Below are 67,421 nucleotides of genomic sequence, written 5' to 3' on the forward strand. Positions count from 1 at the left end.
GTGCACACACAGGAACGCGCGTGCGCACGCAGCCACACGTGTGCGCACGCACACGGCGCAAACGTGCACGGGCTCACGTGCACGCAGGCAGGCGTGCACACGCGCAGGCACGCGCACATGCATGCACGCACACGCATATGCACGCACACACACGCATATACATGCACACACAGGTATGCACACACGTATGCACACACAGAGGCATGCACGCACACGTGCACACGTGCATACACACAGGCATGCACACACACGTGCACACACAGGCATGCACGCACACGTGCACACGTGCACACACACAGGCGTGCACACACACGTGCACACACAGAGGCATGCACACACACGTGCACACGTGCACACACACAGGCATGCACAGAGGCATGCACGCACACATGCACACGTGCATACACACAGGCATGCACACACACAGAGGCATACACGAAGACACATGTGCACACGTGCACACACGCGTGCACAGACACACACATGCACCCACCCATCACCGCCGGCTGAGCGTTGCACGCACACACACAGCCCCCGCCAGCCGGGTGTGCCACAGGAACACGCACATGCACACACACGGCGTTGCACATCCCGGTGCCTGCGCACCGCGTGTACCCGCTACCCGCGTGTTGCGCACACGCGCTGCTCCCCGTGCAGTTGCACGCCACGCGTGCCTGCTGCTCGCCGCCTGCTTTGCACGCGTGCTGGTGCTGCTGTGTGCGGGCCAGGGGCGGAGAGGGGGGCTCTGCAGCCTCAGGGGGTGCGTGTGCACGCACACGCGTGTGCACGCAGGCACGCGTGCCCAGGCAGAAAGCGCAGCGGAACCCACGGCACAGCGCTCGGCCGGGGGCTGCTTGCTTCTCTCCAGGGCCGCGCAGCGGGCGGGGGGGCCAGATCCTGAGCCCGCTGCCCCCCGTTTGCGGAGCCCTGGGGCAACGCGTCCCCCTGCGTCCTGCGTCCTCCTCCCTCCCAGCTCCGGCCCTGCGCTGGCTGCCACTCAAAGCTGTCACCAAGGCCAGCCTATTGCCAGGCCAGCCTCGCTGCAAGACTGCCAGACGCAGGCAGCTGCCTGCACCCTGGGCGTGGGTGCGCCTGCAGAGCTGGGGACACCCCGCTCTGGCACCCCTTGCCCCGCGGTTCAGGGGGTCCGGCGCAGGCGACGGCGCAGGGACGGAGACACGCACGCGTCTCGCGGCCCCCGGCGCTCCGTTTCCTCCAGCAAAGCCGCGCTTCCTAAAGCGGGAGGAGGACGGGGTCCAGGGGGGAGGCAGCGGGCGCGGGGATTGCGCCGCGCAAACGCCTCGGCCTCCCCGCGCGCAGCGTGCTCCGGCTGAGCGGGAGCAGCCCAGAGCCGCCGCGAACTCCTGCGCGTCACCGCTTCGCCGACGCCAGCCGGGAGAGTCGGCGGAGAGGATGGGCAAGCGGCTCCCAGGTGAGCAGGGGCGCGAGGTGCGCGCCGGGGTGCGCGGCATGCGAGGCGTGCAACGGGGCACCCGCGGCGTACGTGCTGCGCGATGGGGTGCGCCCGCATACGGCGCAGGCACCAACTCTGGGCTTTGCGTTGCTGCAACCGTCGCAAGCAGTAGCATTTCGCCGGCGTGGCCGAGGGGCATCCCCTCCCCTGCTCCGACCCTGCCAGCGTCGCTCCTGCATCTCCCGGCACTTTGCTTTCCCACCCAGCCCCAGCATCCCGGCGCTTGCTGCCTTCCCCTCCCGCTCCCGTTGATAAGAGCGCTGGGGGCTTATCTCCAGGGTCGTGCCGAGCCGGGAGACCGCAGCAGCCCAGAGTCCACAGGACAGCAGCCTTGACTGCTCCATATTTCACTGCTATCTGCTCTGTCTGCTAGGATTAAAAAAAAACTGCAATAACCTTCATAAAGGAGCCGTCTCACGGCCGCACCCCTGATGTGTCTCACGGGGCAGGGAAACCGAGGCAGCGAGGATGGGGATATTCCCCCCAGGAAAACGGGAGCAGGGCAGGACCGAGCATCCCGGCACTGCAGGATCTGCGGGAAGCGGACGCCTTCCCCGAGCGGCGTGGGGAGCGTGGGAGGCTTCTCCTCCATCCCTGGCAGAGACGGGCCCGGAGCAGTCCCCTGACAGCCTGGGGCTCAAAGCCATCGCAGGCACCAGGGTGGGAACGCTGGGAACACTGGGCACAACCCCTGTCCTTTGTGTCACCGCTGCCAGCGGCGGTCAAGGGCTGCGAAGCCCCTCTGGCACCCCAGACCCTCTCCCAGCGCACATTAGAAACCTGCTGGGTTTCGTGGGTGACACAGCCCCCTTGAGCACCCATGGGTGCATCCGCCAGACCCAAGCTCACCCTACACGGGGCCACGTGGAGGCACGCGCAGAGCCAGAGGGAAGGGCAGGTGCCCAAACGCTGTCCCTCTCCCTTTTTCTCTCCCCAGGGCAGCTCCGGCGAGGCTCTCTGGATGCCCCTTCACCGCCCGCACGTCCTTCAGCCCCGGGGCAGGCTGGAAGACTTGTGATTTTGTTGTTTCCAATGTCAAGGGGAGCAAACAACAAATCCCAGTCTCCACCCTGCCCCGGGCACAGGCTCCACGCCGGTTGGGCACCGCCAGCTCCAGCATAGCCGACCCCGCAAAGCTGGGAACGCTGCACCCACGGGCAAACCCTGGTGAAACGCGGCCAGGACGGGGCGGGCAGCTGCAGGGAACAAGGTATCAACTTGCTGGAGAAATTAAAAATAAACCAAGTCAAAGCAACGTGAATATGGACCTGAATATGTGATGTGGTCACGTCCTGCTAGCAGGCAGCCGGGCGAGCTGGCAGTGTCCCCAGCCGCTCTCTAAATCATGGGTTTCTGCCCTGAAATGCTGCAGAATTGAGCGGAGAGGCCAAGGAGCATCACTGATCCTGCTCTACCCCTAGGCCTTCCTTACGGCTCCTGTGGCTGAGCAAAGAAGATGCTGCAACAGTTCAATATACATATATATACACACACATACACACACGTATGTATTTTTTCCAAGCTATCCCACTGCACGACCTCCTAACCCTGGGATATTTCCCTGCTGACCCCCCTCTTGCAGCACGTTCAGAAATTACTAAGTTTTAACAGCAGCAGTCTGCACGCGCACCCCCATAATCAGGGCTGTGGCCACAGGAAACAGCCCATGTCGTGGCCAGGGACCTTAGTAACCAAAAACGGTTTCTTGAAAGAAATGGAGATGTTCCGTTTCCTGCAGTATCTCCCTCCTCCACCCTGAAGAGGTTTGATTTCAAAGTTGAAAGCGTTACACTCTGTTATTGGGGGAAAAGGCTGCGGTTCTCCTCCAGGGAGGGGGGAGGAATGAAGTGAAAATAAGTCCTTGACAGGAGAAATCTCTCCAAATCAATCAGCCAGATATGCCACTACCTGCTGAGGAAATTGGTCCTTCTGTTACATTTTAAAGGAATTAATTCTATTTATCAGAGAAAAACGAGAGGAAACAGTCAGCAAGGAACACCTTCGAGCGATTCCTCAGGGAAGGAGAGATACAACAGCGAGAAAGTGCGATTGTTCCTTTGAAAAAGGGCTTTTGAACAGCACATTACCGAGGATTAGGGAAAGCTCTCTGGAGGGGATTAACGTTTCGCTAAAAAGCTCCCTTCTCACCAGTCTTCAAAGCCGCCTTTTCCTCCCAAGCCTGGCCTGACCAAAGGCGAGACCCCAAAGCCAGGGCTGGGGCGGCTGCATCCATCGCAGCCCCGCTGCGTCCCACCCTGCGGCCCCTGCCAGCGGTGCTGGGGAAGCCACCAGCCCTTCCCTCCCAGCTTTTCTCCCCCATTTTGAGACGAGGGGAACACTGCTGCTCCCACTTACCCTGCCCAGAGCTGAGAGTCCCCAGGCAGGTGCAGGGCAGAGCTCCCAGCTCAGCACTTCGTCCCAGCGCGTGGGCGGATCACGACACTTTTCTGCTCCCTGAGGAATAAAGAGGACCAGAGCATCAGCTACAGGGAAGAGCCTGCAAAGCCCGCCAAAGAGACAGTGCTTCACACAGCCTTGGGGGAAATAACTCCTGTAAGGGCCAAGGGGTTGGTAAAAGCCGCAAAGCATCACCCCGAGCTCATCCCCTTCCCCTCGGGGGGAAGCGGCTGCTCCCCCCTGCATCGCTTCAGTGCCAAAGCCAAAGCCACGAATCCATCCAGCTGCTCCACACAAGCACGGCAAAGCCCCTCCGGAGCAGCGAGGAGGAGAGCGCGGAGGGCGGCAGCTTTGCCAAATTGCCCCGGGGGAAGCTGGAGAGCTGGTAGATGAACATCAGATGCAAACAGAGGCTGCAAGCCGAGATAGCAGGCTGCCCTGTTATCTTTATTTTAGCACCTTGGCTGGTGGGCTGGCAGCAGGTGAGGAATGATCTCAAACTGACACAAGAGTGGATGCTGCGACGTAGAGAGACAGGAGAAATATGTTCTCCTGCTTCAACAAGCAGAGAGACGCTGAAGACTGAAAGGCCTGTGAAGACTCAGTGTTTCCCCCCTCCTCGCTTCTCCCCCAGAGAGATGACGATCGTCACCCTCCTTCTACGGGAAGCATTGGAGAACGGCTTCCACGCACTCGCCATGGTCCAGAGCCCTCTCCGGAAAAGCAGGACCTCAGCTTAAGAAAAAATAAAAAAATCCTAACAAGAACTCCTACAAGAAGCACATTAATTCTCCTCAATAATTCACAGCAGTCTGCCTACGCTGCCAGCAGGATCCCTCCACCACGCAGGTATTTCCAGCCAGCTTTGCTCGCAGGCACTGAGCAGCCAGCTTCTGCGTGGCTCAGCTCATCTCAGCGATGCTGAAGCATCACCAACTCTGCTCCACCGCGCCGGTCCAAGCCGAGACAGCGACGGCAGCCGCAGCCTTGCGGGAGCCTTCCCTCTCAGCAGGCTCATTGCTTTGGACTCACTGGACCACCTCTCGCCGCCCCTCCAAGTCCCTCCTACGGCAGAAGCGGAGGGACAGGTCAGAAAGTTCCGTCCTGCCAGCACGCAGCACGCCAGCTCCCCTCACACGCACGCAGATCCCTCGCGTCGGTGCGATTTACGCCACATGCGCACATCTTGCCAACGCCGAGGAAGAAGCTGGAAGGACCGTTTCTGGCTGGCCAGAAACAACAGGCTTTGGGACTAGTTTTGCTTTTCGAAGAGGTTCAAATGCAGAGCACAACCTTATCGCAAAGATGGGGGTACGTCTCCACTCCCGACAACCCAGCGGCACCACCTCTCCTTCCAGCTGCCTGCTCTGCTCTCCCTTACCTAGTTACCCCATCCTCCCACAAGCGCATTCTTTGCAAGAGCTGGCTTGCATGGGGACAGAGCCTTTGCAGAGATAAACAGACCTTAGCGCAGGCAAAGGACATCTGCCAAATCCAAGAGAGCACAAAGGACCACACAGGCCTTTTTCTAAGCCCGTTTTTAGCTGCAGAGGGGCCGATTAGTGATGACAGGAAAGAACTCTGACCCTGCCAGCGCAATCAGGAACTTCAGTACCCATCCTTACACAACTCTTTGCAAATGCTTTTTACATTTGAGGAGAGGTCGCAAAAAGAAATCCACATGTATGTGCGGAGCCTCCAAGAGAAGAGATTAAAGCTAGGCTTTCTGAATTCTCATCTAAAAAACCCCAGTCTCGTCATGATGCACATACACAAAGGCCGGAGCATTTCCAGCCCGCATGCACTCCTGTGTTTTCTCAAGCAACCACTGCTCCACCTACGCTCTCCAACAACACAGGGTATTGATAGATCCCATCTCAGACTCAGAAGCAAGCTGGGTGCAGCAGGTTTTACAGGTATACAAGAAAGCAGCGCTGGGATTCCTCCCATTCCCTCTCACTATCCAATCCTCCCCTACCAAAAGACACCGTAAAAAACCCAAAGAACACCCCCCAAAAACCAAAAACCCCAAACCAGAATACTAACACCCAGCTAACAGCAAGCACGGCACTTGCTACAGAAAAGCAGGGGTAAAATCCACCGCGCACAGAGCTGCCCACGGATCCCCCAGGCATCGGCACCGTCCAGCTGCAAGCGAACACCCCTGGGCGCGGCAGAAGAACCAGCCGGCTTCTTACAGACTTTATAGATCTTTTTACAGACTTCTTATAGATCTTCTTATAGATCGTATAGATCAGGTCATCCAAATACAGCAGAACTACCAAGCTGTTAGCTTGTCCTACACATACTTGCGAGTCCCTAATTCAAAGGAAGCTTCCCAACGGGCATGTTTAGGGCCACGTTTTGGGCAAGGCTTCAGCAGCATTTAAGTACTTAAGTGTCAAAAAGGTTTCCTGCCACAGGAGGGAAGGAAGCCCGGCCCAGTGGGGAGATCGCACAGCACCCCAAACTATCTGCGAGAGGTAAGCACGGGGGACAAGACAGATTAATCACCAGTAACTAGGGGAACTCAATCAGCTTAAATGTGGCAATCAAGGAAGATACATGGAGTGCAGGGAGACAGATGGTTGTGCGCATTTATTTTTCTTTGATAAAAATGGTATGCAAATTACATAGCCATGGAGGCTCTTGGGAAATATCACCCTGCTGGTCCTCGGGGAGTTTCTTGGAGAGTCATAACATTCAAACACACCAAAATGGAGGGGGGGCGGGGTGGAGGATGGATCTAAACTGGGAAGAACATGAACTTCAACATTTTCCAGTGAAGCGAAAAGATCGTTAACTTATTTTTCAATTTCCTTTTTTGTTTTTAAACTTTCAGGAATGAGCCTACTGAGCCCAAGAGTCAACAAACCCCTGACACCACCGCGCAAGAACTAAATTGCTTAGGCAGAAACACACCTTTCGAACACGTTCTTCTGCACAGCACTTTCAGCTCAAGCTCAAGAACAGCAAGCCTGATCCCTGAAGGCATCTAGGCTCCTTTACACCATCCCAAGAGTGTAAAGAGGCCATACTTCAAACGTAGTTTGAAGAAGTTAACCCTCTACCAGGAGATCAGAGGCACCTGTGTGCAAGGGACACAGGCTCAGTTCATCCAATGGAACATTAAGACAAATGACATCAGAAATTTCCAGGTCAGTTCAATTTTTCTTTTGATCCATTCCCAATAAGATGCTGGGAAAAATAACCAAAACCCAAACTTGGCTCAAGTTTTAAATATTTGCCTGAAAGGAGGGCTAGGGGAGGGAATCATGTACAGTTAAAATCAAGCTACTCAAAACACAATCATTCAGGTAAGTAACTAGCAGTATCGCCTCTACCATCTAGAGAGAGAGAGAAGAGTGTCTGAGACAGAGGGCATATTTAGGAAAAAATACACATCTGAAGTCTCTGTGGCCACGATGAGAACTGGAATCCACATACAAGCCAGTTAAAGAGCATTTCAACATGAAATCTTAACTTAGTAGGAAGGTCAGGGGTTAAGCTGTATCTTTTTGTTTTAAATACATGGACAGCTGTCAGATATGAAAATGATGGTGGGCTTTCCTGAAAGATCCCCCTGTGCATGTGTATGGATGCATGTGCTGATGCCTGTGGGGCAGCATGACAAGAGTTTAGGAAGGCTGGGAGCCCAGCAGTCTCTCAATAGCTGCATTGATGTCTCCACCAGTGGCAATAAGCGCCTGGAGGTTAGCCTCACGATTGATGAAGCCCATGGCGTTCAGCTGCTCCAGCTGCTGTTGGAATCGCACTTCAGGACTCTGCGCCTACAGAGGGAAAGGACAAAGACCTTAGAGTCAGGCAGGCAGCGGGCAGGGCCAGCAACAACGGCTGGGCAGGGACCCCAAGCTCAACTTTAGGCGTACCGAAATACTCCAGGCTTGTTTAGTGACGTTACCCACCTCCCCACATGGCCACGGGCTTTGGCACAGCAGCCACGCTGCACACAGTTAGTCCGAGTTTGGTACCTACGGTGACGGCAGCGCTGGGAGAAGGATCCCTGGCACTCTTAGCTTCAAACCTGTGCAAAGGGTTACTACACCCCGAAGAACTAGCCAGCCTGAGAGAGCAAATTTTAAAGCACCGTGGCCAAGAGAAACCTGTTGGGGACCACATTCCTCGAGTGGGGTGGGATCGGGATCTAGTTCACCCTGGAGATGTCCCTCCCCAGAAGCGTATCAGCATGCAGCTGGGCATTACGTACTTGAGAGCTTCCTCCGGCCAGCAGCTGGATCATCTGCTGCATGAGCTGCTGTTGGGGGTTACCACCCCCAGCTGGAGAGGCACTGGCCGGCGTCGAAGCGGAGGGAACAGGGTTCTCCGGGATTGTGCTTCCTCCTGTGGAGGACGGGGGCATTCGAGGCATGCCGAAGGAGCCGAGGCTGCAGAGGAAGGCAGGGTGTGCTCAGAAGCAAGCTGGCACTTCTGGGTGTCCCCCGAGAGCTGGGCAGCACGGTAACCAGCGGGCTCTGCCAGGCTGGCCCCCGCTGAGGCCCGTACTACAGGACAGCTTTGTAAATTAAACCAGCTGCGTTTGTATCCTGGTCACACACGGTGCTGGGAATAAGCAATCCTAACAGAGGCGCGGGCCTGAAAGGGACTGCAGAGACTGAACGTGACCCACACTGCCAGAGAGCAGAAGGCCTGAGGGCTGCCTGCAGAGCAGCAGACTCAACGTACCCCTCAACGTACGTTGGTACCCCAACGCACCCATCCAACCTTAGAATCATGGAATCGTTGAGGTTGGAAAAGACCTTTAAGATCACCCAGTCCAACCATTAACCTAACACTGCCAAGTCCACCACTAAGCCAATTAAGGGCAGAGGAATAATTTCATCTTTCCTGGCTTGGTGGCTGGATTATTTTTGAATCAGAGTAAAACTAGGAATCATTAAGGTTAGAAAGGAGCTCTAAGATCATCAGTCCAACCGTCAGCCCAACATCCCCATGCCCACTAAACCATGGCCCCCAGTGCCACCTCTGCCCGTGTTTTGAACCCCTCCAGGGATGGGGACTCCCCCACCTCTCTGGGCAGCCTGGTCCAATGCTTGGCCACTCTTTCAGTAAAGAAATTTCTCCTAATATCCTTGCGGCTGTGCATTGCATACTGTTCTCCAGAGATAAAATTCTTGACTTCAGCCAATACTGAATACGGCATGGTATTCATGGGGGAGGGACCAAGTGGTTTCCAAACCTTTTCTCCAAAAAGAAAGGGTCAAGGACTTCCCGCATGAAGTACAAACCACCAGAAAGTGCTAATTAGCTGGAGCTCACAGAAGCCTGCAGGCATGCGCATATGCAGAAGCCCCCATGACAGAGGGCCCTAAGCAGATCTCCTCGATGAATCAACAGCTAGTCTGCCTGCTGGTATCAAGCATGTCAGCTCTGCCTGCAGAAACCCACTCTCAAGCGCTTATTACCTTGGCACTAGTCCTGGGGCCTCCGTTTGCAGCGTCTGGAGTCCCTGCTGGATCTGGAGGAGCGCCTGCATGGCGCGGGGGTTGGTGAGAATGGAGAGGGAGTCTGGGTTCTGCATCTGGGAACAAAGGCAAAAAGACATAGCGGTACCAAACAGCGAGAGCTTCAGCAGCCAGAGATCCACCAGCTTTACATCTGAACGCCAGTCGGCACAGAGCTGGGCCTCTCGCCCTGCAGCCAGAGTGAACCTGTGAGTCTGGTTCCTCCTTCAAGTCTCCAGACTGCAGGGCTCACCTACAGACACTCAGAGAGTTCAGATCGAATTTCCTAAATGAACTAGGTGAATCAGATTAGAACTGGGGGCACATGCCTTTGGAATTAAAGTGATTTTATTTGATTTACCTGGGTGAACCAGCTGCTCTAGCACAATTAGCTATTTTAATTTTTGTAAACTCATTACAGTGAGAGACCGTCCATGCAGGGGTTTCCACGTAGCTTAACTAGTCTAATTCGAAGTCCACCTTTAGGATTACTTGCCTTGTCTAAACAAGCTCTTCCTTTCTCTCTGCCCTGTGCAAACCCCTTTCTTTCACAGCCCAAGCCACCCAAGCCCACATACTTCCTAGTCCACTTGACTAAGCAGCGGAGATACTCCCTTTCCTACAGAGGATGGAAAAGCTCTGGAGCCCGGGGGCTGAGAGCAGCACAGGGCCAGACAGGGGCCTTTACCTGCTGCAGGAAGACAGGGAGCTGAAGGCGGAGCTGTTCTTGAAGCTGTGGATTCCCAGCAAAGAGGGGGACATTTACCATGATCTAGCAAGAGACAGCACACGTAGGTAGGGTCAGAGGGTTGCTGCCACTGGCCGTTATACCCTACGTAACTAAGCCACGAAGAACAAGTCAGTCATGCCCCTGACTCCCTCCCTGGGCTTTCAACCTGTTCCCCTGCTAACGGGGACTGAAACAGGACAGCTCAATTCCTGGCAGCAGTGTTGAACAGGGGCCACTCGGCCATGGGCAAAGAGAAGGGCCAGTCCCATGTCCCTCTGAAAGCCACCTTTTTCGTTAGGGGCTCTGCTAAGACACAGGGTTCAGTACCGTGACTGCCTTCGAGCTACCGAGAAATACAACAAAACTCTCTATATCCACTCAGCTCTCCGGTTTCTGCGAGAGGAACCACTCCAACTCTAGAAGCAGACTGGTCTCACAAGCGTTGTGCTCACGGCCTGTCTGACAACAGAAGACAACTGCAACGCTTTTACCTGTGCTGCAAAGTCTGGGTTCTGGGCAAGAGTCTGCATCATGCTCCGCATATAAGGGGCAGAGATCATGTTCTGCATCAGCTGAGGGTTTTCAGAAATCTGCTGCAGGAGTCCTTGCATCTCTGGGCTGTTAAACATGCCTGCAAGGGGAAAGAGAAGAGAAGACAAAGGAAAATACCTTACCAGCCCGAGCACTGCTGCAATGCCTGAAATACAGCAATGCCTTTACTTCATCCCCTAGCCAACAGCAAATATCGCTGTGGACAGCCACGGCAGTGCTCTGCTTGCCACTCTCCCATGCTCTCGAGGACTGCAGCAGGGACACCAGCGTTCCCAGAGTAACCCTCCGACAGGCACACAAGGAAGAACCCATTTGTGCTTGCAACTGGGCTAGAATCATTCACCTGGAGAGCAGCCACGGATGGGCACTCAAATGCCAGAGGGAACCACCCTCCAAGGAAGCCGGGGTGACCTGTTCAGTCAGTAGCACCCTCCGGTTCCTCTCTTGCTTACGTACCAGCCCCAATGCTAGCAGCATTCAGCCCAAAGGGGTTGGATACGGTCGGTGTGCTTTGGGTGGTTGCGGAGCCCGTGCTCCCTTCACTGCTGGGCGCCTGGCTCTGGGAAGCAGGGGGCGTGGGGCTCCAGGGGTTCGGTAACGGCTCTCTGTTCTCTGTCCGCAAAGGCTGAGAGCTTGAGCTATCAGAATTCCCCGTCAAGGAAGAGAAAGGATTGTTGCCAAACTAGGGAAAAAGAAAAAAAGAAATAGCCGTAATCTGTTAGCCCCAGCAGAGAACGTTGGACTAACCCCACCAGTGTACGAGCTAGGAACAGCCGATCGTATTCATCCAGAACCAGAATTTGCTAAACGTAATTTGCCTCCCGAGAAATCTGTAATCCACAACACACCTCGCTCAGAAAAAGACCAGGCTCAAGAAGTGGCCACAGCCCTAGATTTGGCTCCCAAATGCAGGGCTTCAAAACATCCATGTAAAATCAACACCCGGACATACCAGTAGGTAATGCTAGACTGGAGTATGTCTGCACAGCCTTTTGCAGACAGACCTGCGCTCACTCCTCTTGTGCTTCAAGCCAGCTGGATCTCGGCCAGCTCCAATCCAAAGGCGTCAGGCTTGAGCTAATACAGTAAGCTGGGCTGAGAGCAGAGGGCTGTGCTAACGAAGCGATGGGGCCTTCGCATCGGCGATGGCTGGCATCCAGCCTGCTTGGAGACCAAAGGAGCGAGGGCAGGTCTCTGCTGGGATACACCAAACCATGTAATAAAAGCAGATGACAGGCACTGCACAACGTTCTCCTGCTAGCGGCTGCATTCATCAGCTAGAGCGGGAGGGGGATGAAGACCCATGCTTTGGGAAGGCTGCCCCGTTAGCAGGGGGGGTCGGGGAAAGACCCCTTTCCCATGTTCAGCACGCTACACCCCACTTACAGGAACGCAGCCAATACCTGCTCCCTGGCCGCACTAAACATGGGCTCCTGGATGTCCGTGTACATCCGGCGCAGGGCGTTGTATCCTCCTGGAATGCTCTCGAGGTTACTCAAAGCACGGTCCTGGTTCCGCATCATCTCCTGCATCATGGCAGGGTTACGAGCTAATTCCATTGTCTGGGAGAAGAAGGAAAATGTGGAAAGCTCAGGCCCATGTGCACCATGGAAGACCGGAGTGGATGAAGAGACTGGTTAGCAGCCCAGTGGTATTCTACTGATCTAGCAGCCAAGCACGGAAAGAGTTAAATCTCAGCTCCCAGAAGAAAGAGTATAATTAAACCCGTTTCACAGCCAGAGAGCAGAGAGATCATTTATCCAAGCAAAGAGAGCCCAGGGATCCTGGCTCCTCCCATCCTTGCTCAGCTCTCTTCCTTCTCAACCTCAATTCAGCTGGATGAGATTGTTTTGTTTCTAAGCAGTATCAGGACATCCAAACATTTAACACCCATATGTTCCCACTCAAAGTAGATGGACTGCATTCAAAAACTGAGAAGGTGGAAGAGATTGGATCCTTCCCATTTTAAGAAAACCAAGAAATTCACCCTCTCCAGACTTCTGATGGGTCTCCCCTGCACAAGGAACATCGAGATCTCATTTGAGGAGCTGCTTAAGTACGGATCATTCACAATGTAGTCCTGCAGCTCTGGTATTTCATGTATGGCCAAAACAGTTGAAAGAAAGATAACTGAGAAGCAGATGGAAACTAGGCTCATTCTGCAACAACCCAGAAAAACCTCCTGACAAGTCTTCCTGGGGGAACAGCAGAGTCCTGTCACAGGCTACTTAACACTCAGTCTCTCACTCATCCCTCATGCTTCCCTTCCGATGAACCTTTGGTCTTCCAGACAGCCAGTCCTCTAGGGCATGGGTCCTCTCCAAAAATCGAGACCTCTAGGATCCCAGGCTGTGACCAGTGCTCTCCACTGATACAGGTAGTAAAATATTAACTGTACAGCTCTGTAGTCTATACTTAATCTATCAAGAGAGATAGAGAGAAACAAAAAGCTTTTGCAGTAGCTTCACTTCTCCATGACTGCTTTTACTCCCATTCCTGAATCAGAACACAGTAGCCTTGTACGCAGCACACTAGGATGATCCCAGCATCCTTTTTTGCCCAACACATGATGGAGTCAATAGCCCTGAAAGGGAGATAAGAGTTGCAAGTATGTGGGTTGAGTAATCAGTATTCACATAACTCAAGACCACCATCTGTTTGTGGGGAGCTTACAGCAGGAAGGAAGAGCTCTCTAAAAGCACCGATCTGGCATTCACACACTCCCTTTGGAGAGCAGACACTGAGGCTGGTCCACAAAGATGCTCTTGAACACGCTTTAAACAGGCCCTGGTGTGCTGACTCACCTGCCTCATGAGCTCCGGGTTATTCAGCATGTGGCTTATCTCCGGATTTCGCTCCATGAGCTGCTGCATCTGGGGATTGGCCATGATCATCTGTCTCATGAGGTCGGGGTTAGACATCATGTTCTGCACCAACGGATTCTCCATGATCTGAGAAAGCATCTCTGGGTTGGACATCAGCTGCCGCTGCATCTGCTGCTGGAGCTCCATGAAGTTGGCAGAGCCCATCCCAAGATTGCCCAGCCCAGTGATGCCGCCAAAGCCAGCTGGAGAGGGAACAACACACGGGGAGAGAGGCGTGAGTCAGTAACTGTCAGCAGCTGCAAAAAGAGGACAAGCACATCAGCTGAACTGCACCCACGCTAATCTAGGGGTATCCTCTATTCCTATGGCAGCCAGCTCTGAGGGAGGACACCCCCTGTGTGCTTCCCTCAAGGCTTTGACATTATCCTGAGCAAGGAAAGCGAGGTATGCCGGTGGAAGCGACTCATGCAAAGCCTACAGCAAGCAGAGACAACTACAGGGGTCAAGAACCCCTGGTCTCCTTGGACTCCTTGGTCTAATCCTAGGAAATTCTTCTTCCGTGTCACACCTTCTCACAGCCATCACTTACACAGGATGGATGTAGCACTGTTAGGGCCTCCATCTCCAGGACCTCCCATGGTCCCTGACCCACTGCTCCGTCTGCTGCCGCTCCCTGCATCGGAAACGGCGCTGCTGGATGTGGAAGGCTGAGATGGGGCAGCAGGAGAAGAAGGGGTTGCAGTGGGGGCAGAAGCAGCATTGGGGGCAGAAGCAGATGTTGAATCTTGGACCCTGCAAAGAAACAAAAGAAGGCATTAAATTCCTGAGATTCAGGAACGGTGAGCAGAGTCCTCTGCGGGGGACACAGGACGGCACACCCCATGCTGACCGAGCCTCCCTTTGCGCCTGTTGTCCCCACAGCAGCCAGCCCCAGCTGCTTCCCTTCCCGCCTGCATGGATGCGCAGCTGTGCTCCCAGATGCCTTCCATCTGCTGGAATCTGCCTCCTGTCCTGATGCATAACAGCCCCTGACATTTTATCCTGGCCCACACGAAGTGGCTTGACTAGTCTTGCCCCGAGTTGTATCTAGCTCTTCCTTGAATCGCACTGAACTATTTACTTCAGCTATATCCTTGAGCAATGAGTTTGCTCCAAACAGGAAAATCCTCCTGCTGCTCCCACAGAAACCACAGGAGGTTACAGCAGGGCTAGTGCATGGGGTAAACAAGAATTTGCTTTTCTGCAAATCCTCCCATACACTGAATATTCCCATCAGTGCTCCTGGAGGCAAAAACAAGTATCAGCATTACTCTGCAGATAGGGAAACTGAGGCACGAGGCAGCTAGCATCTGTCCCATGAAGCTACAGAACGTTTCTGGACAGCTTGGCTACGAATTCACGTCTCTGCCACTGGCTGTACCTCACATGCATGGCTTCTCCATCCAACACAAGTTCACTAGAGCTTCTTTTAATACACACATGTGGACACTGTGCCACAAGCCACAGCGTAGCAGATGCTGGACATCAGCTTTATTGAGTAAACCAAGCCCAGCCAGTACCTTGTAATCAGAGCTCTTCCTTGGGATTTTTATAGGAATTTGAAAGAGAACATTTAAAAATTCTCTGAAGCATCTGCAGTCATGCCAGCGAGTCCTGGACTAGTGCTGAAGAGCTTTCACATGAAATTAGACCACAGAATTCACTTCACTCGCCTCAAATAGTGCTATTATGCCACTGAGAAGTAAACAAGAACAATGATTTCTTGATTTCCACCCCCTCCAACCCAAGAATTATTCCTTTCTCTAACTCCCTTTCCTTTTTCACTCTTATTTTAGGACTTGAAAAATCAAACCTGAAGGTCCCTGTCCACTTTCCAGACTCACCTGACTGCTGCTGCAAACCAGCAGCCGCTGAGAGGGAGGCAGAGAGTGAGGAAACTAAGCAAATAGGAAGCTGAACAAAAAAGGAAGAAGGAAGCTGGAGAAAGGTCACTTGGTTTCTCTCTGCACAGGAAGAGGCTGCAATGTCTTCAGTAAGCACTCAGCTATGACTATTAATGGGAAAAAAAAATGAGCAACCCAGGACAGCTCTCTTGTTTACCCTTCGAAATGGTTCACCAGTACCGCAGCTTGCTGTGGAGACAGTGGTAAACAGCATCAGACTATCAGGCTACCTGGAGATGCAGAATCCAGAGAGAGGCCTCCTGCAGAAGCTGACAATACACATGCTTGTCTTTGTAAAAAAGAGGAGGGGGTGGGGGGAAAAAAGCACTAATCTTGACTAAGCCAGCAAGGCAGCTCTCCCAGGGGACGGCAGAACTGCACAAAGAGACGCAGCCCCGTTAGTTTACCGGGAGCCCGATCAGACTGCAGCAGGGAGCCCAAGAAATGGTTGCGAAGGGGCTTTTGAGATCACCGAGATGTGGCTGCGCCTGAAGCACAGCAACCATTCCCAAGAACCTTCTGTGCCCACCACTCCATCTGACAGCATCGGGAAAAGCCTAACCCTGCCAGGACCTTGTTTGTGGTCAATCCTGCGTCCCTTTCTGAGGCCGAGCTACGTGGCGCAGACAGAGACAAGTGAGCCGTGTCCAAACTGGCAGCTACCATAGGGTGTGCCCGCAGCACTGTACTTCAGCTAACAACCGCACCGCCACATGCACGTGGTCACCCGGCCCCAGCCTCCGCGCGTTGCCACCAAGGTGGAGCACCCACCTGTCTGCACCTGCCCATGCAGCCATGCCTACAGATACCGCGCAGAAACGCTGTTCTGCCCTACAGATAGTGCTCTGCATGGGCGACATGCCTCCCATGACACCCGAGAGAGCGTGAGCACAGGCTTAGAGCGGAGTATGTGATAGGAAGCGAAAGAAAAACTGGGTATTAGTTTCAACTTCAACGCAAATTCATCGGGAAAGTAATTTCTGTTAACAGCAACTTATCTTTGTTAGAACTAGTATCAAGTTCCAATAGGTTCTTTCAAGATTACTAAATTATAAAGGCTCAAAATACGCAAAGCCATGTACACGAGTCGTGTTAAAGAAGAGTCAACCCCCCTCGGGTATTTGCCACAAACTTATGTAGCTGTGTAACCTAGGGAAAAGACAGGCCGAGTGATAAACGCCACAGCTGCATGGCAAAGCCGCGGCCAGGAGAGAGCCTGGGAGAGCTCTCCTGCCGGATCACCGCTGCCAGACCCACACACGCCCCAAAGCCGGCACTCGGGCCTCGCACAAGTACTCCGCTTTGGTCATCGATAGGGCAGAAATGCTCCACCATCGTTTACTGGCATCATCCATTTACCCTCACCCCCTGAAGACAAAACAGTTTCTTACTTCTGCAGAGTCTTAATGACCAAGTGTACAGTCAGCCCATCTTTGATCCCATGTTGATTCAACGTGTCTCCATCCTTCAGGATCTTCCCAGCAAAGATCAGAACCAGCTGATCCTGTTTGGCTTTAAACCGCCTGGAAATCTCTTCTTTGAACTGAAAAACAAACAAGGCATTTTTCAGGCAAAGGACCAAGACCAGAAATTTAAAGCTAATACTCCAGATATTATATCTATGAGGCAAACAGCCTAAGGAACTGACAGCCCTTCAGTACCTCACCCAAAAGGAGCCCATGCAGGTACCAATTCAGTCACCAGTTGCTGAGGATGTCTGAGGCATTAAGGGGGAGGCGGGGGGTGGGAGGGGGAAGACAAGCCCTACACTTACAAAATGTGGAGTAAATTTCAGCAAGAATAGAGCAATTACCTCAAAAAGAGCTGAAGGCTTCCAAAGCAAGATCAAGTGTGTCTCTTAGGCCTAATCCAAATACACAATTTATCCTCTGAATGACTGAACTGTTTTTGTCTCTGCTCATTTGATTTTTTTTTTCCTAAGGAAAGCCCAACTCTGATTTAATACAGGACAGAGCTCTATGGAAAAGGGAACAATCCTTTATCAGCCAATGGAAACAAACTAGGTCTTCTCCAATTCCTATTTCTGCAACTGAATTCCCTACGAGCATGCCACGCCACATAACACGGACACCTCTTCTTTACTGTGTGATGGGGTGGGATTAACACCTGCCAATAAGATTGTCATTACTAGCCCAGCTGGGGCATTCCCAAGTTGATCTGTGAGGAAAAAAAGCCTTCCATTTGGAAGCCACAAACTGCAGGAGATTCAGAGGGAAAGGCCAGGATGGAAAGAGAGGCAGACACCTGTCCCAGAGGAGCTCACAGCCTTCGCAGCGGAACCCTCAAAAACAACACTCAGGAGAGCGCAGGCCTGAGCCCCAGCTCATCCTGGTCGCAAAGCTTCGTGCCCTCCTCTGCACAAAGCTGTCGCTTAACATCCCGCTCGCACCGACGGGCTCTCAGGAGCCGACTGAGCAGGAGGGCCACACGTCCTCCAGCTCCTGCCTACCCCACGACTCTGCTCCCCAGAGACCTCCACCAGGTCCCTCACGCTGCAACCTCGTGCCCTGCACCCCAGATCAAAGCGCGCAGCAAGGCCAAGAAGCCGAAAGCCGTACGGTGACGCCGTGCCCCGGTGGGCACAGCCACTTCGAAAGTGCTTGAGCCATTCCTTGCGAATTCCAGCCCCCTCCCGCTCGCCCTGTGAAGCCCCCTTGCAGAAGCAGACCCCCCTGAGCCCCCACGCGGGCTGATGTTCCCTCTCCTCCGCTCCATCCAGCCTTCACCCCAAAGACTTGCCCAGCCCCTCTCCTCTCGCCCGAGGGATCTGCCTCCCAGTGCCCAAACCCCCCCCACAACGCCCAGCTGCCTCCCCACAGGCAGCTCCGCACGCACTCACCTGCCCCAAAGCTGCTTCTCCCCATCGCAGCACCCTTCCCATACCAACCCCCCAAGGAACGCCTTCCCTCCCGCTCCCGGCACAGCCCAGCCCATGGGCTGAGCCCCCAGACACCCACCCCGACCCTTCCCACCCCTCTCCCCCCTGCCACCATCCACCCCAAAGCTCCCTTGTCCACGACTGCTCCCCACAAAGCCACTCTCCAAGCCCCTCACACACCCCGCTCCCGCATCCCCAACAATGCCCCATTTTCGGCACCCACAATTAATCCCACCGATTAGCCCCAGAACCATCTGCCCTCCCCGGGACTGTCTCCATCCCTAGTGTCAGCTCCCCACTCAAAACCACCCCACAAGCCCCCCCGAGCACCTGCCCTCACCCGGGTCCCCCAGCTCCCTCAAAGCTTGGCTCCCGCAAGGCCCCAAAGGCCAGGGGTGCCCCCCAAGCCTCCCCAGCTCCCCCCAACCCAGAGCCGGGTCTCCAAAAGTGCTCCAAGTCCCTCACCTCCAACCCAAAGCCACGTTCCCCCACTTCTCAGGGCCCTCGGCTCCCTCACTCCCCCTCGAAAGTCCTCCCCCCTCCCCAAAGCCAGGTGCCTCCCCCAAAAGCCCCCGCACTCAGCTTCCCAGCCTGTCACCCCCAAAACCAGCCGCCCCCACGCCCCCTCACCCCGAAGCCAGGCCCCCCCACGCCCCCTCACCCTGAAGCCAGGCCCCTTCAGGTCCTCTCACCCCCAAGCCAGGATCCCCAGGTCCCTTCACCCCCAAGCCAGGACCCCCAGGTCCCCCTCACCCCCAAGCCAGGACCCCCCCAGGTCCCCCTCACCCCCAAGCCAGGACCCCCCAGGCCCCCTCACCCCCAAGCCAGGCCCCCCCAGGTCCCTTCACCCCGAAGCCAGGCCCCCTCAAGTCTTCTCACTCCGAAGCCAGGCCCCCCTAGGCCCCCTCACCCCCAAGCCAGGCCCCCCCGTGCCCCCCAGCCCCTCAGCCCCGACCCAGGCCCCCCTCGCCCCTCCACACCCCCTAGGCCCGCCCCCGCCCCCACCTCGCGCACGGAGGCGCCGTCCGCGATGACGATCTCCTCCTTGTCCTTGGGGGTCTTCACCGTGACGCGGATGAGAGCCCCGCCGGGGCCGCCCAGCCCCGCCTCGCCCTCCCCGCCGGGGCCGGGCCCGCCGCCGCTCGGCTCCGCCATCTTCGCCGCCCGCCCCGCCAGCCCGGGCCGTCGCCAGAGAAAGGCGGCGCGCGCCGCCGCGCCAGAGAGAGAGCGGCGCCCCGGCCCCCCGCGCCGCCGCTACCGCCCCCTGGCGGCCCGGCGGGCAGCCGCAGCGCGGCGGGGGGGGGACTTGAAGGGGCGGGGTGGGTGGCAAAGAGGGGGCAGCTGCCTGCAGTACTGCATGCCATGCTGTGTGCCATGGTGTGTGCCATGCTGCCTGCAGTACTGCATGCCATGCTGTGTGCCATGGTGTGTGCCATGCTGCCTGCAGTACTGCATGCCATGCTGTGTGCCATGGTGTGTGCCATGCTGCCTGCAGTACTGCATGCCATGCTGTGCGCCATGCTGCCTGCAGTACTGCATGCCATGCTGTGCGCCATGGTGTGTGCCATGCTGCCTGCAGTACTGCATGCCATGCTGTGCGCCATGGTGTGTGCCATGCTGCCTGCAGTACTGCATGCCATGCTGTGCGCCATGGTGTGTGCCATGCTGCCTGCAGTACTGCATGCCATGCTGTGCGCCATGGTGTGTGCCATGCTGCCTGCAGTACTGCATGCCATGCTGTGCGCCATGGTGTGTGCCATGCTGCCTGCAGTACTGCATGCCATGCTGTGCGCCATGGTGTGTGCCATGCTGCCTGCAGTACTGCATGCCATGCTGCCTGCACTGCTGCCTGCACTGCTGTGTGCACTGCTGCCTGCACTGCTGTGTGCCATGCTGCCTGCACTGCTGCCTGCTGTGCTGCCTGCACTGCTGTGTGCCATGCTGCCTGCCGTGCTGCCTGCAGTGCTGCCTGCACTGCTGCCTGCCATGCTGCCTGCACTGCTGTGTGCCATGCTGCCTGCAGTGCTGCCTGCAGTGCTGCCTGCACTGCTGCCTGCCGTGCTGCCTGCACTGCTGTGTGCCATGCTGCGTGCCATGCTGCCTGCACAGCTGCCTGCAGTGCTGCCTGCACAGCTGCCTGCACAGCTGCCTGCACTGCCGCCTGCCTTGCCAGCACCCTGGTGCCTTACAAGAGCCCCTCGTTAGCCGGATCCGTCCTGCATCCCCTTCATTAGTGGGACCCATCCCACACCCCCTCATTAGCCGGATCCATCCCGCACCCTATTGATTAGCTAGGCCCGTCCTGCACCCCCTCATTAGTCGGGCCCATCCTGCACCCCCTCATCAGCCGGATCCATCCTGCACCCCCTCATCAGCTGGATCCATCCTGCACCCCCTCATTAGCTGGGTCCATCCCGCACCCACTCATCAGCCAGATCCATCCTGCACCTCCTCATCAGCTGGATCCATCCTGCACCCCCTCATTAGCTGGGTCCATCCTGCACCCCCTCATCAGCCAGATCCATCCTGCACCTCCTCATCAGCTGGATCCATCCTGCACCCCCTCATTAGCTGGGTCCATCCTGCACCCCCTCATCAGCCAGATCCATCCTGCACCCCCGCATTAACTGGATCCATCCCGCACCCCCTCATTAGCCAGACCCATCCCGCACCCCCTCATTAGTGGGACCCATCCTGCACCCCCTTCATTAACCGGACCCATCCCACACCCCCTCATTAACCGGACCCATCCTGCACCCCCTCATCAGCTGGGTCCATCCCGCACCCCCCATTTTGCCGGGACTGATCCAGACCCGGGCGCCCAGAGCCGGGTGCCAACGGCCACGCTTGGCCGGCCGGGGCGGGGTGGGGGGGGTTAGAGTTTGGGGGTGTCTGGACCACCCCAGCGCTCCCCCCTGGCCAGGCTCACCTCGCCCCCCTTGGGTGGCCACAGCCCGCCGCGGCCTGGGCTGGGGGCTGGGGGCTGGGGGCCGGGGGCCGGGGGCTGGGTGCTGGGTGCTGGGGGCTGGGTGCTGGGCGCTGGGTGTTGGGTGCTGGGTGCTGGGTGCTGGGGGCTGGGGGCTGGGTGTTGGGTGCTGGGTGTTGGGTGCTGGGTGCTGGGTGCTGGGGGCCGGGGGCCAGGTGCCGGGCGCTGGGTGCTGGGGGCCGGGGGCCGGGTGCCAGGCGCTGGGTGCTGGGTGCTGGGGGCTGGGTGCTGGGTGCCGGGTGCTGGGGGCTGGGTGCCGGGGGCTGGGGGCTGGGTGTTGGGTGCTGGGTGCTGGGTGCTGGGGGCTGGGGGCTGGGGCCTGGGTGCTGGGAGCTGGGTGCTGGGGGCCGGGGGCCGGGTGCCGGGCGCTGGGTGCTGGGGGCTGGGTGCTGGGTGCTGGGAGCTGGGGGCCGGGGGCCAGGTGCCGGGCGCTGGGGGCTGGGTGTTGGGTGCTGGGTGTTGGGTGCTGGGTGCTGGGGGCTGGGGGCTGGGTGCTGGGGGCTGGGTGCTGGGCGCTGGGTGTTGGGTGCCAGGCGCTGGGTGCTGGGTGCTGGGGGCTGGGTGCTGGGTGCCGGGTGCTGGGGGCTGGGTGCCGGGGGCTGGGGGCTGGGTGTTGGGTGCTGGGTGCTGGGTGCTGGGGGCTGGGGGCTGGGGCCTGGGTGCTGGGAGCTGGGTGCTGGGGGCCGGGGGCCGGGTGCCGGGCGCTGGGTGCTGGGGGCTGGGTGCTGGGTGCTGGGAGCTGGGGGCCGGGGGCCAGGTGCCGGGCGCTGGGGGCTGGGTGTTGGGTGCTGGGTGTTGGGTGCTGGGTGCTGGGGGCTGGGGGCTGGGTGCTGGGGGCTGGGTGCTGGGCGCTGGGTGTTGGGTGCTGGGTGCTGGGTGCTGGGTGCTGGGGGCTGGGTGCCGGGCGCTGGGTGCTGGGGGCTGGGGGCTGGGAGCTGGGGGCCGGGGGCCAGGTGCCGGGCGCTGGGCGCTGGGTGCTTGGAGCTGGGTGCTCGGACCTGGGCACTGGGTGCTGGGTGCTAGGGGCTGGGTGCCGGGGGCTGGGGGCTGGGCGCTGGGTGCCGGGTGCTGGGGGCTGGGTGCCGGGGGCTGGGTGCTGGGTGCTGGGTGTTGGGTGCTGGGTGTTGGGTGCTGGGTGCTGGGTGCCGGGCGCTGGGTGCCGGGGGCTGGGTGCCGGGCGCTGGGTGCCGGGGCAGCACCCCGGGGCCGGGCCCCCGCCGCAGGCCTCATGGCGTCCCTGGGCCAGGGACTACAAGTCCCAGCGTGCTCCGGGCAGAGCACGGCCCCGCTGACGGGGGAGCCCGCTCGGTCCGGCCCCGCCATCGCAGGGCCGGGACGGGGCGGCCGCGGCCATGCTGCGCCCCAAAGCCCTCACGCAGGTGCTGAGCCAGGCCAACACCGGCGGGGTCCAGAGCACCCTGTGAGTAGGGGCTGGGGGCGAGGGGCTGCTTCCCCCCCGCCCGGGCGCGGGGGTCCCGCTCAGCGCGGGGCGATCGTGCTGCGAGGAATCGCCCACAGCCCCGCAATGCCCTGGGAATGGCCCCCCCGGGGCAGCGAGGGGGCTGCAAGGGGCACGCGTGGTGCTGGGGCCGTGCCCGGTGCGTGGTGCTGGGCCGTGCACGGTGCTGGGCCGTGCACGGTGCTGGGCCATGCACAGTGCGTGGTGCTGGGCCATGCCCGGTGCTGGGGCCGTGCCCGGTGCTGGGCCGTGCACGGTGCTGGGCCATGCACAGTGCGTGGTGCTGGGCCATGCCCGGTGCTGGGGCCGTGCCCGGTGCTGGGCCGTGCACGGTGCTGGGGCTGTGCATGGTGCTGGGGCCGTGCCCGGTGCGTGGTGCTGGGCCATGCCCTGTGCTGGGCCATGCCCGGTGCTGGGCCGTGCACGGTGCTGGGCCATGCACAGTGCCCGGTGCTGGGGCCGTGCCCGGTGCTGGGGCCATGCACGGTGCTGGGGCTGTGCCCGGTGCTGGGGCCATGCACAGTGCTGGGGCCGTGCACGGTGCGTGGTGCTGGGCCATGCACGGTGCTGGGCCATGCCCGGTGCACGGTGCTGGGCCATGCATGGTGCCAGGGCCAAGCATGGTGCTGGGGCTGTGCATGGTGCATGGTGCCAGGGCTGTGCATGGTGCCGGGGCTGTGCATGGTGCCAGGGCCTGTGCACGGTGCTGGGGTTGTGCACGGTGCTGGGGCTGTGCATGGTGCTGGGGTTGTGCACAGTGCCAGGGCCATGCACGGTGCTGGGGCTGTGCATGGTGCTGGGGTTGTGCACAGTGCCAGGGCCATGCACGGTGCTGGGGTTGTGCACCTTGCCGGGGCTGTGCATGGTGCACGGTGCCAGGACCATGCACAGTGCTGGGGCTGTGCATGGTGCTGGGGTTGTGCACGATGCCGGGGTTGTGCACGATGCCGGGGCTATGCGTGGTGCTGGGGTTGTGCACAGTGTCAGGGCCATGCACGGTGCCGGGGCTGTGCATGGTGCACAGTGCCAGGGCCACGCACGGTGCACAGTGCTTGCCTGCCAGGCTTGCACCCGGTCTGCAGCCGGTCCTGCTGCTGCAACAGGTGCAGCCACTGCAGACCCGCGCTGCCCTGCTTGGGGCTGGGGCCACCCCAGAGCTTCTTGGCTTTCAAGCTGCCCCCTCCCCTTGCCAAAATCCCCTGCAAATGGGGGGTGTCCTGGGAGCAATGCAGGGCAGGGGACGGGGCTGGGGGGGGCTCGCTCAGCCCCCTGGCACTGCAATGGGGTCCGGTACCCTGCTGGGTTTATTGCCACCGGTTCGCCCCCCCCTCCTCATTTCCAGGCTCCTGAACAACGAGGGGTCCTTGCTCGCCTACTCGGGCTACGGGGACACTGATGCCAGGGTCACCGCGGCCATCGCCAGCAACATCTGGGTGGCCTACGACAAGAACGGGCACCAGGCGTTCAACGAGGACAACCTCAAATTCATCCTCATGGACTGCATGGTACGTGGGGCTGGGGGCTGCCCTCCCCTCCCTGGGGACCCCGGCGCTGCCGCGGCCCTGGGGGTCCCCTGGCACCCCGCCGGCGGTCCCTGCCAAGCCGGGGGTGCGATGGGTGCTGTTTCTCCCTGGGCAGGAGGGGCGAGTGGCCATCACACGGGTGGCAAACCTGCTGCTCTGCATGTACGCGAAGGAGACAGTTGGATTTGGGATGCTGAAGGCCAAGGTAATGCTGGTGGGGAGGAGGCCAGGGGGCCGCAGGGCGGCATTCCCGCTGTGGGGTGGGAAAGAGCTATTGAGGAGGATGAGGATGAGGATGGGAGTGGTGGAGGAAGCTGCCGTGCCTGGGACGCCTCTTTCCTCCTTGCAGAGGCTCCTCTGTCCCGCCGTGCCAGCCCAGGCGCCGCACCGCACCTTTTTAAGGCTCTAAAAAGAAATATAAATTAAAATAAGCACGCGGGCGATGTGCGCGCAGGTTGCAAAATGTGCCTCGGCACCGCTCACGCCGCTCTCTGCTCGCAGGCGCAGGCGCTGGTCCAGTACCTGGAGGAGCCGCTCACGCAGGTGGCCGCATCCTGAGCACGGGAGCCGAGGGGCTCGGAGTTGCCGCCGTGCAAAGGCCGTTTGCTTTGATGCCATCGCTGGCGCGGGTTGCGGGGGTGAATGGCCCCACGGGCATCCCGGAGCTCGGTCTTGGTTTGGTGCGGCCTTTAAAAATAAGGTGGGGGGAGCAAAAAAATGCGGGAGGGGAATAAAAGTGTGTCTGCTGCTTGCGTCCTTCTGTGTCTCTTGTGAATAAAAGGAGGAGCTGGGGGGTAACGCACGCCTGGCCGGGCTTGGGGGTACTCGGGCTGCCCGCAGCTCCGCAATGAGCCGTCGCCCTGGGGAAAAACTGGGCAGGGGGTTCGAGGGGCTGCTCCTGTCAAGGGGGAGCGGGTGCAACAGAGCTGAGCCCCCCTGCACCCCTGCCCGGCTGCATTGGGGTGGTGGGGGGTGGCGGGGGCTCCTTCCCTTCCCCAGTTTCCCCGGCTTTCACACGATGGCAGCAGAGGCGAGGAAACGCGTCCGCAGCCGGTTGGAGCCAGGCTGAGCGGGGGGCTCTGCTTCTGGCCCGGCCGCCCACGCTGCCCCAGCTCGCCCCGCGCTCCGGCCTGCGCCGGCCTCAGCGGCCAGGATCAGGCCCCGGCTCCTCCTCCGGCCGCCCCGTGACGGTCCCAGGGGTGACACTACCTGCCCAACCTGCGCTGCGACACCCGGTCCCACCCCTTGAGTCAACCCGCCGCCCTGCACCGCCAACCCGGCCGGCCTTGCCATCGCTCCCCTGGACCCTCCTTGCTCCCCCAGACCCTGCTCGCTTCCCACTCGCTTCCCGATAGAGAAGAAACTTTGCCCCCTCCATCTCCTCCCTCGGCGCCCAGCCCGCCCTGCACCGTCCGCTCGAGGCTTTGCAGCGGGAAGGAGGAAACCAAGCGGCGGCAGCCCCGGCAAGGGCGGGCGGCAGCTGGGGCGACATGGGCAGCGCCGAGGAGGATTATAACTTTGTCTTCAAGGGTGAGTCCTGGGCTCGACGCGAACCCCCCCCATCCCCAAAAGAGACGGAGCGGGAGGCCAGGGGCTGCGGGGAGGGAATTGAGGTGCCTTCCCCCCCCGGGCTGCCATGTCCTGAATGTGTTGTTGACTTCTCCCCGCAGCTCCGGTGTGCGCCGGGAGTTGCGAAGGGTCAGGGTATCGGGGAGCCGGCACCGGCCTCGGCCGCGTCCCCGGCTGACGGCAGCGGGGTCAGGGCTGGCGAACGGCACTGGGGTCCGCGGGGGCACGGGGAGACCCGTGCCCACCCCGAGGCCGCACACGCGGGACGCCGGGCGAATTGCTGGCATGCGGGGGGGGCTGAGCATGCGAGACATAAACTCCGTGCAAGCTCATTAACCCCTGAAAGCGGGCGTTTAAAAGTCCTGCTGCGGTGACCTGGGTGGTGGCACACGCAGAGGACGCGGGGGTCAAACCTGAGCTGGAGAAACAGGGGCGCAGCCTCATGCCCCCCAGCTTGAGCTCTGCGGGCAAGGGGCCCCGGCGTCCTGCGTGGGCTGGGCGCTGCTGGCCAGACCCCGCTGGACCTCGGTGTTCCCCTTGGGCAAGTGGAGATGGACGGGCTCCGGTGTGCCGCCAGTCCTGGGCGCCCACCGCAGTGGCGTGAGCCGGGGCTTGCCAGCGTCCTCGCCTTGCTACTGCTGCCCGGAGCCTGGTAGCCAAGAACCCCCCGAACGGCGCTGGGGCCACGGCAGCAGACGGGGAGCATGGGTGGGCTCAGCAGACGTGGCTCAGCCACACTGTAAGGGCTGAGAGCTCGTGAGGCAGGGACGGGACCCCCGTTTGCTGATGGAGCGACCACGCCGGGTGTTGTACCCGCGTTCCTGCTCAGCCTCCATGCCCAGGTCTGGGGTCATCAGGCGACGGGGGATGCCTGTGCACCCCGTGCCGGCAGCTGCGGTGCTCCGGCTGCCACGTGCCAGGGCAACAAGCTGCTGGCTGGTCTGGCTCGGGTCAGAAAGGGTTTTTTGAATTAGCGAAGCATCTTGGAGCAGCCCTCTCCCCTCCTCGACAGCTCCAGTGGGCTTTCTCCCTTCCTTCCGCAGTCGTCCTGATCGGGGAGTCTGGGGTGGGCAAAACCAACCTGCTCTCCCGCTTCACCCGCAATGAGTTCAACCACGACAGCCGCACCACCATTGGCGTGGAGTTCTCCACCCGCACTGTCCTGGTGGGAGACGCCATGGTGAAGGCTCAGATCTGGGACACGGCCGGGCTGGAGCGGTACCGCGCCATCACCTCCGCGTAAGGATGGGATGCCTGAAATCGGGGCTGCCCCCGGTACCTGGGTGGTGATGCCCTCGTAGTTGAGCCCCACAGGTGAGGATGCTGTGGGGGGTGTCCGGAGCATGGGGTGATGGTGGGGTTCTCCCATAGGTATTACCGGGGGGCCGTGGGTGCGCTGGTCGTCTTTGACATCACCAAGCACCAGACGTACGACGTGGTGGACCGCTGGCTGAAGGAGCTGTACGACCACGCCGAGCCCAGCATCGTTGTCATGCTGGTGGGGAACAAGACCGACCTTGCGCAGACTCGGGAGGTGCCCATGGAGGAGGCGAAAATGTTTGCAGGTACGGGCTGGCACCCCGCCGCGGGGCTGGGTCTTGGGATCCTCCCTGGTAGCAGGGACCCGCACCAACGCGGGCACCCGAACATCTCTAAAGGGGCTCCGAAATGGAGCCGTGCCCTCGCCAGGGTCTGCAGTCGTCTCGAGGGACTCCTCTCCTTGCAGACAACAACGGGCTGCTGTTTGTCGAGACCTCGGCGCTGGACTCCACCAACGTCGAGCAGGCGTTCGAGACCATCCTGAAGGGTACATGCACGGGCACCGTGGTGCAGCGGGGTTCCGGGGACCGGGGCGTTGCGGGGTCCCTTACCGGGGACGCAGGGCCGGGCAGAGGATGTGCGGCGCGTCTCTCCTCTGCCCTCCTCCACGTGAGCTCTTTGGGGCTGGTTTCAGTGTTGTCTTTCTGGCTGGTTTGGTTTCTGGCCTTTCGTGTTGGGCGTTTCGCTCTCTGCACCCATGGCTTTGTTCTCATGGCCCCCGGGCATCCCCGAAGCCCCGGGGGCTCCTTCTCCCCCTGTAATCTCCGGTCCCCCTTCCTGTTATCCTGCGCTCCTGACTCAACGTCTCCAGCACCCTGCTGAACCGGCCGCGGGGACCTGGGGGGACAGGGATGGAGAGGGGTCATGCTTGGCCAGGAGCACCTCTCCAGGAATGGCAGCCAGCAGCATCGGGGCAGGAGCACGGCGAGGTGCACCATGCCGTGCCGTGCCGTACAGTGCCGAGCCAGCCTGGCCCGGCGAGCTGCCAGCACTGGCACAGGGTGAAGCACTAATCCCAGGTTGGGCAAGAGGAAATTGCCTAAGCGCAGGGTGTTCCCCAGGCACCACAGGGATGCAACTTGGGGGAGCTGCTCCCTTGTCACCCCTCAACACGTCCCCTCTGCTGCATAAAGGGGAAGGAGAGGTGCCGACATGCCAAGCAGCGGGCCAGCAGGCGAGCAACGGGGGCTGCAGGCTCGAAGCTGTCCCTGCTCCCCCGGGGGACCCTTGGCTGACGCACAGACGTCCCCCCGGCACCTCGTGTTTTGCAGAGATCTTCCACAAAGTGCAGAAGCAGAAGCAGAGGAGCAGCCAAAGCAACACGGTGTCGCTTGCCAGCGAGAGCCCGGAGAGCACGGCCCCAGCGCAGACGGAGAAGCGCCCGTGCTGCGTGGCCCTCTGAGCTGGCCGGGCACCCCGGGAAGCCCCCGGGGACCCCCACAGCCCCGGGACGTGCCAGTGGCGTAGAGCTGGGTCTGCCTCTGCGCAGACTCGTCTGGCCACCGGCACAGGCTGGTGTCACCCAGCCTGCGGTGCCACCCCCGTCCTGGGGCAGCGGGGACCAGACGGTGGCTAAATTCTGCCATAAACGGTGAGAAGCGCCAGTGCCAGCAGCTCTGCTCTGTCTGCTTCGTTTTTGCTGGGTCCTGATTAGCATCACCACCATCACGCACGGACCTCCCAGCCCCTCCGGACCCGCGGTGCAAAGGACTCGGATACCCCCGAGGCACTGCTGGGGAAGGAAGGAGCCAGGCGGTTCTGGCCAGCGTCGTGCCAGCGACGGGAGCCGCTCCGATTGCGTCTGGCCCTGGGGTTGCTCCCGCGGGGCCACGCTGTGCCACGCGCTGGGGATGTGGCTGTCCCCGCAGGTCTCCATCCCCACCGGGGACTGCTCTGGGGTCATCCCAAGCCCTAAGGAGCGAAGTGGCAGTCCTCGGCACACCTCTGTCCCCATCCCAGCCATGGGACAAGGGTGACGGCAGGACCTGGCGAAGGTCCCTCCCATCTGCACGGTGGGACAGGGCTCAGTGCAGAGCCTGGTGCCAAGGGACCCGGGAGCAGCTCCGTGTCCAGCACAACGGTGACGCAACCATTAAAGGACTTGCGAAATGCAGGTTGGCTGAGCTGGAATTCCTGCGTGTTTGTGGTCCCATCCCCTGATCCCCATCTCCATGACATGCTGGAGGTTGCGGTCACCCAGGCAGCCCAGCGCGATGCTGTGGTCCCCCTGCACCCCCTCCTCACACAACCTTTCCCAGTCCACCTCCCCACGCCCTCGATGGCTTATAGGGGACGGCTGGCAGTTTATCCGTCCAAACCGTGACTTGGCCTCAGCCAGTTATCCAAAAGCCCTCAGAAATGGGAGAATTGCTGCTGGATTCTCCATATTTTCCTCTCGTTCGGGGCACTCGCTTTCCCTTTGTACCGCGCAAGACGTGTGGCCCAGCTCCCATTTCGCGTCCGTGGTTCTGCATGGAGACCGTGGCCATGACCGTCCCCATCGGTGGCACAGGTGCGCGCGGTGGTGGCCTTTCCCTGCTGCCGTGCAGCACTTTGCGTGAGGCCACCCCGATGCGACGCGCCCCAGAGCCCTGGGGGAAAGCACGGCGGTGCCGAGCAGGGAGCAGAGCCCTCGCCCATGGGAGCAGCCGCATACCTGCCCCCTCTCCCCTTACCTGGCCTAGGTGAGCACACCTGGGCGGTGACGGGCAGCCCTGGCCGCCAATGGGTGCGGAGGAGGAAGGGCTGTGGCCACCAATGGGGGCTCAGGGGACAGCCCCTGCCAGGGCTGGGATAAGGCCCGGAAATCCCAGTTGTCCCAGTGGGAGTAAGGCTGTGGTGCTGGGCGAGATGCGGGGCAAGGACGATGAGTACGACTACCTCTTCAAAGGTGGGTCTCCCGCCCTGCTTGTGCTGCTCTGGCCATGCCTGCAATGAGTTGTGCTCGGTCTCAGCCTGCTGCGGGCGGTGCTGCGTCCATGCAGCGCCCTCGGGATGGAGCCGGGGCTTTGGCTTGTGCTGGGATACAACACACTGCTCCCAGTACTGGGGACCTGGGGGAGCTTGCTGGGGTGCTCCCCTGTGCTGGGCGGAGGGGTGGTGGGTACTGGTGGTGCTGGGGCCTCAGGCTGGAGGCTGAAACGCTGCCGTGGTCCGAGGGTTTGCATAGAGCTGGTCTGTGGCTGCTGGGTGTGGGTGGCTGGCCGTGGCCCTAGCGCTAATTAAAGCCGCTCGTTACTGCTGCGGGAGGGCTCTGGAGCCCTCCCCTGGGTGCAGCATCCAGGGGAGGGGTGGCCGTGCCCGTGGCAGCGTGCTGGTCCCCGGCGCAGCCCGAGGAGGCAGGGGTGGTGGGGATCACTGGTCCCTGTGGCACCGCGGGTGCTGTGCCGGCTCCCGAGCCCCTCTGAGCGGGTTTGGGTGCCCTCCCCTGCGTGGCTGGGCTGGGAGGAGCAGTTCTGGGGGCTGAGGGAGCAATCCCAAGAGGAAAAGCTGTGCTGCTCGCCCAGCTGCGGTTAAGGAAAGGGATCCAGGGCTCCGAGGTCGTCCTTCCCGGTGCTGGTCACGGTGTCACCTCTCCGGTGTGCAAGGGGGGATGGGGCTGGGCCCTTGGAGGCACAACGTTGGTTTTCCCGGCTGTAGGAGCCCAGCGTCCCTGTGGAGCATCCCCATCCGAGCTGCCATCCCCTGTGCATGCCGGCTTTCTCTGCTGTTAGCAGCTCTCCCCTTGCACTGGCCGCCGTGCCGTGGCGTTGGGGGAAGCCAGGGGACAGCTTGGCAATGTCACAACTTCCCGAGCAATAAAAGCTGGGGAGTGAGATCACCCGGCGGCCGGCCGTGAGTCAGCCTCCCTTGTGCAGCCCTGCCAGAAAGGCCGCGAGTAATTCCAGCCACCGACACGACAGTAGCCCCTGGCTCCTCGCACACCTCCCCTGGCCCCTGCCCAGGAAAATCCTCCTCTCCGGAGTTATTCTGGGACCTGGCGAGGGGGAAACTCTGATGCAGCCGGAGCTGGGTCATGCCTTGGAGCAAGGCTCCGGGCAGGAGCTGCTCCGGCTGGCGCGTCCTTTGCTTCTCACCCAGCGTTGCGTTAGCAGAGCGGCTCTGGGATGGCCCCGGCGCGTTGTCCTCCTGGGGGGCCCGTCCCTTCCCTGTGATCCTATGGGAGCCAGGGCTGAGGGCAGCTCGGCGCTGGGCTCTGCATTCCCCTCCTCAGTCTCGTGGTGATCTCTGGAGTCCTTAAAAAAAGAAGAGAACTCAGTTTTGAATGTGAGGTCTGCTCGTCCCTCCTGAAGTAGGAGGAAAGTCCAAGGGAGACGCAATGTTTAGGGGCACGGAGCTGGGCCAGTGGTCTCTGGGGTTAGCCGGCTCTGCTGAGACCAGCTTCTCCCCCTGAGAAATGGGAGGTGGGCACCGCTCGAAGCAGCGTTATCCTGATTTCCACTGCGATGGGAGCATCAGCTGCCGCCTTCTGTTGCAAAGCACGATGCAAGTTCCAGCTGTGCTCAGGGGAAGGCCCTGGATGCTCCGGGAGGGGCTCGGGATAGATGAGAAACGGCCCTGGGCATGGCTGCTCCTTGGACCCTTCCTCGGGGCCCCTGTGCGGAGCTCCAGGCTCTTTCCATCCCTGCCTCCGGGATGTGGTGCGTCGAGGGTGTTTCACCGGCGCTCACGGGGTGCGTGCTCGCCACCTTCGACAGCTCAACGCTGCGTGTTCAGAGGCAGCCAGGGCTGAGTGCGCCCAACGCTTTCGTGCGTGGGGTGGAGGGTGCTGCTCGAGTCCCTCTTGCCCTTCAAGCTCAGGGGCTGGGCACGTACCCCCTCTGCAGCGAGGTGCCCGGGAGGCTGCTGGATCCCCGCCCCATCCAACCCCTCCCTGCATCCCTGGCGCGGTGCAAAGCCCGCAGGAACGTGCCGTGGCCGTGGCAGGCTGCGCAAGGTCAGCGTCTGCCCCGGCATGGGCTGGCTCTGCTCCTTCCTCCCTCCCCCAGCCCAGTTCCCTCAGGCTTTCCTATTCCCATACGTTTTTTGCTGGCTGCAAGGGTGATGCAGCACGGCACGCTCGTGCCTCAGTTTCCCCTGGCCGTACTTTCGTGCTGTCTCCTGGCAGGCAGGGCTCTTGCGGGCACCAGCAGCGCTGCCCTCCTGTCCCCGGGCCATGGAGGTGCTCGGGGCCGCGGGCAGCGGGAGCACGGCACTGCCGGCATAGGGGATGCGGCAGTTGAGCCGGGGGAAGTGGCAACTTCCCGTTGATTAAACGCCAAGCCTGGATCAAAGCAGCGAGGCTTGGTAAGCGTTAACGAACCTTGCTCCTCGCTGGCCTGCATTTTTGTACCGGTTTGGCCAGGGTAGCCCAGACTGTCATGGTCCTCCTGGGCCTCCACGTAGCACGCAGCGGCTTTCAGTGCTGCGTGGAGGAGCCACCCTCCCCTCTGTCACCAGCTGCCCTGACACGCTGGTTGCCAGCAAGGCTCCGGCGCCTTCCAGCCACCCTCGGTGGTCACAGGGAGCCGCTCCGCACGCTGTCGGGCTTCGTGGAGCAATGCTATTCACTGGCTGCCCTGCAACGAGGGTTTTGGCAAGGGGGTGGCTACGTTGGCGGAGGCTTTGCATCCCAGCCCGTGCAAGGGAGCCAAACGCCTAGGAGCTGGAGCCAGTGGGGAAGGGGTTATCCAGGACGCGGAGCAACATCCTTGGAAGATGGTGGCTCCTGAGCCTCGAATGACTGCGGATGCATCTTGCTGCAAACCCCAGGCAAAGCCTGCAGCGTGCTTTGCAGCCCTGGCGATGAGTGCCACGGCGTGGCGTGCCCGGTGGTCCCTTGCTGGTGTCGCTGCTCCGGCGTTCTCGCCGGCGTGGTCACTGGATGGTTGCGATGTCAGCCCTGCCGTTGTCTGATCCCGGTGGGAAGTGTCCCCCAAGCTCGGTCCCACAAGGGTGGGTGAAGCGAAGCGGGCTGCGTTTGAGTGCACCTGGAGAATGAACAGAATCAGAAAGGGGGGATTAAAATTTAAAAAAAAAAAAAATCAAAACCTGTTGAGTCATAAACTCAACAAACTTGACAGAGGAGCTGCGTGATAAAGCCTCCCCAGAGCCTGTTGCACCAGGTTTTACAGGAACCGGCCAGATCTGGGACAGGCAGAAAATGCACTTAAGCCCCCACCCAGGGACTTCCCGGCTCATGGGCTGGACCAGTAGCAGCAGAGGAGGAGGAGGAGGAGGAGGAGGATGCTTCCTTTCAGCCCAGGTCTTTAAGTCCTCTCATGTGCCCTCAGGGTTGGCGCTTGGGCTGGAAAAAGGAGACCCAGTTCTGCTTGGCCCCTCTGGCCTGGCTGTCTCCACACAGGTCCTGGCTCTGGTTTTCCGCCTGGGCTGTGTACGTAGGTGCGTACGGGCGCCTTCCCGTCCCTGGTGCTGGGAAGGAAACCCCGGCAACATCCAGGCCGTGGCAGGAATTTTCTTGAGGGGTATTTACAGGTGGCTGCTGGCCCTGCTCCCCGCGTGCAGCTTCTCCCTGGGTGAAATGGAGGTGGGGCAGATGGGGAGACCCTCCATCCCTGCCAGGCCGGGCGGTTTTGGGGGTTTGCTGGGCTGGTCGGCACTGCAGGGTGCAAATGCCTTTGCTGGGTGTGCGGGGCGGGGGGCTGACACTGTGCTTGTGCCCCCCCAGTTGTGCTCATCGGGGACTCTGGGGTGGGGAAGAGCAACCTGCTCTCGCGCTTCACCCGCAATGAGTTCAACCTGGAGAGCAAGAGCACCATCGGGGTGGAGTTTGCCACAAGGAGCATCCAGGTGGACAACAAGACCGTGAAGGCTCAGATCTGGGACACGGCCGGGCAGGAGCGCTACCGGGCCATCACCTCGGCGTGAGTTTTCTTGCTCCCCACCTGGATCCCTCACCTGGGGCCCTGCTGTGACCCCGTCCCCTCGTTGTCCCCCAGGTATTACCGGGGAGCGGTGGGAGCTCTGCTCGTCTACGACATCGCCAAGTACCTGACCTACGAGAACGCCGAGCGCTGGCTGAAGGAGCTGCAGGAGCACGCCGACGCCAACATCGTCATCATGCTGGTGGGCAACAAGAGCGACCTGCGGCACCTGCGGGCTGTGCCCACCGACGAGGCCAGGAGCTTTGCAGGTATCTCCCCCGTCCTGCCCCGTCCTGCCCGTCCCGGGGCAGGTGTAGCTCATGGCACCCGCCTGAGCTCGCCCCGTCCTTGCAGAGAAGAACGGGCTGTCCTTCCTCGAGACGTCTGCTCTGGACTCCACCAATGTGGAGACGGCTTTTCACAACATCCTCTCGGGTAAGGGGCCGCCAAGAAAGTGGGGAACAGAGATGGTTTGGGGCGTTGTGTCCTCCCAGGACCCTGCTGGGGACCCTGGCTGTGCGTTCTGGGGTGGGATCCTGCTCCCCTGGATGGGGACATGCGGGCATTTGCACCCCTTGAGCCGTGTGTTTTGGGAGGGGGCAGCTCCCCCACTGAAATATATACTTAAAGAAATGTTTTTGTGGGTTTTTTTTTTTCTTTCTTCTCTCTCTGCTGCCAGAGATCTACCGCATCATGTCCCAGAGGCAGATGACCGGGCAGCCGGAGTCAGAGTTCGGCCCCACCACGACCATCGAGCCCATCCGGGTGCTGCCCACGCAGCAGGAGGGCAGGCAGGGGCCCTGCTGCCAGAACATCTGAGCCCCCTGGGGTGCCCCCACCCTGACACCCCCCACCACCACCACCCAGCACCCGGCGGCCTCACGCTTCTCACCCTCTACCTCTGCCGGCTGCAGCTCCCCAGAACCGGGCAGCCTGGTGCCTGCTCCCGCACGGCTGCTCTTGTGTGCACCATCACGCTGCCTGTGCGCTGCCCTCCTTGTGTTTTATGTAGGACCTACAGAAATGGGGAGGGGAGGAGAAGCATCAGGGTCCCTCCCCATGGTTTGGGACATGCCATCCCCTCGTGTCCCTGCTTCCTCTAAGCCCTGAAGGCACAGTCACCGGGTGACTCAGGGTGGCACTGAACAAGCCCAAACCTTGCGCCTCCCTTGTTGGGTGCCACATTTCTGCGGCACCCCTGGGTGCAGCCCTTCAGGGTGGGGTGGGGAGGTGGACACTGGGTGCACCCTTCCTTTGCCTGGTGAAGCGAGCAGCAACATGACCGCCTGCACCCAGCCCTGCCCCTTCGTCCCCAGGGGCTGGGTGTGCCTCGGGGTGCTGCGGGGGCAGCAGCGGGACACCCCGGTGTTCGGGGGTGACGCCCTGCTCGTGCCTGGGAGGACACGAAGGAAGGCTTTGAGGCGTGCCTGCGGCACAGCCGCGGCGCAGGGAGAAGCTGCGCCTCTCCCACTGGAGCCGGGACCTGGGGGGCACGTGCTTCGGGGGGAGCCCCGCGGAGGGGACAAGGGGGTCCCAGGGCTTTGGTGGGTGGGAGGCTGCGGGAGGGCGCCGGGTCCCTGCGCACACCTCCCCGTGGTGCCGGCGCCCGGGGTCCCTGGGCTCTGGCCTGCGAGGAGCCTCCTGCGTGACTCGAGCCTGCTCCACTCGAGTGTTTTGTCACTGGTGGCTGGGGGCTGGTGACAGCGTGGCCCAGCCTGGGGACATGGCTGCCACTAGATGGAGCGTCTGCTGCGCCCACAGGGTGGCATGGCCCCGCTCCCCTGCCTGGGGGACAGGGCGACATCGCCCAGGGTGCTGGGACGGACTGGGCTGAGCCCCGTGCCACTGTCAGCGGGTGATTGGCAGGTGTCAATCAAGAGGGGTGCAGGTGCCGCGGTGGCCTTGCTGGGAGAGCCTGTCCCTTCCCATTAGCCCCGGTGTGGGAGCGCGTCCCCCGTCACAGCACGGGGTTTGGGGGGGCTCTGTCTCTCCATGGCGGTCACCCCGTCTCTCTCAGCTGTGCCGGCAGGATCTGTGCCCGGGGCTTGCCTTGGGGCGCCATTTATCAATGAAACAGGAATTGGGGCAAAATCCCCAAATAAAGTTGCTGCTGGAGGCTCTTCCTCTCTCTGCAAGGGTCCTTCCTTGAGGCCAGGAGCTGCCCCAGCTCCGGCCCCGCGCTTGGGCGCGGAGCAGCTGGGCAGCATCCCCAAGCGATGAAGGGGATGAAGGGCACGAGAGGCGAGGAAGAAGAGGGGCAGGGAGGGAGGTGTGACCATAGCCTGGGCAAGGGGGTGTCTTGCTGGGAGGCTGGAGGGGAGAGCTTGAAATTCAGGCTCAGAGGCGCAGGTTGGATCCTGCTGCCGTGGCGCGGGGGTGCACGAACCGGGCGCGGAAACGGCTGCGCCGCGCGGGTGCCGGCCCCCTTTGGGTTGAGCTCGCCCCTTTTTTTCCAGCCGACAGCGCAACCGCCCCAGCCCTGGCACGGCATCTTCACCTTGGCTTGAGCCATCGTGGCGCAGCGTGTCCCTGCGCCGCAGCACTGCTCTGTCCCAGAGGCAGCCGCGTCCCCGAGCTGCCCAGACCCATCTTTGGCCGCGTCCTGTTGGTGTCTGACCGCAGCTGGACGCTGTCCCCAGGTGAGGGACAGTCATTATCCCACCCAGCCGGGCTCTGCCCCGTGCCCACGCCGGCTGGGAGAGGCACGGCTATACGGAGAGCTGCCAAAAGCCACCCCCTCCCGCACCGCCATCTGCCCGCGCCGAAACGCGGTGCCAAGAGGTGATGTCAGCCCCGCTGCCAGGAAAGGTGGGTGCGCGGGGGAAGGACGCTGCCCCCGGCGCCGCAAAGGGACACGGGTTGAGCCAAGTGTCCCGCAGGGCTCGCTGCCGTCAGACGCGCCGTCCAGCCAGGCGCTGGCATGGATGCACGGGATGACGAGCTCATTTAGGCTCACGGAGAAAATTTCGGGCTCAGCAGCGCAGTTTTGTTCCAGGTTTTCCAGCTTTTATACGATTTCTGCTGGAATGAAGTAGCGGGAAGGGTGAAACAAGGCACAGGTTTGCGCACAAAGCTCATGGACGTGGGACCTTGCTGCCACCAGGACCGGGAACGGCAGCCGGCGCAGGGGAGCTGCTAGTCTTGCGACTGAAACTCCTTTGCCGTAATGAACCCCCGAGAAGGGTCGCCGCAGGCGTGGGGGACCCGTGAGGGGTGGGAGAAGGAGGTTGCGGCCCCACCGCCCCCGGAGCTGAGCCCGGCCAGGGGCCCCGTTCCCAAGCACCACTCCTGGACCCCCTCCTGAAGCGTGAAGAGACAGAAACCAAGAGCAGACACCAAGATTCTTAAGTAATAATACTTTAATAAAATTAAGTTCTTAATGTAATTTAGCACATTTAATACATTAACCCTTTCCCTTCTTTGTTTTCTACAAGTTGTGCAACATCATTATTTTAATTTTTTATTTTAATTTTTTTCCTTCTCCCCTTATACTATATGCCTCAAAACTCAGACAACGAGCCTAACTCTACTTCTATGTTCGGTTATATCTCTCTCTCAGGCCTTTATTTTTGCGTAACGCCGGAGAGATGAAAATACCTGGATGGAACATGTGATCGGTTTCCAATAGTAACAATCCCGACTACAGGTTTCCTATGACGTTAAAAGAAAAAAAGAAAAAAAAAAAAGAGCAAACACAACATAATAGGGAATGGACTTTAAATGGAAGGGCCACACAGTCAGGACGGCCAGGCTAACGCCGGGCAACTCTGTGGCTGGCTGGCTCAGCGCAAGGTTGGCAGTACCGTGGAGTGAGACCGTGTGATAGCACCCGGATCCGTGGGAAAGCGGATACACACAAACTTGTACAGCGTTTTTGAGCGAGGACGAGCGAAAGTCAACGTGGTACTGGTCAAGCAAAAGCCATGAAGGGCTGGCGGAGGGCTGCGCTCCCCTGGAAGCCGCTGCTGCTGCGGGGGTATCGCCGAGATCGGCTGCTGATGGTCCCCGGTGGCTTGGGTTTCGTTTTAGCTCACATCTCACATGGGAAATCCCACCGGAGCTGCTTTGCCAGAGTCCCAACAGCAGCAAGCTGGAGCCTGGATCTCTTTGATACCGGGGCAGAGCCGGAGGAAATCCTCTGCAGCCCCAAAGGCTCCCGACCGACCGTGCAGCCGGGTGCCTGGGGGCTGCTCTGAGCATCCCTGGGGATTTCCCTGCCTTGTCTGGGCCTGGGATCGGACTCAGCTCCGCGGCACGGCAGCGTGAACGGGCGCTGCGGTGGCCGTGGCTCGAACAGACCCGATAGTTCGGGATTCGTGCCTGCTGCCTTTCATGTTTGCTTAACACTGCTTTTAACCCAGGAGCAAATCCTCAATTGCAAAACAGGATCTGGCCCTGGATTTTTTTTTTTTTTCCCCCTTTTTTTACAATGATCTTGAACAGAATTCATAAGGAAAAAGGAAAAAAAAAGAAAGTGCCAATCGTTTCACAGACAAGCAAAGCAGCCTGTGACGGTTTCTCTCCGTCCCAGCTCCTGGGAGCCGAGAGATCTCCGCGGCCGCGAAGCGCTGCTCTGTCTTGCCGCTCCGTTTCTCTGCAAGTTGTTTCAAAAGCATCATCGCAAGACCAGAAAACACATTCTGCCGTCAGCTGCCTGATAAACTGGTGCCACCGTCGGAGGGTGACTTCATTTTTCATACCTGCACAAACAGCAGTGGAACAACTCCAGATTTTACATTAGTGTCACTTTACTGGGGGTGACTTTCCATTTGCTCCGTTAGCAGCCCCGAAGCGATGCTGGAGTGGATGCAGCGGTAACACCGCAGCCTGCCAGGGCTGAAGCGACTTCAGATTCCAGTAGAGTAACCCCACCGACACGGGTGAGATACACGGGAGTAAAGGCAGGAGCTGCCCGACCTCCGCCGTCCCCAGCCGTCACGGCACGGGCAAAACTGGTCAGCCCAGCGCAATTACGACTGAATTTCACACCAGGGCAACTGATGGCAGAACGTGACTTCCGAGTTTCTACAGTATGTGAAAACCCACAATAAAACACAGAGATTGCTCCCTAACATCCTAGAAAGGTTTTTGGAAGAACCAGCCCATCCTGGCTCTGCTCCCGCCGGTGCCGACACCCAGGAAAGCTTGCTGCGGGCTCGGCAGAGGCAGGATGGGACCCCACGATCAGTATACAAGTTACGATAAAGTGCATCCACTCTCCAGTCCAGGGCATCACTGTACAATGTCAATCACTGACTCTTCTTCAAGTATCAAAACCAAAAAATGAGGTAAAAACAAAAATGAAAGAGCAAACAGGCCGCCCGGCCGCCCCTGCAGGGAAGGCCCAGGCGCTTGATTCCACCGAGCACGAACCCCTCCGAAAGCGCGGGAGACATCGTGCCCTGCTTTCCGAAACCTCCCCGGCGTGCCGGGAAGGGTCGCGTGGAGTGATCTCTGATTCACAGTGCTATACGCAGAAACCGAATGAGAACTGTCTTCGCTTCCTGCCCTAACCTATTGCATGGCTTTGCTGAGTGAATGCTGGTAAGCGGCCGCCTCGTCCCACCCCGGAAGCGGGCACGCCGGCCGCGGGCACGGGAGCCAGGGGCAGCTGCTGCGTTTCTCGAAGGCTTTGGGATCCTTGCGGATGCTCCCGGACTGCAGGACATCCCTGGGTTCGCTACGGCTGAGCCACGACAGAGGATAGGAGCAAAAGCTAAACCCAGAGGCAACCAAGCACCTTTCAAGAGCGTTTTCTTTGCAACGCTCTGCTTCTCTAATAATAACGGAGTTGACGCTAGGTCGCTCGTTTTCGAGTTATGTTGCGTAAACGGTGATTCTGGTGCAGCGGCAAGCAGTCACCAACGCTCCGGAGAAAAGCGCTGACCTGGCTCTGAAACGTAAGGACCAGGGCTGAAGCAGCGGGCCGGGTCGGGGCGCGTCCTGCTCCCCCGCCCCGAAGCGCCCAAAGCGGATCGGCCGTCAGCGGAAAAGCTCCCCTCGGTGCGAACGGAGCCGCCGTCCGGCCTTCGCGCCCGAACGCCGGGCTGCCGGCTCGGGGAGCCGTTCGGTCCTGCTCTGGGCACCGCGAGGACCGGGGCGTCCGGCCGCGGAGCCCACCGCGCGGCACCGGCCGAGAGGAGCCGCCAGCCTCCTCCCTGGCTTTCGCAGCCGAAAACCGGGCGCTCGCCACCAATTCAGCCTCCCCGGAGCGGGCCGGCGCGGGGGCCGGCTGTCGGGAAGCAAAGCCGCGGGCTCGGGGACGCCGCAGCCCGGCGCAGCCGCGGGAAGGAGAGCTCCCAGGCCAGCCGAGCCTTTTGCAAACATTTCACCCGCAGCTCCGGCGCTCGAACCCGACGATTTGGGGCTGAGCGATCGCTCCCTGAAGGGAGCATCCGGCACAGAAAGGACGCCCAACAAGTCCGATCCGGCATCCTGAAAGATGCCAGTTGCTAACGAAGCCCAAGGTGCGCGTCGTCTCCCTGGTGCGATGCTTCCTCACCGGGTCGAGATATAACCAAAAAAATAAAAAAAAAAAAAAAAAAAGGAAAAAAATAAAAAAAAAAAAGGGAACAAACCAACCCTACTGTCCTATGTCTACTGCCCGGCTCCGAGGGCAGAAAGCCTAATTCACGGCCCCGCAGCGGACGCACCGGAGGAGCGCCGCGCCTTCGCGCCAGCACCTCGCTGCCTTCCAGCTCTGTCCGTCACGTTACAGAGGGGACTTCATCCAATTTTCCTTTCCTTCGCCTTCCCACCCAGGAACGGTCCCACCCCGCCCGTCACGGGGACCTTCCCACGCCTTCGGGGCTTGGAGAAGTTCAAAAAGCAAGAAGAGCACGAGAAAAGTAACAGCAACTTTTTACCGTTTCGTTTTCTGAAATTTCACGCTCCGAGCCCGAGGCTGGAGGTCAGAATAAGGCAAAAATAACGGCCTAAAACTTTCTTTCTTATTTTGTCCAGTGACTAGCCAAATCTTTATATTTTTTTAAAAAAGCAACATAAAAACCCAAACGTATCTTTTTAAAAAAATACATATTATTAGATCCCTTTTTTTTTTTTTTTCCCCCTCTATAAAAATAACTTCAGGACTTTGATTGACAGAAGGTACCAGTCGGTGGTCTGCTATTTTGTTAGGCTTTCGTTCGTTTATTTGTTTGCTTCAGAAAAATAGTACCAAAAAAAGATGGAATTTCTGGGGAAGTTAAAAATGATAGCTGATCTCGTTTACAAGTTTATTTTACATTCTGCTCTGTCTGGGATCACTTGGATCTACTATAGATTAAACAATATGGATAGCATCTACTATTTGAACTAGTTAATTTTATTTTAATCTTTACTCTAGGATTATATGAAATAAATTTGAATGTTTATTATTATTAACTTTTTTTTTTTTAATACCCATCAACTCAAACTTTTTTTTTTTTTCTTTCTTTCTTCTCCTTTTTGGTTAAAAACAAACAAACAAACAAAAAAAAAATCTTATTTTAAAATGCTTCTTTGAAAGGCAACAGAGCAGAAGCATCCCCGCTCTGCCTGCCGCGTTGGGAAGGGGAGCGGGACGAGGGCCGGCTCTGCGGTGCAGGTACGCGACCCCCCCCGTGCTCCCCAGCCCTCGGGGAGCCCCAGGTTGCTCAGCCCGGCTGCAAAGCAGCTCCTCGGGCCGAGATCCCGCGAAACGGGGATGCGGCTGAAGCTACGCGCCCGCCGAAGTGCTTTCCCGGATTCAAGCAACGTGCTTCGCAAGCTCAGAGCCGCGCCGGCTAGAAAGGGGGCACGCCGCTCGCTCCAGGCCGGCCTGACGCTAGTTGTCCCGCACAAGACGTGCCCACGCTGGCGTGGGGGCAGCGGAAAGGGCAGCGTTGACCTATCTAGGCCGGGCCGAAGCTGGCCAGGGGCTCTGCGCAAGCTGGCTCGTCCCCCGGCCGCTGACGGCACCGGCTACGAGCCCAACGCGGCCGCAGCAGGGCACCGCTCCTGCGCAAGCCCGTAGGTCCGCAAGGACGACGGTGGATGTTTGCAAGATCAGGCTTGGCGCGGGTGCCGGCACCAAATCCTCCCGTCCTTGCCGCCCGCTCGGCTGCAGAGAGAAACGGAGCCAAAGCCCAAAGGGAGGCACCGGACGGCAGCCACCGCCCTCGGCCGCAGAGCAGCCCCGCGGGCACGCTCCCTTGCCGGGGAGGCCCAGGCTGGCAGCGGCCGCCGGTCCCTCCCGTCCAGGCTGCGGGAAGGGCCGCAAATCCGCTCGGCCCCGACAAGGAGCAGTTTTCTACAGGGCTCTGGGAAACGCTGCTGCGAACCGAATCGACGGCAAAACTCGCCGCCGGTTCCCTGGGACAGGGCAGGGCGCGGCGTAGAGCCGGGCGGAAGCGAGCGGGAGGGCTGACGCGGTAACGCAAGCTTTGCTTTCTGAGAGCATCCAGCCTCCGCCCGAGCCCCTGCCCTCCCCAAAAATCCACCCCACAGCGAGAGCAAACCTTCACCGCCCATCACGCCCGGGCGGCGGGTCGGAGCCGCAGCCCCGCGGAGCCCGCGGGCGCGAGGGATGCGCCGAAATGCTTTGCCGCAGCGGGGCCGGGGCTCGCCGGCGACCGGCGCTGGGCGATGCCGCCGAAAACCGGCCGAGCCCCGGGCCGGAGGGTCTCTGCGGCCGCGGCCTGATCCCGCAGAGCCGGCTCAGCGTGCCCAGGCCTGGCAAAGGGATGCGCTAGACGGAGCAACCACAGGACGGGGGGCTTCGAAATGACCGCGCGGGCTTTGATTCATAGTGGTTTTTCTTTTTTCTCTTCTACTTCTCTGGTTTTTAATCACCTCTTTTCTTCTTCTTTTTTTTTTTTTTTTTAAATACATCCAACTGTGTTAATTTCTTATTTCTGGAAAGGGCTATCTGCACCATAACTATCACCTTTTACATACACACACGCACACACAAAAAAGGAAACATATATTAAAAACACTTTTTAAGCAATACTCTGGATACAAATGTATTTTTTAACCTACATATATTCTAAACCTTCTAAACTTTTAAGGATCACTTTATCATAAAATAAAATATCCTTTTTTCTTATAATAAATTACCTAATAAAAAGTATTTTTATTAGCCCAGTTCCTTGCTACATTTACATGTAATAAATGCATTTATTAAAATAGAATATTAAATTATAAAGAAATGTTCTAATTTTAAAATCTTAGTCTTTTTTTCCCTCCTCTCTCTCTCTTTAAAAAACACCAGTAAATGCATCAAAATAAACCCTTCAAATACCAAATAAACCGGTTGGAGCATTTTGATTTAAGAGGTTCACAATATTAACAGTCTGAGCCTTTGTATGTATGGAGATTATTATTTTTTTTTTTAAGAAAGAAAGAAAAGAGAAAAAAATAATAGATATCCCTCCAGCTGAAAAATACTTTTGCAAATGGGAGCTAGGACAAGATATTTTTATAGTATCTCCTCATTAAATATAAATCCAATTTTGGTTCTTTTTTTTCTTTTGTTATGTATTATAATACATACTATTCTCTATATAATTTATGTTGATGAGGATGACGTCACAGCATGGTATTACTTTATCCCTCCGTTTCCCTTTGTCATGGTTCGTCACCCTCTCCCCCGCACCGTCCCTTCTCCAGGAGTCCCCGTCCCCGCCGCGGCCGCTTGCGAACCCTGGCAGGTTTTGGGGGACGTGGCAGAGCAGCGCAGGCATCGCCCCGAAACGCCCCTGCCGAGCACCCCGCTGCCACCCGTCGCTCCCTGGGCACGTCTCCCCGCGGGGCCGGGACCGCGGAGCCCCGGCTCCCACAGCGCCGACGCCGTCTCGGCTCTGCCCGGGAAGTCACGTCCGTAAGGAAAGTTTGCGGGATGAGTCCCAACTTCAGCAAAGCAGCGGAGCCCCCGCTCCTCGGTTTCAGCAAGCGCCCAAGTCGGCTGCGGTTCGGCAAAGCACACGCGTAAATCCCAGCGGCGCGCTCAACGGGGGCGTCTGGCACCCAGTCGGTCCCGATCGCCAGGTCCACCCCATCCCGCCATGGGTCCGATCCTGCCTGGACCTGGAAGCCTCCTGCTGACAGCTCAGCACCTTCCAACGCAGCTACGCTCCGAGCCCCCCGGGTTTTTGGGGACCTGCTCTCCGTCCCACCGCTCATGCCCTTGGAGGCTGCGTCGCCTGCCTCGCAAAAGCGCCCCGACGCAGCTCAGCGCTGCGGCAGGATGAGTGCCAAGGGGACACTGCCACCGGCATTCATCCCGGCACGGCACGTCGTGCGGCAGGATGAGTGCCGAGGGGACACTGCCACCGGCATTCATCCCAGCACGGCACGTCGTGTGGCAGGATGAGTGCCGAGGGGACACTGCCACCGGCATTCATCCCGGCATGGCACGTCGTGCGGCAGGATGAGTGCCGAGGGGATGAGTGCTGAGGGGAGACTGCCACCGGCATTCATCCCGGCACGGCACGTCGTGTGGCGGGATGAGCGCCGAGGGGACACTGCCACCGGCATTCATCCCAGCACGGCACGTCGTGTGGCGGGATGAGCGCCGAGGGGACACTGCCACCGGCATTCATCCTGGCACAGCACGTCGCAGCCGGGTCCTCAGCGGGGTGCCCACCCTGGCTCCACCATCCCCACGGGCAGATGGAAACACTCGGGAGCGACCCGCTCCCCTGCCCGGCCAGCAGTGCGGAGGGGAAACCGGCAGCACCCATTTGCACCGGGGCCACCCGCCAGGTCCCATCCTGCAAGCACGGCTGCCCGTGCTCTGCTTTGCCGCTGCCAGGAGCCGGCGCGATTTTGGTGGGCCGCTCGCTAGCCGTAAAGCTAAGCCCCGGTGTGATGTGCAGGATGGGAGGGGGTCCCCAGAACCAGGCCCCCTGCAAGGGGTCTGCTGCTCCTAAACCAGAGGGAGGGAGAGCGGGGCGGCTGGGCGAACCCGGCTTCACGTGCCGGGTCCCAGCACCGCACGCCTCCCTCCCTCCCCCGGGCGCAAGCAGGGTGCCCCGCACCCACGTAGCACCCCGAAGGGGGGCATCACCTGGGAGCGGCATTTGGGGCAGCCGAAGCTAGCGAGCTTTCACCTAAGCTGGTTTACGCCGCGGCTCCTGTGCAAGGTCGGGCAGCGAAGGCATCCCGGCAGGGCGGGAGGGAAGGAGGAAAGCGGAGCGGAGCGGAGGGACCCCTGCTCGGAGAAGGGCAGGGTGCAGGGAGGAGGGGTCTGTCTTTAGTTAACGTTATTGCTGGTGAATTAGACCAACAAGCCTTTTTTTTTTTTTTTTTTTAGTCACCTATCAAGGAAGATACAAGTCAGAGCAAATAGTTAAGGTCATGGGCATTTTTCTCGTTTTTTGTTTTTATTTTATTTTTTTTTTAAGATTTTTATATATATACATATATTTAAAAAGAGAAAAAAAAAAAAAGAAAAAAAAAAAAAAGTTACGCAAATTTGTTGTTTAAGCCCCGCAACCGGGCTCCCCTAGGATGCTAACAGGCGGGGCCCCTCTCCGGGTGCCCCGAGGGGCCGGGGAGCGGCGGGGGCCGCAGCCCTCCCGCACTGCCCGAGCCCCCCGCGCAGCCCCTCTCGGGCCAGAGGTAGCTCTCGGTGCGTTTACAGCGCCTGTTTTTTCTTTCTTCCAAAGTTGCTACATCAAAATACGGAGTTGGTGAGGGTACGGGGTGGGGGTGGGGGGGGAGAAGCAGGGGGAAAAGGAGAAATCAAAATAAAAAAGGGGCCGAAATACTTCTATTCATTTTAAACTAGAACTGCTACATCAAGCTTTCTTTTAATATATATGTATATGTATATATATATGTATATATATATATATAAAGGTTATTGGAACTGAAGATTTTATTAAAGGCCAACTTGGAGACTTGAGTAGGAACCTCGTCTGCAGAGAGGGGCAGATGTGCCGCTGCCTGGACAGACGGACAGCCCCCCGCCTCCGGTTCCGATCAGCAAGCATGGACGTTTGTTTGGGTCATTATTCCTTTTTTTTTTTTTTTTTCCTTTTTTTTTTTTTTAAAAAGAAAGGTTGGGTTTTTTTTTTTTCTCTAACATTTTTCAGCATGCAGGAGGCTTTTACATCGTTTTCGCTTGTTAAGGTAAGGGAGGCGATAAAAGGAGCAGACAAGAGCCCCCCTCACCTTCCCCCCTCCCCACTCCCTAGGGTCAGTGCTAGAACAGGTCCCCCCCACCCCAGGTCCCCGACACGGGTGTCTCCTTCCCCCCTCCCCGCTCCCACCCACCTCTTCACAACCTGGCATCAAATAAAGACATTGATCAAAAACTTGCTCACATTACCACGAACAGACTTCACTCAGCCAAGAACGACTAGTCAACTCAACTAACATATCGGCCCCGGGGGGACTCGGCCAGGGAAGCATTTGCCGTTGCAGTTTCCAGCTAAATCCCCTCCATTCCCAACACGAACATCTCCGAACGCCCCTTCGAAGGGTGGCTGGACCCCCCCCCCCGCCCCACCCGCCCCCCCACCCCAACCCCAGCTCTCGTCCCAGCCGCTCTCTCGACATCAGCGGGAGAATTTTGCACAATGAACGGTGAAAACGCAACCCTGGCGCGGGGGACGGGGGGACGGGGCACGGTGGAGGAGGTGGTGGGCGTGGGGAGGGGAGAGGTTTCCGCCCGGAGAACACAAACGTTCCCCCTCTCCCTTCCCCTTCTTTTACTGGGACCAAACCGAAGCCAGATTTTGAACGAGAACCGGGCCAGTTTTAGAAAGGACGTGGCCAGAGCTGGCCGGGGCTCCAAAGCCTTTGCCGCGGCCACGCTTCCGCTGGGGGACGGCTTTCGCGCCCGCGCCCCGGGATGCCACCCGCGCCGTGGAGGCTTCGGGAGTTCGGCCAGAGCAGGGCCGGCCGGCACCCCCAGCCCTCCGTCGCCCCACGGCTCCCAAGGGCACCCACACCGGCGGGTCCAAAACGCGGCGCCTTCCCCCGGGAAGCGCTCGCATCCCGAGCCGGTCCCGGTGCAAACGGCCGTGCGCACCACGGGGCCGGGAGAAGCAAGCGGCCGGAGATTTCTTAAAGCTTTGGGGAGGAGGTGAGTACAAATTCGACCTGACAGTGTCCTTTTAGCACGGCTTTTTTTTTTTTTTTCTTTTCCTTTTTTTTAAACTTTTTCCAAAACATCGGCATCCGCTACAGAGCCTAGGAACGTCGTCCACCCCTCCATCTACCTCTTGCCCCTACGGAATATTTTACCGTTGATGCAAAATGGTGGAGGCCCATCATTTCACGCCCCTCCACCCGATATCTGAAGATGGAAAAGTGGATCTTTATCGACGCAGAGCACCGGCGCAGCCTGCCCCGGGAGTGGCAAGCTCAGCCTCTCCTCCGGTGGCCGAGGATGGCTTGAGCAGACCAGACCGGGGTGGAGGCGGCAACCGGGAGCAAGCGGCAGCAAACTGAGCAGAAGAGGGGATGTTCCCAGGAACATTATTACGATGAAAATAAAGTCTCCTGTAACTGAAGGGAAAAAAAAAAATCTCAGGCGATTTTTTTTTTTTGTGTGTGTGTGTGTTTTTTTGCGGTAGAACTGTCTCTGCCAAGTTTGAAACTTGTTGGTTCAGTTCTAAATCAGGGTCCAGGATCTGTGAGCAGAAGTCGAGGGGTAGGAAACGGGGAAGCGGTGGTGGTGGGAGAAAACTTATATATATATATAATTTTATATACACATATATATATATATAGGTGCTTGATGAGTTGAGTGCCTATATATATATACACATATATTTATAGATAGGTATACTGGTACTTGATAGGTTAATCCAACACACATCTTTACCATCACAGCATTTTGGCATCCAGAGACCGGTTGAACAAACCTGATGATGTTAAGATGCTGGCTTGCATCTCGCGTGCATTGGCACAGACGCCAGATTCGAAGCCCATCCTCTCCCACTTCCCAATGGTTTAAAAAGTATCTGATTTAACAAAACCAGGAGTCTTGAAATGATTAAAGGATGTTCAACAAGGCAATTTTTTTTTTTTGTTTTGTTTCGTTCTGAAAAAAATATAATATATAAAAGTGGCCAACCTCAGGAAGATCCAGGTAAAGGACAGCTGAAGAGGTTTTGGTCCATAAAGAAATACTTTTTCTTCTTTTTTTTTTTTTTTTTCCCCCACTCGGTTTTGGGTAACAAAAGTTTTGGTCCAGTTTAAAAACGACGACAACAAAATTATATATATAAACTCGGGGTTTTTTTTGCTTTCTGTTGGGATGCATGTTGGTTTCATATGGGCTCATTGCCTGTATTGCATGATCGTCTGTCTTAGGTTTTGGTGCGATATATATATTTTTTAAGAAAAGAAAAGCACAATGTCATGTGTGTGCGTGCGTGTGTGCGCGTGCGCATGCGTGTTGTGTGTAGCTGCAGCTGGCATCGCTTGGAAAAAAGGATGAAGAGTGAACTACGGAAACGCGGAAGTCGATACACTCCCCCCATGGATGGGAACTCAGGACTGCTTTTGAAATACCCTGTTAGTGACTCCTGATTCGTCTGATGAACAAATCCCTGCTCGGATAAGGAAAAAAGAACAAAGTTCCAGACTCCACGGTGGCTCAGAATAATAAAATAAATGCTAATCGCCCAGTGTGATTCCAATAGGTTCTTCCAAACCTTCTTCAGTTTCACCGGCGTCGTTTTTGTTTCTTCATCTTCTTTTTGTGATTTTTTTTTTTGTGGTTTTTTTTTGTTTGGTTTTTTTTTAGAAAAAAAGGAAAACAATAAAAGTTCTTTAGCTGCTGTGGTTTTTTTTTTTTTTTTTGTTTAAATCTTTGAGGTAATACAGTTGTGCCCTCGTTCTAACAGGTTCCCAGAGGTTGATGGTTTCTTTTTTGTTTTTCTCTAAATCCCCGTCATCCGTTTTCCTTTCTTTCTATTTGTTTCTTTCTGAGCTCCCAGTTGGGCTGACATCCCTGGGGGGGAGGAGAGTAGGGGCTTCAGACCAAGATGAAGATTGAACGTGGCTGGAGAAGAAAGGCTGGCAGGGCCCTCCCCGCGTCCCTGCTCCCTTCCCCGTCCGATCGAGCCGGCCTGGCTTGGTCAATGCAGAGAAGTCCCAATCTCACCACCAAAAAAAACTGAACTAAACCGCTTTGCTTGCGAGATCCGAGTGTGCGTTCAGAGTACTTGTTTTAAAAAAGACATTGCAGGCTGGAGCATCGTTCGCCCTTCAAAATTTCTGGCTTTGCTATTCATTTTAATTTTATTATTCACTTTTTTTTTTTAAAAAATAACATACATTGCTTGTAAAATAATTTCTTATTTCTTCTTCTTCTTCTTCTTTAAATTAATTTATTCTTTCATTCATTTGTTTGTTCTTCAGATGTCATTATTATTATTATTATTATCATTATCATTATTATTATTATCATTATCATTTTTCTTTCCTGGACCCCCCCACGCTCCCTTCCTACCCCCACCCCCCCACCCCAATGCCCTGCTCTGTCTCTTTAGGAAAATATTCTAATGGCCTGAGTGGCTGCAGCGTGGCAAACCGGGCACTCTGGATCAGTCCTCTCACAGATCCTCACGGCACACTCCATGCAGAAGAGGTTGTGGCCGCACGGCACCAGAGCTGCCGTAACTTCGCTTTCGAAACACACCATGCACTCGCGGCTGCTGGAGACAGACGTCCGGGCAGCGGTAGTCGTCCCCAGCTTGGAAAACCCTTGGAGCGGTTCCCCCTGCGATCGCCTGGGGAGACCAGAGAGATTGGGCTCTTGGATGGAGGAGGACGGGGAGCGATGCGAATTTGGGTGGATGGCGCCGGTACTGCTGGACCGCTGCTGCTTGGAGAAGAGCACCGAGACGGGGTTGGTGTTCTCCTGCCCAGCCCACATCGGGGCACCCGACTCCGGCACCCCGTAGTACAGATCTTGCTTGTTCACGCCATAGTTGGGGAAGAGGTAACCGTAATTGAAGTCGTTTTGGTCATTCAGCCGGGGCGTCTCGTAGACGGGGTCAACGGAGCAGTCGCCGATGCACCCCAGGCTGTTCTGCCGGAAGGTGGAGAGGGGCTTGCAGCCCGGCGCCGGCGTATGGACCCGCCAGGCCTCCGAGTAGCGGTTCTCCATGCCGGAGTCGGGGCTGCTGGAGAGGAAATCGTTCTCGTTGTTGTACTCCAGGATCTTGCCCGTCCTCACCGCGATGTGGGTCTCGATCTCCTCCCGGGCGCGCTCGACATTGCCCGGCGCGCCGGTGATTTCGAAGACGGGGTCCCGGTCCCGGCTGGGCGTGATGATATAGGTGTTGGTCTGCTGCTGGATCCGCTTGATGGTGGCTCCTTTGGGGCCCACCACCAAGCCCACCACGCGGTAGGGCACGCGCACCCGGATGGTGACTTGCCCCGGCAAGGTGGGAGCGCTGCCAAAAGTGGTGCCAGCCTTGTTGCGGGAGGCCCTGATCATGGAGAAGTGCTCGGCAGCGGAGATGATCTCCCGCCGGGCCATGGCCACGTCCTCCCGCCGTCCCGTCACCATGAAGACCGGCTCCTCACCCCGCACCGGCGTCTTGATGTAGGTGTTGGTCTTTGCCCGCAGGGCTTTGATCTTGCAGCCTTGGGGAAGAGAGAGAAAACAAGGCAGGGAGGTTAGAGAGGCTGTCCCGCCGCCCTCCCCTCTCCTCAGGAAGCCGGGCTGAGCTGCCATGTTTTCAGCAGGCCCTGCACCACACAGCAGCCATCACCCCGGGGCCTCAGCCGCCTCCCCGCCGAAATCGACCGCTCCTCAGCAACCACCCCTCAGAGATCGCCCTTTCGCACACCCGCAAGCACCAGCGAGCACGGGAGAGGCAGGGATTCAAGCCCTCCCCACGGGCCAGCGGTCCCTGTCCCCACTGAGGCCCGGGCCCCGCCATGTTGCCCCTCAGAGAAGATGGCCGCCCTGGCTCCTCTCTCGTCAGAATGGCTCTCGGGACAGGAGGGATTCGGCTGACACACGGGGCCGCGAGAGAGGATGGAGAGGACAGGAGGAAGCAGGGGGACGCCGAGTCCCACGGCCAGGCGCAGCCGACACGGAGCCCCTTTGCCACCCTGCGGCGGCTCACGGGGAGCACGAGGGGAGAAACGTCTGCCATAACTCAGGAGAGCAGAGCCCTCCACAGGGAATTCTGTCCTACTGCGGAGCTTTTGGGGTGAATCCGGTGTGACCTGGGTCACTTGTGGGGAGACAAGTTTTGGGAGGAGGCTAGCGGAGACGCAGCAATTTGGGTTCCCCACCTCAGATACGGTGGGGACCCCAAACCTCAGCACCGCTAGAAGGCCAGGGGGTAGCAGGATGCCAGTATCTGCTTTGGGGTCAAAACAGCAAGAAAAGGGGCAGGGCTGCCCGCCCGTGTCCACGCAGAGCCCCACGGCAGGCCGTGCACAGACCCCTGCTCCCTGTGCACCAGGAGCCGCAGCGGGGGCACGGCGGCGGCTGCTCGGGGAGGGGAGGCCATCCAGCCAAGGGCTGCGTTCTTCCCTTGATTCTCCATCTCCATCCAGCGCATCAAACACTGATGGCCGCAGGCCTCCCCAGCACAGCGGTCCGGGCGCTCGGACCCTTTCCTGAGGTCACTCGCCATGCCAGTGCTTTTGTATATCAGTATCCACCTCCCCGGAGCCCACCAAGCCTATTCCCCCTGCTCCTTACAGCTCAGAAAACATCTTTCTGCTTTTCCAAAAAAGGCAAGAGACTTTTGAGTGTGTTTTGGCTTCCAAATCGTTTTTTAGAGGGGTTTAGAGCCAGCTGTGTGACTCCAGGTTCCTAGATGACACTAAGATGCCATCAAGCAACTAAATATTTTTACAGATGTGGCACAACCTAAACTACTTCTGGAAACCCTCCCTGCTGCTCTCCCTCTGACCCTCCCTCTCCAAAAGCCTTACTTGGTGCCTGAAGGCATTTTCAAAGCCTGGCACCAAGTTCCCAGGCAGACTGGGGCTTCCTCTGCGGGGAGGTTTGCTCTAAGCTCGGGTGTCTAAGAAAAATTAAAAAATGTGATTCTCCAGGGCACGGCATTTCTACTAGTGCAGATGGAGTAAGGGCAGCTTTTTGCCCTGGCTTCCCAAGGGTTCAGGTGTCTGACTCGGGGCCCGTGGAACAAGAGGATCAGGATATGGCAATGAAACCTCTGTGAGATTCCCCCACCTCCTCCCCACCACACCTTCTCTCCCCAAAAGGAGCCCATCTCTTGTCCTCTCCTCCGACCATCTGATGCCAGCAAGTTTTTCTCAATGTACTACACCGACATCAGACTTTAACACAAGATGACCTGCAAACGATGCTTCCGCAACCAAGAAATTAAGATTCCTCAGCTCGTGGGCTGGAACATTATTATTTATACAGATCCTAATAAATAACGTCTCTCCCAGCTGGGAGTTCAGGGCTGCCATTCACTTAGTGCTGCCACTTATCTGCGGCTCGTCTCACGAGACGCAGACTTGTGACACCGGGGTATTTACAGGAACGTAACGATCCCGCCACCGCGTATCATTAGCAAGAATCGAACCCCGCACCTTTAGTGATAAAAAGAGAGCCTCGTGCCACGACAGCTGACAAGAATAATTCTCCGCGCTCGCAGCGGTGGCAGGCGCCGCACACGGTACAACCAATGGTTACAGCTGCACAAAGCATGCTCAGCCTGACAGGTCACACTCGCATCTCGCAACATCGCGTGGGCACCGGGGTGCAGCCTCGTCGAACTGCAGGAGACGGCGCGAACACGAAACCTCCCAGCATAGCTTCGAAACCCCACCGCCCGTCAGAGGGTCCTGGCGGTGGTGTAGGACACGTGCCGGTAAATCCTGACCGTGCTGTCGACTCCCAATGCGACTTTTAACTCCTCAGAGCTACTTCAGCTCTCTGAGCCTCAGCCCCCCATTTGTGGAATGGGAAGAATAGCCGTTTCTTGCTCTGTGTTACTGCAAAACTTCGAACAATACTTAGCATTGCAACGCTGCTGCATTAAACCCATCTCTAAGCCACTAATTTCATATTCCTGGTGAATGGAAATGCTAGATCTGACCCAGAGAAGGAGCTGGGCAAATCCCCAAGATCCAAACCAAATCCACCCCCTGCCAAGTCCAACGTAGCTCGCGTGTTACTCCCCGCTGAGTTTGCACCCTGAAGTGTATTTGCAACGCTTTGCTTAGTAACTTTCCTAAACAGTTGATGTGGACCGATGGTCACCTACAGCGTTGTATTATTAGTAGTGAGGAAACTCAAAGAACCGGACTTTACGGTGCTAGGCACGACACAGCTGTAGAATAAAACCACGCAGACAAAATCACAGAATAAAGGCTCAGCCCGAGGAGCCCGCGGAGGGTGGGATAAAACCGTGAGGGGTCACCTATGCCCTCCCGCAGCCCCAGGGCAGGCTCGGCTCTCCCTGCCCCATCCCTGGCAGACATTTCCCTGCTCCGCTCCTGTGCTGCTTGCTCCAAAGATGGAGATTCCATCTTAGGAAGATTAACCGAGATGCCACCATTTCCCCAGGGATATCACCGGAGCGTCGCATGGAAAGAAAGGGGGTGTTAGCGGCAAGCATCCGCGCTGAAAACCACTCCCGGGCATCACCCCAGACTGAAGTAGCGTTTGCTGAATTCCTCAGTGACCCACGTTCTGCCTCGCAGGAGCGCAAGGCTTGCTCTCGTTCGCAAAAGGACCTCAGGTAGGCGTTTTGTCAGGGCTGGGCTTGGGTTCGGCGTTTTTCTAAGCCACGGGACAATGACTGCGCGTGGGGGGAGAGGGATCTGAGCCCAGCACGGCAGGAAACAATCGAGGAGGCGACACGGAGGGTCAGGCAAGCAGAGCAGTGACAAAGGACGGGGCTTCATGCTGGGGACAGATGGAAGGAAACGGTGGCGAGGAATACACACGAACGAGGGCAAACGTAAGCGAGTTCCACGAGCCGGAGAGGGTGGGAGTGAGTTCGGGACGGAGGGAAGGTGATGGAAATTGAGGGAGAGGCATGCTGCGATCCCTCCGAGGCAGGAGGGGAATTAGGGGGGTGGAGGCCAAGGAGAGACACCCCAAAACGGCAAAAGGGAGACAGGCAAGGAGAGAGCATGGCGAGAGGGGGAGGGAGGATCTAGAAACGGACAAAAGGACGCATGGTGCAGTCGATGGTGTGAGAAGCAGGGGGAGGAGGAGGGAGGGTCTCCGTGCAGGCCTGCAGACAGGAAAGCCAGCTTTGCAGAGACAGACAGATGGGGGATCCTGCGCTTAAAAACTGGAGAAAATAACCCCACAGGAAATGAGACCGACTCCATGCAGCCCAGCAGCCCAGCAGGTTCAGCGGCCCCGATCTCTAGCAGCTCTAAATTGGCGCAGCCGTCAGGCCAAGCCACCAGCAGTATAAATCCAGAAAACTCCACCAACTTCCACGAGAGCTGCGCTGATTTACATCAGCTAAAATCAGGCTGGGCTTAAATCTGATTTACCCACTTAGCGCCAAGGCTCCCGGCCCACCTCAACCCCAACCTTGCTTCGCACAACTAAATAGGGGCCGAGCCTTCTTTGACATTGCTCCGTTTCTGACGGAGCACAGGCACATCAGGATGTGGCCCTTCATATCCTGGCCAGATGAGGAGCACGGTCCTGCGTGCTTTTTTCAAATGAAATTTGCCCTGTATGGTTTTGGTTTGGGTTGGTTTTTTTTTTTAATGAAAGGCTTTCTTCGTGCGTAACTGAAATTTGAAAACAACATGCAACAAACCGCTTTACTCGGTGGATTATTAAAAGGGGAGAGAGCTGCCTAGTAGGTGGTGTCAAAATGTAAAACTAAGAGGAGAAAAGGACCTGTAGAAACTGTAATAATATGTAACTTTGCTGTAGCGTTCTACTCTTCAAGGCAGTGTGCAGACATCAGCTAATTGATCCCTGGCAGACTCCTGCCAGTTAGATTTTGTATTAGAGAGAGAATTAAGCCCTTTCTTGTTGCGTTTCCACTACCTAGCTTCTATTATTCTGCTTTTTGCCAATAACACGGATCCCAAAGCATTTTGCAAAGGAGGTTTGTATCATTATTTCCTCCCCCCACCCCTTTTTCTTTTTAACTTCAGTTAACTGATTGCCAATTGACTCAAAGTAAATGTGTTGGCAAATTACCCTAGTAAGCCACAAATGTTAACATACAGAACAAACCCTTGAGGACCGTCGAGCCTCGGGCACCCAGACCAGTTATCTAACTGGAATTAATCCGCAGAGCGGCTAGCTCTGGCTAAAAACAAATAAATAAATCGAGTCCAGACATTGCCAAACTGGGGAGGGGTGGGGTGCGGGGAATCAGGGGGAGATTTGGATGCAACAGCCGCATTCTCCTCCCTGCTTACCCCTGCATCAGGGGTCAACAAATCCATCAAACCTCACAGAGAAGGCTTCAAGAGCTTGGTCCACCCATCCAGATAAGGCAGTTGCTCACGAGGGCAACAAGGGCGTAGGATGCATCCCATCTGACGCCCGTTTACTTTGCACGAACCCATCCCAAACCTTTTCTCACTCAGAGCGGCGTAAAACCAACGTGCTTCCATGGGACCTGCCCGCGGTTTGCACCGCGGCTCCCGTGCGCCGCCCTGGCAGCAGGAAAAGGCCGGAGCGGCGCACGGGATGGATGCGCGCTGGAGGTGCCCACCACGTAAACGCCAGCAGAAGGACAGGGCGATGCAAAATGCAGCCACGCCTACAGAGCAGTTCCATCGGGTATTTTACTTCAGTGTAAATTCAGACTTAAACCCCGCTGACAACCTTCTCCTTACTGCTGCTAGGTGGCCAAATCCTGCGCAGCTACGGGTGCAGTCTAGAGGGTCTTGGCTGGCGCGAACCGGCACGCCTCCAGCATGTGCCAGCTTACGCCCAGAAGTGCGAGCTTCACCTGAAAGCATCAGAGGTGCTGGACCAGCTTACAGCAAACAGCTAAGGATCCAGCCCCAAGGTAGGGTTTTTTTTTGTTTGGTTGGGTTTTTTGTGTTTGTTTTTTTTTAAAAACACCACACAAATCACTCCGGGTCCTTATATTTCTTGTTTTCAGCAGATACAAAATTATCTCTACAGACAAAAGATTTTTAGCCCTCTTCTCATTTATACTAAGGCACCTTTACACTGCACTGGTATAAATTACACCTGTAAATACCCCACTTAGGACATTTTGACATTGCCGGTGTGGTACAAGAGAGCCTAAGGGCAAATTAGGACTTGGTCTTTTTTCCGTTATAGTCATAAAATTAAAGAGGACCATAAAATAAACAACCCTCAAATATCTCTGGTAAGGTGGGGCATTCTTTTCCCATTTAAGATGAAAGCCATGTTAAAAGACAAGCACACAAAGAACATCACAAATAAACCCTCCTGAATATCTGTGGGGTAAGATTTTGCTGCATTGAAAATCTGATGAAAGTGGTGTCAAAAAACACAAATGCGCACAAAAGGACCACAAACAAACAACTAAATCCCTTTGCATTGAGGTTTTATTGTACTGATGATGCAAGTTGTGTTTACAAGAAGGGGGAAAAAAACCACCCAACGCACCACCACGCCACGAAAATAAGGAACCACCTCATTTCAGCGCAGCGATTTTCAGCTTTTTCATGCAGCGGTGAAAGTTGTTTATGGGGAAGAAAAAAAAAAAAAAGGGGGCGAAAAAACAAAAAAGCAACGCGACCCAAAAGCAACAACCCAGATGCCACAGACAATCGCCGCCTTGTTGTACGGCGGAGGAAAGTTGGGAACTCGGGCTGGAAGCCCCTGGCCCCGAGCAGCCGCTCTCTGCCAGCAATGCATCACATCGGGGTGGGTGTGACCGCGGCCCCCCGCATGGCACAATCCTGCACACGCAGCCGGCCGGCGTGCGGGGGGGAAAAGCGGGGCAAGGCGAGCGGTGGGGGGGGGACGGACGCAGGAGGAGGGGGCTGCCAGACAAAGGCAGGAACGGGGAGCGGGAGCCCCCACCCAACGCCAGCGCGCTTTCCCACTGCCCTAGATTCCAGCCGGCTGCTCTGCGGTGCGGTTCACTCGGTCAGCGCGGCATCCAGCAGCCGGATCCCATGCGCGGAGCGTGCATGTCTCCCTAGAAAATTCCCTTTGTCTCCCTCTCTCTCCCAGACCCATTTTCTCCTCCCACCTCTAGTTCAAACCGCACAAAGTCGATCCCATTCTGCACTTTTCCCTGGTGTAAATTCAGATGGATTCTCATTAACACTTCATAACAATCTGACACCGCCTGCAATTTCTCTCTCCCTTTAAGGCCCACCTCAAGCTGCTAGAGCGGCGTAAGGAGGTCGGTTTTCGGGCCCCACCGGAGCGGGTGGCTTTAGCTCCAAGATTTACGCGAAGCAAGCAGACAACAGGATCCGAGCCCCTCGCTGCTTCTCGGATGCTGTACATCCACCTCCACATGGTGGGTGGGGGAGCTGCAATCATCAGACTTCCTCAATGAAAAAGGCTTCCTTGGACTATTTTTAAATGCTGAAAGCGTTAGAGCATGTTTGGAGCTACACAAAGAGCCCAATCACCTGGGGTTAGTGGGGCCTCTTGTTATTTGACTTCACCTTGCCAAGAAAGAGCAATTTATGTTAAGCTCCTCGCTCACATAATCTCATTCCTGTTGACAACAGGCTAGTTAGAGCAGGCTGGGAGATGCTTCATCAAAGGGTGTCTCTGGGTACAGGTGACAATGGATGCTACTATTGATGATGAGAGCAAAAATACTCTTATAGGGAAGGTACCCGCTGGGAGCGGGCAGCTTGCACTGCCATGCTCCCCGCAGCAGGAAGCCAAACTGACCCGCTACCTCCTCGCCATGCCTGCGCACACCAGGCACACAAAGAACCGTGACCACGTCTCCCCAGCTACAAGATCCAGCCTTACACGTGCCCCGCTTAAGAGTCCGGCGGCCTCTTCCCTGGCTGTACTGGCAGTAGCCCAGTTGGCCAGTGCGAGCAGGTTTAACACTGGCAGCAAAGTCAGATATGCATCTTCATCCGTCTGATCTACACCCGCCTCAGGTGACTTCTAGGGAAGAACCTGGACATCTCGGTGGCCAAGCATTTCTACCCCTTTCTAAGTTGACAGTCTGAACAGCCAAAGCACGGCACCTTTAGACACTCTCCACTCTCCCCAGCATCTCTCCCATCTCAACCCACAGCCTTGGGTTGCAAGAACCTTCTCCTTTGTGACTCCCTTGCTGCCCCACCATCTCCTCAAAAATCACCTGCAAACCGCTTCAGCGCTTTGTCTTTACACCCTGGCAAATTTATCCGCGTAGCTCGGAGAACACGCGCAGTCCCGGAAAGGGTGTCGCAGGGAAGGTGCCCTCAGCAAGAGTTGGCAGGCGAAATACAAGAGCCACCAAGCACCTCAACGCACCACGCAGGCCCAGACCAGCTCCAGAACCGGGGAGCACCGTGCACGCCACGGCACGCGCCAGGAGGTTCAGCCACCCGAGCGCAGCACGGCTGGAGTTCACACTCTTGCCATGCGCCAAGGGAAGGGGGAACGATCTGCAGGAACCGCGACACGGGCAGGGACATCCCTGCTCCTCACCCTGGCAGCAACAGGAGGGCGTGCATGGAGGTCATGGCTCCACTTCCAACCAGGGAAGGGAAGTCATTGCCAACCACGGCCAGGGGCAGAGTGGAAGAGGTCATAAACGTCAGTCAAAGGGATTGTTTTGACTTTATCCCCTCAACCTTTCTTTCCCAGTTTCCTCTCCTTCACTCCAATTTGCAAAGCAGTCCTTGGCACGACCCAGCAGCCGCCCAGCTCTCCGCCGCGCACCCTGGGGCATCCCGCTGGAGGAGCGGCTCTCAGCGCCTGCCCGGCCAATTCCCGCAAAGTCCCCCTTCCAGCAGTCCACGATCTCGTCCCAGCGCGTCCCCCATCCCGCCCGGCCAGCGGTCGCGCCGCTGAAGAAGCGCTGCTCGAATTCAGCGCAAAAACCGGCACCACCGCAAACTCGAGCGAGGTTTCCAGCACGCGATTGGCTCCGCGAGGGCACGTTAACAGTTCCCGGGGAAAGCGGGGAGCCGCCGAGCACAGGTTTAGCTCCTGCAGCATCTCTCGTTCCAAGCGGAGCCACCCCCTCCGCCACAATTAAACCTCTTTGCAAATCGCGCTTACAAACGTTCCAATAAAAATATATGGGGCTTGAGCCTTATTTAGACTCAAGTGCCTTTACGCTCTTCCGGCAAAGTAAAGGGCAGCCTTACGGCAGGTGGAAATCCCATTGCCAGATGCACGTAGAAGGGCCCCCGTGCCCAGATCCAGGCCTCTCGCGTACCTACGTGTCAGCAAGGTACACTTGCAAAGATGGTAGATATTATTTTAAAAGAATACGAAGGAACGGTGCCGTTCGTCAGCTCAGAAAATACAAAGTTAAAGAAAAAGCCCGACCCTGTTGACCATTAAAGCTCTGAAATAATTTTTATTTCACTATTACTTCTTTTCCCTCCCTCTCTTTTCCAAGGCGTTTATCACCCTATTCGCAAGTCCCCATAAAGCACTCGGCTCCTTAGAAAACCACCAGCCCCATGAGCAGTATTATCGAGGGGGTGACACTCTGCAGTTTCTGGGTTCCCCCTGGGATTCCTGGTCAGGCATCTGTGAGAGCGCAGGATTCGGCCCCCCCAGGGCGCCCTGCACCCAGCTCCGCCTGAGAGCAGACCCTCGTGATCCGGCCTTCCACCCAGGAGACATTCCTGCAGGCCTTTAAAAATAAGTGTGGGCCACAGTCTCTGCTGGAGCGAGGAGCTGTGGCTGCGGGGACTCTGCTGAAGCAATCCTGGTTTCAACCAGCACAGGATCCGGCCCACCCGCCTCTACAAAGAGGCGCAGCTTACGCCGGCTGACCCACGAACGGATGGAGCGGTGCCGAGTCCGCCTCGCCGGGGTTCTGGCCCACTGACATTTCCCAGTTTCCCAGATGTGGGAAAGCCCTCGCACACATACACACACACACACGCGCGCGCACGCTAAAAATGGTGGAAAAAATCCAGGTCTCCACGTTCCTCTCCATCACTCCGGCCACAACGGGCACGCTGCCGCGTAGCGTACACATCGAAACACACCCCCTTCTCGGGAGTTTGGGGCAGCAGTGAGATCCAGGAAGAAAATAGCCCGGGCACCTCCCGCATCATCTAACGTTTCCCTTCGATTCCGCCTGCCGAATCCTCTCTCTTTCCTAACTTTATTAAACAAAGGGGGCCTGATTCTCCACGGCCTTGCACCCGCCGGCGCAGAGTTGGTGCAAAGCCCCGCCATTTCTGGCTGCGCTCAGCTCGCGGCGGTGTAAAAGCATCGCGGGGAGGATCAGGCCCCCGGGGGGAGCGGGGGGGGAATCTTCTCGGCCGCACCTTCGCCCCCCTCTCCAGCCCCCATCTCCCCAGCCCCGCACTGCAGGGGCCACGATCCCAGCGTGGCGGAAGGCAGAGCAAGAGCCCTTCGCTCCGCTGTGGACGCCCTGAGTTTTGGGGGAGGACGGCAGCCCCCCGCGCTCCTGCCCGCTCTCCATCCCAGCGCGGGGACTGGGCTCCGGCTTCGCCGGTGGGAGCGAGCGGAGCCACCCGAGGCCCCATTGTTCCCGTAACACGCTCCAGCCTGCCAATGCACGGCCATGAGCCATTCGCATCCCTCTCCCCGCGGCTTCCCCTCGCCCACCCGTCAAACTGCAAACCCCCCGCTCGGGTGATTTCAATCCCCAAGCCAAGAGGAAGCATCTGGATTCGGAGCCGCAGTCTCTGCCCATCGCACTTCCAGAGCGTCAAGTTACTTGCTTAAAGAAAAAAAAAAAAAAAAAAATTCCCACTTAGCCACGCTATTATTATTTTTCTTCCCCCCCCCTCTGTAAGCGACACAAAACTTCTCTCGCCAGCCCCAGGGTCTCACCCTGCGACGGCTCCCGCAATGCCAAGGGGCGGCTCGGCGGAGCCCCCCCCCCACCGTGCACCTCGCCCCACTCGGGAGCCCGGAGCCGTGGGGGTGGGCGAGGGGTGACTTAAGAGTGGGTGTGGTGTGTGTGTATATATATATATAATTTTTTTTTTTTTAAAGCCCTCCTCCATTCCACCTCGCTCCGAACGGAGCCGTAAGGAGAACAAAAGCATCCCTGTCGCGGAGCGTGGCCGGCGGCGGGGGCGTGCGTGGGGCCCACGCGGGACGCGCGGGTGCCCCTCCGGGGTCCCTGCCAGCCACATGGCTGCAGAAGGAGCGCAACTTCCATGAATCGGTTCCTCGGCCCCGGGCTGGGCCCGGCAGCTCGCCCGGCACAACCACACCCCCTCGCCCCGCCGAAGCCAACAAAGGGGATTTTTCCTCCCCACGGCGCCGAGCCCGGCCGGGGCGCGGGGAGCTGCGGCCCGGCCCTCTCCTTCCTCCCCCCACCCCCCCGCTTTATTTCTTTCTTTTTAACAGCCGTATTTTTATTTTTAAAGAGCGGGGAGCGCGGTGCAGGCACAGCTCTTTCGCAGAACCGGAGCAACGCCGGGCTCGGGGCTCCGCCGCAGCCGGACGAGCCCCCGCAGCCGCCCCTCCACATTCCCTCCCCCAAATTAAAAAAAAAAGCCCCCTCTCTGCCAGAGCCGCAGCAGCCCCGGGACCCCCGCGCCGCCCGGGGAAGGCGGAAAGGGAGGGGGGGTCCCCGCTCCTCCGCTTTGTCCCCGGCGGGGCCGCGGCGGCCGGGGCGCGGGTCCGGTCCCGGCCCCGAACAATGGGGGCGGCGGGGGGCGAGCGGCGGGGGGGGGGGGGGGCTGGCGGGGCGGCCCCCAGCCCGCCGGGATGCCGGGGGCGGCGGCGGCGGGGGGGGGGAGCTGCCCGAGGAAGGGGCCCGCCCGGTCGCGGGTTGGGGGGCACACACACACACACACACGGGACCCCCGGTGGGGACCCCCGCCCCGGCCGCTCACCTTGCCGGCCCACGATCTCGGCCACGTGCTCGGAGCTGGGCACCGGGACGCACTCGGTGGTGTTGGAGCTGCTCTTCAGCCGCAGCTCGGCCTCCTTGTAGAGCGCGCACAACTTGGGCTCCGCCGCCCCGGCGCTGGGAGCCGAGGAGCCCTTCGGGGCCGGCGGCGGCGGCGGCGGCGGCGGCGGCGGCTGCTGCTGCGGCGGCGGCGGCGGCGGCGGGGGCTGCTGCGGCGGCGGCGGCGGCGGGTTATTGTTGTTGTTGTTGCTGTCCTCCACCAGCACCACGGCGGAGGAGGAGGAGGAGGAGGAAGGCTCGCCTAGCCCCAGCAGGCAGAGCTGGTCCAGGGCGAGCTGCAGTGCCCGGTCATCCTCCAGCAGCGCTCTGTCTTTGCCGCTCCCACCGAAACAGCCTAAATCGCCGAAACCCCCGTTCCTTTCCATTATCCCTGGTACTACCAGGCTAGGCATGGCTAACAAAGACTTGAGAGGGGGTTGGGTGGTGGTGGTTGGTTGGGGAGGGGGGGGGTGTGAGAGCGAGAGGAGGGGAGTGGGGGGGGGGGGACACAAAGAGCTCGGGAGGGAGAAGGGAAAAAAAAAAAGGCAGAGGGAGAGAAACAGAGAGAGAAAAGGACCCTCCGCCCACCTCCCCTCCGCCTGGCCAAGCCCCTTTCTCTCTGTAACCCGAGCTCCCTCGCCCAGGCACTTCCAGCCCGCCGGGGTCCCCCCGCCGCCGCCTCCGCCCCCGGCTCCCAGCCGCCGGCGGGCTGTGCGGGGCCGGCGGGGCGCGGGGCGGCGCGGAGCCCCGCGGGGGGAAAACTCTTTTGTTTGAAGGCGGCTGGGCGCAGCGGGAGGCTGCCCCGGCCCGCGGCCTGCTGGGGGATGTAGTCCCCGGCCGCCGCGCACACCCCCGCCGGCGGCGGGCAGCGGGGAGCGGGGGGACCCGGGGGGACAGGGGCGGGGGGTGCGGGGGGACCCGGTGGGACAGGGGTGTGGGGGTGCGGGGGGACACAGAGTGACAGGGGTGGGGGGGCGCGGGGGGACCCGGGGGGACAGGGGTGGGGGGGTGCAGGGGCTCGTGAGGACCCGGGGGGACCCGGTGGGACAGGGGTGGGGGGGGTGCGGGGGGGACCCGGTGGGACAGGGGTGGGGGGGTGCGGGGGGACACAGAGTGACAGGGGTGGGGGGGGCGCGGGGAGACCCGGTGGGACAGGGGTGGGGGGGTGCAGGGGCTCATGAGGACCCGGTGGGACAGGGGCAGGGGGGGTGCGGGGGGACCCGGTGGGACAGGGGTGGGGGGTGCGGGGGGACCCGGTGGGACAGGGGTGAGGGGGTGCGGGGGGACCCGGTGGGACAGGGGTGGGGAGGCGCGGGGGGACCCGGTGGGACAGGGGTGGGGAGGCGCGGGGGGACCCGGTGGGACAGGGGTGGGGGGGGTGCAGGGGCTCATGAGGACCCGGGGGGACAGGGGCAGGGGGGGTGCGGTGGGACCCGGTGGGACAGGGGCAGGGGGGGTGCGGGGGGACCCGGTGGGACAGGGGCGGAGGGGGTGGTGTGTGGGGACCCGGTGTGACACGGGCAGAGGGGGCTCATGGGGACCCGGTGGGACAGGGGTGGGGGGGTACGGGGGCTCATGGGGACCCGGTGGGACAGGGGTGGGGGAGTGCGGGGGGACCCAGTGTGACAGGGGTGGGGAGTGCGTGGGGACCTGGTGTGACACGGGTAGAGGGGGTGCGTGGGGACCTGCTGTGACAGGGGCGGAGGGGGTGCGTGGGGACCCGGTGTGACAGGGGCGGAGGGGGTGTGTGGGCTCATGGGGACCCGATGTGACAGGGCTGGAGGGGGTGTGTGGGGACCCAGTGTGACACGGGCAGAGGGGGCTCATGGGGACCCGGTGGGACAGGGGCGGAGGGGGTGCGTGGGGACCCAGTGTGACAGGGGTGGAGGGGGCTCATGGGGACCCACTGTGACACAGGAGGAGGGGGTGCATGGGGACCTGCCATGCAAAGAACGGGTGAAGGGGGCTGCGTGGGGACCAGGTGTGACATGGGTGGAGGTGGCTGCGTGGGGACCTGATGTGACAGGGGTGGAGGTGGCTGCGTGGGGACCCAATGTGACATGGGTGGAGGGGCTGCATGGGGACCCGATGTGACAGGGGCGGAGGGGGCTGCATGGGGACCCAATGTGACAGGGGCGGAGGGGGCTGCGTGGGGACCCAATGTGACATGGGTGGAGGGGCTACATGGGGACCCAATGTGACAGGGGCGGAGGGGGCTGCATGGGGACCTGATGTGACAGGGGCGGAGGGGGCTGTGTGGGGACCCAATGTGACAGGGGCGGAGGTGGCTGCATGGGGACCCAATGTGACAGGGGCGGAGGGGGCTGCATGGGGACCCAATGTGACATGGGTGGAGGGGCTGCATGGGGACCTGATGTGACACAGGTGGAGGTGGCTGCGTGGGGACCCGGTGTGACAGGGGCGGAGGGGCTGCATGGGGACCCGATGTGACAGGGGTGGAGGTGGCTGCGTGGGGACCCGGTGTGACACAGGTGGAGGTGGCTGCATGGGGACCCACTGTGACATGGGTGGAGGGGGCTGCGTGGGGACCCGGTGTGGCATGGGTGGAGGGGGCTGCATGGAGACCTGCTGTGACATGGGTGGAGGGGGCTGCGTGGGGACCTGCTGTGACATGGGTGGAGGGGGCTGCAGGGGGACCCGGTGTGACAGGGGTGGAGGGGGCTGCAGGGGGACCTGCTGTGACATGGGTGGAGGGGGCTGCGTGGGGACCCACCACTCAGTGAACAGGTGGAGGGGCTGCGGGGGGACCTGCTGCGCCGTGGGTGGAGGGGGCTGTGCTGACACCCACCGTGCACACCCCGGGCATGGAGGGGCCACAAGTGGAGGAGCAGCGCGTGGGGACCAACAGCATCCACCCTGGGACAGCAGAGCCATGGGTGGAAGGGGTCTGCGTGGGGACCCGCTATGTGCCCCCCAGCAGGGAGGGGTCATGGGTGGATGGGGGGCTGCCTGGGGACCCGTCAGCGCGCACCCCACCAAGGAGGGGCTGTGTGGGGCGTGCTGTGGAGGGGTCAAGGGTTGGGAGCCTGGAGATCCGCTGGGACGGCGGGGACCTTTGGGAGAAGCGGTGGCTGGGCAGGGACACCCCAGGGTGGAACCGCTTGGGCCGTAGGCTGACAGCGGCACCGGCGTCGGTGGGGGAACGGTGGGGAGAAGGGGCTGGGGGCGACGGGGCAGGTCCCGAGGGGACGCGCCCACCTCCCATGGACAGGTAGCTCCCCCGCTTCATGCTCGTGCAAAGGGGGACGCGGCCTTCGAAGAGGCGCTGGGTCCCCCCCGAGGATGGGGGCTTCGGTCTTGTGGTGAGGAAGACCCCCAACCAAAATCGCAAGGATTTGAGGGCCCGACCCATGCGTCCAGCAGCGCCGGGAAGCGTGGAAGGAGGGGAGAAGGGGGAAGCCCCGGCACCCCAAGGCCTTGCGGTGGCTGCGGGCGCAGGAGCAGCGAGGCTCGGCGGGGCTGCAGGGGCTCGGCCTCCCCGCCCTTGGCTCCCTGCCCCAGCAAAGCCCCCCCCCCGCAAACTGGGGATGCTGGGGGAGAGCCATGGGACAGCCCTGCTCCCTCCGCTCGCTTTTCTCATTGAAATGAGGAGCGATTTAACGCAGAGGGAAGCATTGAAAATAGCTTTCCAGCTCCCCGCCAGCAAGGCTGGGCTGTGTGTGTGCGAGTTTCTCCCCTCTTCCCCTTTCTTCCCTTTGAATCAAACCAGATGTCTCTCCCATGAAATGAGATTGCATGAGCTTACACTGGAGAGAGACAATGCAGAAAGATGCGAGGCTCCCATCGAGCCACATTGCACTGCAGCTCTGGCAGAGGCGACGTCTGCGGCTCTGGCTGGGGACGGAGCTGGGGGGGGGGGGTGGCACTGCTGCCTTGTCACCGAGGCAGGAATTTTCTACCCCCTGCTGTATTTCGTATGATTTCCTCTCTCTGGCTCTCAGATCCTTGCAGCAAGGTTTCTCTCTCCCCTCCCCGCCCCTTTCTGGGTCTACAAGCAGAAGATCTCAGCTTGCAGATGAACTAAGCAGATGGGGCACCCAGCACAAGGAAATGTCTCATCCACTGACTCAGACGGTAAGGTGTTGCTATAGCTTTCCCTCCAAGTTTGCCCAGGCACTTTGGGAATGGGAATTTTGCTTTCGTTTTCTTTCGGCATCCAGGATTCCTGATCCGTAGCACAAAGTCAGGGAGATGTTGGGACGCCGGCCGGCAGGACCGGTGGTGGCAGGTTCCTTCTGCGGCGGGACCTGGAGCAGAGCTGCTGTGGGGTTGGAGGTTTTGGTGGTTATGTTGTGAGCATTCAAAAAAAAAAAAGGAAAAAGTATAGCTAAGAACAGAAGAACCCACCTCACGCTGTTGCGTTTCACGTGGCTCATTTTGGTCAGGATTGGAGAACGGTGTCTTGAATTACTCGGTTTTGGTTTGCTTTTTTTTTTTTTTAACCTTTGCATGGTGATGGGACTTGTGAAAGTCTGGCAGTTTGGGATGTTTTCCTTCGTCTCGGAGGTGGCGTCTGTCTGTAGCGTGATGCGATGGATGGTGGCTCTGTATGCGCTTGCACACGCCTTGCGCGGCGTGGTTGTTGAATACGGACACGCTCAGTCCCGTGTGCCACATGGAGGTTATGCGGCCAAAAAACCGCGTGCGCTTGCTACATGTGGATGCTCACAGACACGCTGCCTGTTACTCTTGCGCACATCTGCTGAATACGGCTCGTTCACACGCTTAAAACCGCGTCAAAAGATTGTGTGTCCCCGTGTAAGCATGTGCGCTACAGGCGCGTGTGTGCGAAACGCGCACACGTAAAGCGAGCGTGCAAGTGGTGAGCGTTTACTTGAAAGACGCGCAGAAACCGCAGATGTATTTTTATGCGAAGTGTTTCGTGCGCGCCTATGTCTATATGCAGGTGTGTTCGTAATGTGGCTGTTTATTCATGCGTGCATCCATGCGCGTAAACACACGTGCATACGGTATGTTGTGGTGCTGTTGGGAACTGTTGTCTTTTGTCCTGTAAATTCTCGAGCAACCTTTCTATCTGTCAAAGTTTGATCTTGTTCATGAAGCCAATCAAGATGCCCGGTCTGCAGGTATCACGTCCTTTTAGGGACACAGTTTTGCTTCCAGCCTCCATTTTAAGTTCTGTCCTGGAGCTTTCAGGAGAAGAAAGTGCCCCTCGAAATCATAAAGTGAAAGGGAAAAAAAAAAAGAAAAAAAAAAAAAAGAACTGCAGAGCTCCGGCTCTAAGCTTTCAAACAGCACGAGCCGGGCCCAGAAATCATAAAACTCACTAAAAAGTTCGCATGACTCCACAAAAATAATGAATATGGGGTTTCTTTTCATTTGCCTTCTCCCGAGGCTTTCAGATTTCACTCGAGTTACATCACCTCGCTTTTCTGCACGGCCACAAGGTCTAGAAACTTACTTTAA

At 58.7% G+C, this 67,421-nt stretch overlaps 5 protein-coding genes across 6 annotated transcripts; 3 read left to right on the top strand and 2 right to left on the bottom strand.

Annotated features, from left to right (window-relative positions):
* Positions 1–6,454: 6,454 nt before the first annotated feature.
* Positions 6,455–19,458, bottom strand: UBQLN4 (ubiquilin 4). The gene is made up of 11 exons (XM_075724407.1): positions 19,309–19,458; positions 16,796–16,947; positions 14,051–14,253; positions 13,441–13,703; positions 12,040–12,198; positions 11,093–11,318; positions 10,576–10,715; positions 10,043–10,126; positions 9,316–9,431; positions 8,100–8,277; positions 6,455–7,662 (listed from the first exon to the last, which is right to left on the bottom strand). Exons 1-11 carry the CDS (start codon positions 19,456–19,458, stop codon positions 7,510–7,512), a joined length of 1,824 nt encoding a protein of 607 aa, XP_075580522.1. The 3' UTR covers positions 6,455–7,509.
* A 3,183-nt stretch (positions 19,459–22,641) lies between these two features.
* LAMTOR2 (late endosomal/lysosomal adaptor, MAPK and MTOR activator 2) lies at positions 22,642–24,889 on the top strand. Of its 2 annotated transcripts, XM_075724408.1 has the most exons (4): positions 22,642–22,709; positions 24,091–24,253; positions 24,387–24,476; positions 24,773–24,889. In XM_075724408.1, the coding sequence occupies exons 1-4, from the start codon at positions 22,642–22,644 to the stop codon at positions 24,827–24,829; spliced, it is 378 nt and encodes a 125-aa protein (XP_075580523.1). In that variant the 3' UTR covers positions 24,830–24,889. The 2 variants fall into 2 exon arrangements, with proteins under 2 accessions (XP_075580523.1, XP_075580524.1); XM_075724409.1 differs by lacking the exon at positions 24,387–24,476.
* An 872-nt stretch (positions 24,890–25,761) lies between these two features.
* On the top strand, positions 25,762–28,562 carry RAB25 (RAB25, member RAS oncogene family). Its single transcript, XM_075724293.1, has 5 exons — positions 25,762–25,801; positions 26,884–27,079; positions 27,212–27,405; positions 27,567–27,647; positions 28,432–28,562. The coding sequence occupies exons 1-5, from the start codon at positions 25,762–25,764 to the stop codon at positions 28,560–28,562; spliced, it is 642 nt and encodes a 213-aa protein (XP_075580408.1).
* A 1,448-nt stretch (positions 28,563–30,010) lies between these two features.
* On the top strand, positions 30,011–34,842 carry LOC104030589 (ras-related protein Rab-11A). Its single transcript, XM_075724604.1, has 6 exons — positions 30,011–30,050; positions 33,433–33,537; positions 33,828–34,023; positions 34,099–34,292; positions 34,378–34,458; positions 34,703–34,842. The coding sequence occupies exons 1-6, from the start codon at positions 30,011–30,013 to the stop codon at positions 34,840–34,842; spliced, it is 756 nt and encodes a 251-aa protein (XP_075580719.1).
* A 14,650-nt stretch (positions 34,843–49,492) lies between these two features.
* On the bottom strand, positions 49,493–62,386 carry MEX3A (mex-3 RNA binding family member A). The gene is made up of 2 exons (XM_075724530.1): positions 61,918–62,386; positions 49,493–50,598 (listed from the first exon to the last, which is right to left on the bottom strand). The coding sequence occupies exons 1-2, from the start codon at positions 62,384–62,386 to the stop codon at positions 49,493–49,495; spliced, it is 1,575 nt and encodes a 524-aa protein (XP_075580645.1).
* Between the last annotated feature and the right edge of the window lie 5,035 nt (positions 62,387–67,421).

The sequence above is a fragment of the Pelecanus crispus genome, chromosome 22 (assembly GCF_030463565.1).
Source record: "Pelecanus crispus isolate bPelCri1 chromosome 22, bPelCri1.pri, whole genome shotgun sequence".
In the NCBI taxonomy this organism is placed as follows: Eukaryota; Metazoa; Chordata; class Aves; order Pelecaniformes; family Pelecanidae; genus Pelecanus; species Pelecanus crispus.

Excerpts from the sequence above, each read along its gene's own strand:
- MEX3A (XM_075724530.1), bottom strand. The coding sequence starts at position 62,386 with ATGCCTAGCCTGGTAGTACCAGGGATAATGGAAAGGAACGGGGGTTTC. Across the intron at positions 50,599-61,917 it reads CGAGATCGTGGGCCGGCAAG|GCTGCAAGATCAAAGCCCTG; the intron begins GTGAGCGGCCGG and ends CTCTTCCCCAAG.
- RAB25 (XM_075724293.1), top strand. The coding sequence starts at position 25,762 with ATGGGCAGCGCCGAGGAGGATTATAACTTTGTCTTCAAGG. Across the intron at positions 27,080-27,211 it reads TACCGCGCCATCACCTCCGC|GTATTACCGGGGGGCCGTGG; the intron begins GTAAGGATGGGA and ends GTTCTCCCATAG. Across the intron at positions 27,648-28,431 it reads GTTCGAGACCATCCTGAAGG|AGATCTTCCACAAAGTGCAG; the intron begins GTACATGCACGG and ends CGTGTTTTGCAG.
- LOC104030589 (XM_075724604.1), top strand. The coding sequence starts at position 30,011 with ATGCGGGGCAAGGACGATGAGTACGACTACCTCTTCAAAG. Across the intron at positions 34,293-34,377 it reads CGAGGCCAGGAGCTTTGCAG|AGAAGAACGGGCTGTCCTTC; the intron begins GTATCTCCCCCG and ends CCGTCCTTGCAG. Across the intron at positions 34,459-34,702 it reads TTTTCACAACATCCTCTCGG|AGATCTACCGCATCATGTCC; the intron begins GTAAGGGGCCGC and ends CTCTGCTGCCAG.
- LAMTOR2 (XM_075724408.1), top strand. The coding sequence starts at position 22,642 with ATGCTGCGCCCCAAAGCCCTCACGCAGGTGCTGAGCCAGGCCAACACC. Across the intron at positions 22,710-24,090 it reads GGCGGGGTCCAGAGCACCCT|GCTCCTGAACAACGAGGGGT; the intron begins GTGAGTAGGGGC and ends CCTCATTTCCAG. Across the intron at positions 24,254-24,386 it reads TCATCCTCATGGACTGCATG|GAGGGGCGAGTGGCCATCAC; the intron begins GTACGTGGGGCT and ends CTCCCTGGGCAG.
- UBQLN4 (XM_075724407.1), bottom strand. The coding sequence starts at position 19,458 with ATGGCGGAGCCGAGCGGCGGCGGGCCCGGCCCCGGCGGGGAGGGCGAG. Across the intron at positions 14,254-16,795 it reads GTCATTAAGACTCTGCAGAA|GGTCCAAGATTCAACATCTG; the intron begins GTAAGAAACTGT and ends GTTTCTTTGCAG. Across the intron at positions 13,704-14,050 it reads CAGTGCTACATCCATCCTGT|CTGGCTTTGGCGGCATCACT; the intron begins GTAAGTGATGGC and ends TTCCCTCTCCAG.